Raw genomic sequence first — 54,190 nt, 5'->3', positions numbered from 1 at the left:
GTACATTGTTGGGACTTCCAGTGTAATTGGTTCTGCTTGTAAAGAAGAAGCTAAAAGTTTGTGTTTGTTACATATGTCGTTTTCCGAAAATGGAGTCAGTTTAAATGTTGGTGAATTCATGCTTTCTTTTGCAGAGCCTCGATGTAAAATTTACGTCAAACAATAATGATACTATTAGCAGCTTTATTAGCCGTGACAACAACAAATTCCTTCGCTAGTTCTTTTAGTTTGTATATTTTTTGGAGAAGATGTGAAGGAAGTTTGGAAGGGAATATTGCAGAGATTTGAAAAGGAAAGGTGTTAAAAAGGTTATGATAATAAAGACGAATACCTGGACTCTTTTGAAATGAGATTGCCAGACAAATGATAACAGTTTGATTCATTTGTCTGTTATCGTCTATGATTCGTTGAAACTCTGCATCTATAGGGATAAATTCAGTAAATAAATATACGTCATTAGGGACCGCCCATTTAGGGGGAGAGCTTTCTGTATAAAGCTGAAGTCATGTGCTCTTCTGATTGGTAGATAATGTTTTTAATAAATATTATTGGCTAGATGGATCAAAACAAGAGTTATTTTTTTTTTACAAATAAATGTTGAATGTACTTATTATGTATACAGAGTTAAAATGTAATGGGGGTCAGTAAAGGAATTAAGTGCGAAACTACAGTGTTTGTAAAAAGTAAAATCACAAAAATACTGAACTTAGAGGAAGATCAATTGGGAAAGTCCATAATCACATGGCAAAATCAAATAACAAAACGCATCAAAAACGAATGGACAAAAACTGTCATATTCCTGACTTGGTACAGGCATTTTCAAATGTAGAAAATGGTGGATTAAACCTGGTTCTATAGCGCTAACCCTCTCACTTTAATGACAGTCTCATCAATTTCCGATATTTTTACATTGATGCCAAAGAAGGCCAAGTAAATGCCCAAAAATACCGCATGACCCTATGACAAAGAATTCCGATCAAGCCAATTTCGGGGCCGTCTTAGGACACTTTTCAAAATTAAGTTATAGTTTAACATACATCAAATACTACGATCAATTATTCACTCCTCACCTAATACTGTCTCTCATAACATGCATATTTATATGTATAAGCGATACATAATTCAAATATATTGGTAAATATTGTATAAAAGAACATATATCTAAAATAAATCGCAAAACTTGAGTGGTGCACAGGAGGTGCCTTATTTCCAATTATCTACTCTTACTCCATTCCCCTCGCCCTCTACTCCAAATTCACTGCATCTACTGCAGACAAAAATCTTACCCGTGTTCCCCATGTTCGCTCCTGACTCGTGCTTCCCGTTCCCATATTCCTTTATACCTGTCCATCCGTCTAACATACTTATTTCTACTCTGAAATTGTCCCTCATTGCATGCAAATAAATCGGATATCATATCGAAGAAAGTGTGTTTAACATTTTGTATTTGTATTTTGAGAAAATAATGTGCACTTTTCATGGTTTGGAGTAAATTATTCCATAAATAATGTGTATTGTGAGATTATTTTCGGGTCTAAATTTGCTTCTCGTCTATATCCTCGTAAAGCACGAAATAAGCGGTGAGTAAATAAAAAATGCAAACCTTTATTAACATATTTTATGAGATATATAGATGTTCATGACGAAGTTACAGATTTATTGAAAACAAATGAAGAGTTTGTTACCTCGACTGTTTTATTTTCAAGTTGTAAAATGACTTCTACATGTTGGATTTTTCTTTAAGTCAGTTTTACAGTAATATTTTATCAAATTTCAACAGATATTATCACTTGAAAACATTTAAAGTAAATACGTCGATCGTTATCAGGTGCTAGTGTGATCTTAATCATATATCTGTAAATAGCTCATACTTTTAAAAGAAATTTATACCGAATTGACATCAATTGTGGACTGGTAAAAAACGGTGTTCTTTTAAAACTTTTCAAAAAACCATATATCCATGCTAAAGATGAGCGTCCATTAACTTGTGCTTGATGCATTATAACAAGTCTTCGGCTATATTTTCTAACGATACATTTACGCTCTTTTTAGAAAAGTATTCCAAATTTCTCGACCCTCGTCACTTTTTCATAACTTGCCTAATCGGTTTATTTAGATGATCATGTCAAGAGTACCTGTGAAATATTTATCATTGGACGTTTTGAATATTATAACTAATTAGTCAATCATTACTGTATTTTACTGCACCTGCAACTATTTAATGGTTTGTTGGAAGCCCGTATTGCCGAAGCAGTTTCTTTTGCCTTAGGTGTTTTTATATGTCTGTCTATTGAAAAAGATATTTCCTGTATTGTGCCTTTGATATGTACTCCTGTAGCCTAGAACCTCGATTTTTGGATGAACGAAATTATATGCAACCGTGGGGCCTTCATCAACGAAAATCACATACCGTATGGTCGGCTATAAGAGGACAAGACATGAAAATATAAAACAATTTATTTGACAAAATTTAAAAATATATATCTAAACAATTTCCAAAAAAATATATGACAGACATGAACCGAGGACAAACCACTGAACTACATACTTTAAAATAGCGTATTTAGAATACGTGCTCAGAATTACATTTAATCAAATATAAATTCAATTCTTTATTGCCATAACATTACAAGAGTAATAACAAGATTATTAATATACATAATAAAAGTAAATATTTAAACAGTCCCCTGTCCTCAGTTCTATATAGACTGTTTTAAAAAGAATCCTACCTTCAATCGATATATTGAACACCGACATAAATATCTGATAGTTATCTAATAAACTTATCATAACTAGTACATATACTAGTACTTATTCCTTGTCTAAAGATTATTAGTTTAACGTTTCGTGGCAAACATAAATATAATAGCTAGGTCCTATGAAAGAGGCAGTCATGATGACGATCAACAGGCTGTCTACGGACCCCTCAAAACGTGGTTGCAAGGATTTTCAATGCTCAGAGACATCTCTCTACAGGTCTACACGAGGCATGGAATATAACACACTCATAGGGACGCCCTACTTTGGGATTAAACTGTCATTCAAAAGAAGACTCTTATAACAAAGAAGAATACCTTCTTTAATGAAGTTTTGTTTAACTGAAATATGACTTGTTGAAAGTGGCTTTTGTTCGATTGGAATTTTATTTTGGACAAAACTATATTAAAACAGAACGTAAAAGTCATTTTAAAATTATAAAAACAAGTAATCATTTTTGGCTGCCTTTTAGAGTGGTGTTGGAAGGGAAGGGTTGGGTTGTAGGTAGATATCTTACTCTCCATCACCGTATTTTGTTTAATTTAATCGGACTGCATTAGCTTACAACTGTCATATGTTTTATTGCCTGTATTTCTTTCTGCAATTGTTTAACATACCACCCCTTATTTTACCGATTTTGTATTTGTATTGTGTCGTTCGTGCAGTTTATATTTACTTGTTTGTGTTAATATGTCTTTTGATTGTTTCGGTTGATTTTGCTGTTGTTTCAGGTAATGGTGAAGGTTGATATCTATTGAAACGTTTAAAACTGCTGCATTTGTTTGCACCTGTCCTTAGTCAGGAACCTGATTTTCTGTGGCTGTCGATTTTTGTTGTGGTTTATGATTTTTCTCGTTTCTCGGTTATCGTATTGATTATACCGTCGGTTTTACAGTAGTCAATTTAGGGGACCTACATAGTTTGCTGTTCGGTTTAGGTGAGACTCCGTGTTGATGACCGTTCTTTGACCTGTGCTGGTTTACTTTAACAAGTTGTGAATTTGATGGAGAGTTGTCTTATTGGCACTGATACCACATCTTCTTATATCTATTTAAGTGAGCAAATATTTCATGCATATTCAATACTGTAAGATAAACTGAAACATGCATTGTACAATACCAACACATTGAAATGAATCTTGACGTGCTTACAGGATTATAGTCCATAGGAAGACACTGCACCCTACAAGAGAAAACAACATTATTTAGGCCATAGTCAATCAGGGTTTGTTTTTACTCAAATAGCCTCATATGGATAATGATATACGAATACAATGCTTTCGACTTCCTCAAATCAGGAGAACGATTGCGCAAGAAAATCGAGGCTATCACTGTTTGAGCAGACATCGCTACATATTTATTTTTATTCTTTAAGCATATTTTGTACAATATGTCCCGCACCAGGAAACATGGTTTGATGCACAGACGGTGTGTAAAGTCAGAGGAGGCAGACTAGCGACTAATGAAGATGAATTGAATTGTAATCAAATGAAAAGTTATTTTCATAGTTCTAGAGGATCAACATACTGGACTGGGAAGTATAAAACCATATCACAATGGATATCTAAGATAGGTAAATATGTGAATGCATGTGTCAACTGTATCTATTACTGAGAGCCAACTAGATACTTGAACATAAAATGCGAAAAGCTGTAACAGCCGTTATTATTTAAATTTTTTTTGACTTTTCACTGAAAATCAACAATTTTATCATTTAAAGCAGAACAAGTTGAAAGAAAGCATTCAAAATTACAATTGAAATAGAATTGGGAAAAAGACTGAGAATAAGGAGCTACTGTTATTTAGCTATATCTATGCTCTTCTGCAACAATGGTTCATCGTCAACATTTTTGACTCGAACTCATTTATAATGATAACAAAAAATGTTAGTTTTATGATCATAATTTTAATTAAATAATATTTAAAAACCCAAATACATGCAAAATAAAAGAACAAAGGATTTTATTTGTAATATTGTATATCAATGTCTTATTTAGGTTTTATGTCGATGTGTATATAACTGACGTATCTTTTGTTTAACATTTTCATAGGTTGCTTAGAAATTTTGGGAAAGCCAAATGTTGCACATGCATATTCAGTGTCGAAATGTTTTGAAGAATGTAGAAAGCAGCATATAAAAATTAAGCTTTTAGCACACATAGTAAGTAATAAAAAAGAAATGTATATACAATTAAAAACCAATTGTTCAGAGAACAATTGAAGGTCTTTCCACCAAAACAATGTATTTTAATATGAAAGGTGTAAAAATAGGTTTAAAATGTCATTTCAATCGTCAAATGATAGCTTATTGTACGCTGATTCCAAAAATATATGGTTTCTAAACAATATTTTTTTAGATAACGGAGATAATTTCTTACTTCCGGTTTGAAAAACTCTATTTCCGATAATATTTGACTATTTACTTGACACTGATTCCAAAAATATCTTGTTTTTTATACTTTTATGTAATAAAGTACAATAAATAGCTACTTCCGGTTTACACAAGGTCACTTCCGGTTGTTTTTTTAAGTTTAAATGGTTTGATACCGTTTGTCAAAAAGTCTCATGACTTTATTATGTATACAGATGGGGTAAAAGCAAAGGTCAAAATCTAGAACGTCAAATTAAGCTATGACCTTGTGATCAATTTCAAGGTCATTAACCAAGAACCTCAAATCAAAAGACCATAGGTCTTAATTATGTTTAGTTAATGAGTTATATCACCATACGCGTATTTTTAAATACCAAAGGGGAGAAAACTCCCTTTCACATTCAACGTACCCTTGCAATCAAAATTTACGTGTTACGACATGTCACAACAAACGATTTAGAAAAAATAATTTGTCGATATCTTAAACGTTTTTTGGAAATGAGTGGAAATGAGCCATATTCAAAAATTAGAATATGACCTTGACCTTTGACCTTGACCTAATTTTCATTTTTTTGGACCAAGGACCTCAAATCAAAAGATCCTAGGTCTCTATCAATTATGGTTTACCAGTTAGAAATGCAATTCACTTATATCAAATGAATAAGGGGAAATAACTCTCGTATGGAGCATTCATATCACTTCGGTCAAAATAGGACAAATCATGCAAAGGATATAACGAGCAATTTTGTAAAATAAATTTGTCATAATATTTTACGTTTGCGAAGGAGTTGCGCTCACAAGGAAAACAGTGTTTGGGGAGATTACTCCTACAAAGAAAAGTTTTCGGTTACGCAGGGTAAATTTCAAAAGCGCATCAATTGTTCGATATCATATACAAAATATCTAAGCGACATATTGCGAAACAAATGTTTATCGCAAGAACAAAATTAGGCGAAAAAAAAAAAAAAAAAAATTCAGAGAACAATTGAAGGTCTTTCCATCCTTTTTGATATGAAAAGTTGTGAAACTAAGTTTAAAATGTCATTTCAATTGTCAAATGATAGCTCCTAGTAAGCTGATTCCAAAAATATATTGTTTCCATACATTTTTTTTTTAAATAAGGGAGATAATTTGTTACTTCCGGTTTGGAAAATGTTACTTCCGATTATATTCAAATATTTACTTGAAACCGATTCCAAAAATATCTGGTTCTATATACTTTTATATTAATAAAGTACAAAAAATAGCTACTTCCGGTTTACAAAAGGTCACTTCCGGTTGTTTTTTTTCAAGGTTAAATGGCTTGATACCTTTTTCTAAAAGTTGTATATCTTTATCATGTATACATATAGAATAAAAGCAAAGGTCAAAATATAGAACGTCAAATTAAGCTATGACCTTGAGATCAATTTCAAGGTCATAAACCAAGGACCTCAAATCAAAAGACCATAGGTCTTAATTATATTTAGTTAATGAGTTATATCACCAAACGTGTATTTTTTAATACAAGAGGGGAGAAAACTCCCTTTCACATTCAACGTACGCTTGCAATCAAAATTTACATCTTACGACATGTCGCAACTTACAATTTAGTAAAAATAATTTGTTGATATCTTATACAGTCTTTGGATATAAGTGAAAATAAGCCAAATTCAAATATTAAAATATGACCTTGACCTTTGACCTTGACCTAATTTTCATTTTTTGGGACCAAGGACCTCAAATCAAAAGATCTTAGGTCTCTATCACTTATGGTTTATAAGATAGAAATTCATATCACTTATATCAGATGCATAAGGGGAAATAACTCTCATATGGAGCGGTCATATCGCTTCGGTCAAAATAGGACAAATCATGCGAAGGATATAACGAGCAATTTTGTGAAATAAATTTGTCATAATCTTTTACGGTTGCGAAGGAGATGCGCTAACAAGGAAAACAGTGTTTGGGGAGATAACTCCTACAAAGAAAAGTATTTGTTTACGCAGGGTAAATTTCAAAAGCGCATAAACTGTTCGATATCATATACAAAATATCTAAGCGACATATTGCGAAACAAATGTTTATCGCAAGAACAAAATTAGGCGGAAGAAAAAAAAAAAAAAAATAATCAGAAGAAAAACAATAGGTCTTTCCACAGAAAAGTGGAAAGACCTAATAACAACTTCTACGTCATTATGTCGTTTGTGTTGAGCTGTCTCATTTGACGATCATGCCACTTCCTCTTTTTTCATATTTTAAAATTTCTGCTTTACAAGATGATTAGTTTTTGAGTTTTCATTACTGCCTGTAAAGAGATATATTTTGGGAAAACGAGTCTTTGTCTGAGCTTAACGGATACATGCACGACCATGTTTGGTCTGTTTGTTGCATTTTCAAACAGTTCTCACGTTGGGTTGTAATGATCTGGGTGACTTTTTAATCCATTAGTACAGATAGTAAATATTGAGATTTGCTCACATATATGTAGTGGATAAATAATTGGTCATGGAATTTTGTAATGGGATTCACCATCTGTAATTATATGAAGGGCTATGAACATTAATTATTTTAACGCATAAGGACATTTGCGACTTGCCACTTCAATTTACATGGCTTGGCACCATAATAAATAATGGACTGAATGGTATCACCAACCCAGTAGTCAGCACTTCGGAGAAGACATGAATATCAATTATAGGGTCATTTTTATATATTTCCTGTTACAAAACATTGTATTTTGTGGAAAAAAACTAAGGATTTTGTTATCCCAGGAATAGATTACCTTAGCCGTATCGGCATATTTTCTTTTAGGAATTTTGGGTCCTCAATGCTTTCCAACTTTGTACTTGTTTGGCTTTAAAGTATTTTGATCTGAGCGTCACCGATGAGTCTTATGCAGACGAAAAGCGCGTCGGCGATTTTACATGTATATGACAACTTTGTACACCACAGTCTACTTTTTATTGCGTGTTTTCATAGAATTAAATGTTTCTTTATTTGTTTTTAAGTTACAACGCCTACATCATGTACATATACACATAATATCAACTAAACTGCACTTCATTTGAAAATTGTATATAGATATAGGAAGACGTGGTATGAGTGTCAATGAGACAACTATCTATCCAAATCAAAATTTATAAAATTAAATCGTCCATTTTTTTTTCAAGAATAATAACTTTTGAAATAAGGGATGGTGAAATACCACACAAGTAAAACATTATTCCACCTAGGCCACACTTAATTGAGTAAGTGTTGTTTTTGATGTTAATACAGTTTCACTTAGTATTTCAATGAAAGGATATGTACAAAAAAAATGAAGTTTGACAAGGATGTACACATGTGTGTCCTTTATCAAATATCAGAACTTTTATATGTATACATATATTGAATCTATGTGTTACCTTAATGAATCTTAAAAGCTTTAAAGGAAGAATAATTAGTTAACAACAAATTAAGTATTACCACTACCAACAGGGAGCAACACTCCATGGTCCTCTGGGATCTTCCTACTTTGCTGGCAATTAACTCCTCTGAATGTGTGTCCTTTCCCATTGTGATGTGATATACTTTTGTCTGTGTAAATGCAATTCCAAAGTTTGGTACGGTGAATTCGGCACACAGACAAAGAATAATTGGTGTTGAAAAGTCCAACACGACGACGCAAGTCTGCCGCACACATAATGTCACGATGAACTTTAAATCCTCTTTCAGTACTACCCACACACAAATTTAGTGTTCTTAAATAGTTTAAAATGTCTCTGTTGCAATCTACTAGTTTACCTGGTTGGTTGTCGAGTGGGAATCTATTATAAATTCCTCATAATTCAGAGTTGTAAAAAGCAAAACTACAACGAATGGACATTTCACTTCCAAAGTTGTGAAAGGACCTGCCTTTGTGTAAAACTATTAAAAATATCTTTACATTGTGTTCAATATTTTATCAAACAGAGTAAATAACAGTTAAAATGGTATGAAACTTGTGCAAAATCCAACAAACTAAGCAGACGAAAACAGTAAGCGAGTCAATGTAAACATTACAGTTTAGGGGTGAATGAGTGAAATATATTTTTTTTTTAATTATTTTCACATTTACATTGAATATAAACCACTCAGTATGTATATAATTAGACAGAAAATAGTACAAAATATGCGACTTGAGTTATCATTGATATGTTCATAATTATATATTAACTGTTAACAAAACTTTGAATTTAAAAAAAAACTAAGGCTTTTCTACCTCAGGAATAGATTATCTTAGCTGTATTTGGCAAAACTTTTCGGAATTTTTGGTCCTCAATGCTCTTCAACTTTGTATTTTTTTTTGGCATTTTATAAAATAAATTTGATTCGAGCGTCACTGATGAGTCTTTTGTAGACGAAACGCGCGTCTGGCGTACATATTAAAATTTTATTCCTGGTATCTATGATGAGTTTATTTATTGCCTTAAATCAATTAAATTAATTGTTTTTCTGTCACATGGCAACTGTTGGTATGTAAGAGAAAGTTATATTTCTTAAAATGTGTTATCTCCCTTAGACCATTTTAAATAAAAAAAGAAATCAAATTTACTCAAATCAGTACTAGGCGACATATTATATTTTTTGTATTTTTTTCAAAGAAAACTATTCTCTTTAGTTTGCATATTACAGTTTTCCTCAAAACATCCGATCATGGGATAAAATAGTGAAATTCATTCACTGGCGTAAATGGGAAAGTTCATATTTTACCAGTATTCAATAAAGTACCAAGAAAAATATACTGCGTTTAATGGTTTCATAATTTAAATTTAGTACTAACTTCACAAGACCTTTCAACACAAAAAGTCGTGTTGATTTCTGTGGTACAGTGTATATCACTGTTTCATCTTTTTTCATGACTCTTCGCAAGACTGCTACTTAAATTATAATCTTGGTACCTTTGATAATTATTTACATTGTCATTATATTAATTTGAAGGTTAACATTGCTACACAATAACTCTATTTTGTACTTTTCAACCTTCATTTCTATTTTGTATCAAACTATATCTGAATATTTTTTTCTAGCGTACCAACAATCGAAGTTTTTCTTTTTACTAATGGCCTATATTTGAATATTTTATTTGGTGTTATATATATGATCAATTCACTGTCCGCTAATACGGTTTCGTTTTGGAGACCTTGTATAATCTTTACAATAACGATTTTACAATAAATGGTCTTTGTAAATAATTTCAATTCAGCATTCAGTCACTGTTACGGGGAGTTGTTGCGTTTTTGTCGACATCAGAAACTAATTAGTTGATTTATTTCAAATTTATAGTTTGTTTTCTGCAGATAGATCGGAGAAATTTTATATGATAAAATAAGTGTATCGCTTTTCATATCTCAATGCATCTTACCACGAATAATGTCGTTGCTATCCTGAGTAAGATCTTTGTTTGTGTGCAGACACAACATTGCACAAGTAAATGTGGAATTTACTCATAAAATTAAGAATGGAAATGGGGAATGTGTCAAAAAGACAACAACCCGACCAAAGAGCAGACAACAGCAGAAGGCCACCAACAGGTTTTCAATGCAGCGAGAAATTACCGCACCCGGAGGCGTCCTTCTGTTGGCCCCTCAACAAATATATATACTAGTTCAGTGATAATGAACGCCATACTAAACTCCTACTTGTACACAAGAAACTAAAACTAAAAATAATACAAGACTAAAAAAGGCCAGAGGCTCCTGACTTGGGACAGGCACAAAAATGCGGCGGGGTTAAACATGTTTATGAGATCTCAACCCTTCCCTATACCTCTAGCTAATGCAGAAAAGTAAACGCATAACAATACGCACACCATGTATGTCCTTAAAAGACGTACGCATCTATATGGGGTTTGTTTCTTAATTTGTTGTTGAGTTCAGTCCGTCGCCTTGACATGTACTCTATGAAATCATTATTTCAAGTTTTAACTATTAAGATAATTGTTTTTATCATAGAATAAATCAATGTAAGCATGGTTATTAAAACGAAACCACAATAGTTAAAGACTATTACCTTAATTTAAATAAATACAGCTATTGCTTCTATGACTAAAAATGATTTAGATAGTTAGATAATTCAAAATAATGTACAAAAATTCAAATAGATTTAATTAATTGAAATTAAAGAGGCACGACGCGACTATATAAATATAGGTTTATAACATCATTAATTTTAAGACATCAATGAAAAAAAATCCTTAAGTTTACCTAATAGTACAAAACTATCTAAAATGTTTCTATATAAGTTTGTTATATTCATAGCAAAACAAGTGTGTCTGCATATCAGAAGATACACAAAGTTATCAAAAGATAGTTGGGATTGAGAATTGCAGGCAATCTCTACATTCAGATAGCTATTATTGGGCATATACAGGTATGTTTTTATGAAATGAAGGTAACATTATTCCTTGGAATAGTTTCCTTTCCAGAAAGGCCTTCGAATGGGTTTCTTTATAGCTATATGTAAGGATAAAGTTAATATGCAATTCCATGTCCTTTGAATACTCCAGGGTGCTTCATTCACTAGTTTTAGCATTTGTGCTGATGCTGTTGTTGTTAATTTTGTTGTTTGCGTGTGGTATTTTTTGTAAATAAAAATAACAAATGTGTAGCAGAGGAAGTTCAGAAAAAATGAAGTTTGTGCTGTGGTTATTTTTCAAGTGATATTCTAATCTAATGATGTAACATTATATGCCACAAATCTAAACGTACAGCAGGTATTCGAATAACATCGAATTATTATACCTCTTGAAATATGCCATAAAAGAGGGACGAAAGATACCAAAGGGACAGTCAAACTCATAAATCTAAAACAAACTGACAACGCCATGGCTAAAAATAAAAAAGACAAACAGAAAAACAATAGTACACACGACAAAACATAGAAAACTAAAGAATAAACAACACGAACCCCACCAAAAACTAGGGGTGATCTCAGGTGCTCCGGAAGGGTAAGCAGATCCTGCTCCACATGTGGCACCCGTCGTGTTGCTTAAGTGATTACAAATCCGGTAAATAGTCTAATTCGGTAGGTCATATTCATGAAAGGGGATTGTAGTTACGACGTAAGGAACATATCCGATATCATTTGTGAAACGGTTATTCCATAACGGTCAACCAACTCGTGATGGCGTCCGTAAAATTTACGAAGGGATGATTTCAACTTCACCATTTGGAACTCTTGGTTTAATAGCTTCCTTGTGAGCAGCAAACCTCTATCAAGAAAATCATGATAGGAAATGCAAGCACGGGAATATCGTATCAATTGGGAGATATATACCCCGTATGCAGGTGCTGCTGGAATGTTGCTACTTAGTTGTTACATAAGTCTTTTTAATAATAAGTCAATGTCTACGAAATTTGACGTAAATTACAAAGAACATAATAAAAGTACAGCAAGAGTCTCCGCATATCACAATCTCAACAGGAGGTATTTCACAAACAAATAGGCAAACCTGCTCAAAATACAATAGGAGAAAAAAACCAGAGCAATTCAGTTAAATATTGAGACATTGTTGAGCTTTTCGGAATATATTCTATGAGTGGTTGTAGTACAAGTTTAAAATAAATATGTTGTAAATGCGCTGAAAAACGAAAGTTTCTACCGGATGGAATGCAGAAGAGTCGCCTCCTATTTATTTAACGCCGTTAAGACTCTGTTAGGAAGTTGTCATATTTGCAATCATACCACATTTTTTTATTATCTTATTGAAGTTGAAGATGGATTTAACTTAAGCGATATGAAATGTTTAATTAGTTATCAAAGGTACCAGGATTATAATTTAATACGCGAGATGCGCTTTTCGTCTACATAAGACACATCAGTGACACTCAAATCAAAAACAGTTATGAAGCCAAACAAGCACGAAGTTGGAGAGCATTGAGGACCCAAAATTTAAAAAAATAGTTGTGCCTAATACGGCTAAGGGAATCTATGCCTGGGATAAGAAAATCCTTAGTTTTTCGAAAAATTCAGTTTTGTAAACCTACCAGCAGTGGCATCGACCTAGTGATGTAAATAGTTAAAAAAAGGTACCAGGATTAAAATTCAATACACCAAACGCGCATTTCGTCTACATACGACTCATAAGTGACGCTCAGATCAAAATAGTTATAAAGCGAAACAAATACATAGTTGAAGTGCGTGGAATAACTAAGATTTTAAAAAGATGTGCCAAATACGGCTAAAGTAATATATACCTGGGATAAGAAATTCCTTAGTTTGAACTAAAAAATACGACATTGTTATTTTCAAATTCCTAGTTGAACGTAGTTCATCTTTTTTTAAACCGATATGTACAGTTTCCTGCTCTATTATGTATTTATACATGTATTTATTAAACAAATAATGATATTTAGGTTATAATTAATACTCTCTATAATAATTCTTAATTTTATTAGTTACTAAGAACACAACATTGAATGGTTCTGGAAACTGTGCCTTTGTTGATTGTCGATACCAACCAGAGGTTTACACAGATAATTGTGCAACTGAATATACATCATTCTGTGGTAAGTATTTTTATATGTCTGTTTATGGCAGTCCTTCATTAAGTACACTTTTTTGTTTGAATTGATTAGTCAGTTGTGTTGTATGCCTATTTTACATAGTTTTGACTCCAGGATTCCATTTATTTTTACATTGACCTATCATTTCTCTTTGAGTTGCTCACCAAGTTTTTTTGTAATAAGGAGGAATTATAAAAAAAAACCTTTCATACAAGTTGAATATTTAATTAGTTATAAAACCACTTTCTTTGGAATATGCCTATACCATGTCAGGAATATGACAGTTGTGTTTCACTTGATTCGTCGGTTGATAACGTTTAATTTGGTCAGTTTTTATGGACTTTTGAATGAATCTTAATTCGGTATTTTCTTTAAAAAAGGTCTTCATCAAATGTAAGCTGAAACAGTAACAGTAGGAATACTGGGAATAGATAATAGAAGAAATAAAATAGAAAAAAGTAAAGAAAAACATTTCATAAGATGCAAGATTTATTTTGTTTTTCTTAAGATAAAATAATTTTACATGTATGTTTTTTCAATGTAGAAGTTTGCAGAAGTGTTGATATCGTGTTTACCGTAATTATTTAATTTTCTTTACAAGGAAAAAACAACATATATGGAATCAAAAACATGGCTATTAAAATGGATTTATTATTACTCATCAGGGAAGTTTCCAAAAATATATAAAGATTTATTCTATCAAAGAGACCTATTATTGAAATGTTATTGTACACCCAACCTGTGTTTTTAAGTACGGTACTTAATTTAAAAAGTTATCTCTCACATTTAATATATATTATTTTGTTTTTTTCATTGATTCATACACGAATGTTACCTTTGAGCTTTAATACTTGAATTGTTTTTTTCTAATTGAAATACTGTTAACATGTAAAAACGTAGATAAATATGTTAGTATATTCAGCTGCTTCTTTATTAAAAAAAGCCCACAAAAGCATGTTATCTTTATGCTAGCAATACATTTTTAAGACAATTCCTTCCGTTCAAATTGGAACATTAGTCAAGAAAAATGCAAATATACGACCCCTGGAGATTTATTGGATATCTGCATCATGTTACCAATTGAACATCAAAATGTTTGGTTACCCATGCATAGAGAAGAATTCTGGACTACAATAACATGTGGTAAGTTTTGAATATTAACATACATATTCTATAACTATCGACATTATGTTTGATGAATTTAAAAATTAAATAATTTTTTAGCTATATTCTATGCAAGCACAAACATGGAAAAAGTATGGCAATGTCAATATGTCTTAAGTTATCGATTCGTACATATTTTCAAATATCAATATATTAATATTAGGAATCTTCTTCGCTCTTACTTTATCATAATTATGAAGGAAAAGTAAAAACACAATTGGTAAGGGGAACATCGAACCTTTTGCCTGCGTCGTACATTGCATAAAATGAGATATGAGATCAATTTGCATATATGATCAAATATTGGATAAATATGAAAGTGATCATATTGAATTTGCATTAAATAATTTTCTCTTCATATTAATCAAACATAAATCAATCAATAACTAATTTGATAAAAAAAAATCTTCCACCAAGAAATCAAATTGTGGTTATGAGAGAAATTTTAAATCAAGACACTTTTTTGGAGTAGAAATAAGCCCCACTTAGTATAAAAAAATCTTTGAAATGGTTAGAATATGCGGTCTGTTACAAAGGTACAATGTACTCAATTCACTGATATTTCATTGGTGTAACGTACAACTCTCTGTATTTATGAATATAAAGCATGAACTATTACGGATGTGAGACTGTACTATTTCATAGAAAATGTTTACAAAAGATATTTTTAAAGACATATTTCTCTACGTGCATTAAAGATGGAATTGGTATTGAAGATGTTGTTACGGAATGTGAAGCATTCCGCTGTTATAATAGTTATGCAGTTCCTTCCTTTCGAGCGAATACTTCGTGCAGTATGAAGACGGATGGTTTCTTTTGTGCTTTTAGTAAGCATATATATATATATATATATGTATCTATATATTCTAATTTTAAGATTTTTAAGAGAATCATTAAAAACCATTTGGATTTTTTTTCATTTCATCTGGCAGAGTGCCGATATTAAGGGTCTCCTTTAAAATAATGATAAATTGCATTCGCCCATTCTTACTTCATTTACTGAGGATTTTCTTTTGATTTTGAAAACTTGATCTTAATTATTCTGTAGTTGTCTGAATTTTTTTTTAAGAAATATGCATCCAATTTCACCTTACGTATGAAGTTTTCAAATGCTTTAGTGAACGTCAATTTGTTACCTTGTTGAATATTGCGAAATAAAAGTCTCATCGATGTTTTTGTTAATAAGTTCTGCAATTTGCAATTTACTAATTATGTTGAATGTATTAGCACAAACTCAAAAAGGATTCCACAATACTTTTGGGTAGAACCTAAATTCATTGGTTCTCTCGTCTGAAATATTCAAGTATAAATGTTTTTATATAACAACCTTTTATCTAAAGTATAATCAACGTTTATTGGTGAACACATGATATGGTTACCAACTTTGTTTGTGCTAAACTTAATGAGAATTTATAAATGTATAGAGAAATTTTAACTTGCTACCTGTCCCTTCTTCAAACAATTTCTCTTCCATTTAACCCCTTTGACAATTTGACTGCTTTAACTAAGATATTGACATTATATTGACACCTGTAGAGAAGCAATCAGTATACTGGGACGTTTACTATCATGGCAGTTTTCAGTAAATATTGAAATTAGTAAGAAAGAAATAAAAGAAAGGGATTTGTTGTTAGTTGCTAGGAGCAAATACCACCGGCCACTAACTTCACATGTACATGTTGTATGTATATTTTTAACAGCATCATCTTATAATAGGACAACATATAGAAATAAAACAATGGAAAATTCAGCTCCACGATACAAAGGAACATTTAGTTATAAATCAACACATTCTCATGATTCTAATAAAAGAACAATAGGCATGGGAGATTTTACAGGTTAGTGGTATACACGTAACAGCAGACTATATTTTTTACAATCATTATATGTTTGAAAATAATTCATGCCAACAATATATTAAATGGAGATTTTCACATGTTATTTGAATTATACCTCGAGCATTAACGGCCATATGAACAAGATAACTAATTTATGACTTATATGAATTACATTGATTTAAATAGGAATTTGAAAAAAAAACTTAAAGATAAGGCTAAAGTTTTCCTATTAATGTATGCATTGTACGGTTTATTTATCGAATTATCCCTAATAAAATGTGCTGAATCCTTATAGTTCTCAATCCCTAAATATTTTTATTTTTGCAACTATTTACTGTCGAATCCACAGTTCACATGTCGTACCAACGAAATGATATTTATATTTCTGTAGCAAACGTATTGCAAACAGGATAGTACATCCTAAGTTTTACGGCAATGTTGTTTACCGATCCCGGACTTTGAGATAGGACCCTGGTAAACTGATCAATCGTTTTAATAAACTTACTCTAAATAATTACCAATTAGTCACTCTAAATAAATATCAAAAAATAAGAAAATGTGACATGATTGCCAATCATACAACTTTTCTCCAAAAATCTTATGAGTTGGATGTAAGCAATTGTTTTTAATATTTCTATTGGTAAAAATATTGATATTGTTATCAGTAAATGAAATCAAACTAAATATGTTTATTATAAAAATACGCAAATTGATGATACTACAATCTGTCAATACGTATATTTTGGCTTTCCACATAGTGATGTTTTTCTCTGACTGTTAATGACGTCTTTATGGATGTTTGATATGTACTCACTGATATCTAAGTCTGAGATACATTATATTATTATTACTTGTTAGTGTCTGCAAACTAGCTGTCAGTATCTACGATTACTCTCATATCTGTACTCTGTCTTCTTCGTTGTGAATGATGTATAATTACGCTGCCACGTGCAGTTTTTGTTATATGTATTTTTTCTGCTTTTTATCGATATGAAGAGTTGCCTTTTCATCTGATGTTTATAGTTTCTTCTAATTGTATACTGTTACACCACTGGCCCTGGTAAGAGGAAGGTTGGCCAACATATTTAACCCCGCTTCATTATATATGTACCTGTCTAAAGTAAGGAGCCTGTAATTGAGTGGATGTCGTTAGTTTCTCATATTTATTGTTTGTTATTGCTTTGCGTACTAGAAGATTGTTCTTGTGCTTTGCCTTCACACCACCGTCACAGGTTAGGGAAGGATAAGCATCTTCAATCATGTTTGATCCTTCCACAACATGTGCCTGTCCAAGGTCAGAAGCATGTACTCTATTGGAAGTCGTTGGTTCGTGTCTGTCATATTTGTTTTTCGAAAGTTGTTTTCATTAAAGATAAGCCGTTAGTTTTATCAGTTGAATTGATTAATATTTTTCATGAAGGGGCCTTTCATAGAAGACTCTACGGTATGTTTTTTTTCTTTAAGGCTGTACGGTTGCCTATAATGGCTTACATGTATTACATTTTAACTTTGGTGGATAGCTGTTTATTTACAATCAAACCAATTCTCCTTACTTTTATATACAGTATGACGTTATGTTTCGAAATAACTAAAATGTGTTCAGAGCATTCATGGAATTTCACAGACTTTTTTTTAACTTTAATTTGGTACATTAATCCAAGCTCTAAAGTATCTAATTCTTTTTGTTTTGAGTAAGATGAGGAATAAAGGTTCTCTTTTTTTTCCTTTCAATTTCAAATTTTACACAGCGAAATTGCCATAGTGTTTGCAACTAGGTTATGATTCATATTGATTTACGTGGGAGGTAAATTTTAACAGTCATTCATATCTTCAGCTCTGAGTCTGCGCTAAGTATAGATGTATCGAAAAGTGTAACATGCTGTTGTTTACAAAGCGAAAGAAAACGCTGAGGATGAAATTCGAATATCACGCCCCAGGTCATGTGTAAATTTCCAACAAATCTATGGCTTCCATGAATTATTTCGATTGTAATAGGACAAATACGGTCATTAGAAAACTGAAGCAATGGTGAGTTACCGTGTGTGTGGCTGTTTTATTTCACCCACTGTCAGATAAATGTAAACAAAAATGCAATACATCTGTAGCTTGCATGCATCATTTCTTAAATAACCACTTGAAAAAATGTGATTGGTTCTTTTAATTCTTAAACCCAACATATGCCATTTTTAATTTACATTTTCTTCTCGTAAAGTACCGTCAAATTCACTGTTAACATTTTGTAACCGAGGAGCCGCTATGTTGACTTGCTGATATCAGTAAATGTGCGAATAATGCAATAGAATTAAAAAAAAGCAACACCTACCTCAAAACTTTTTTTAATGCAGCATTATACGAGTTTAAAAGTAGAAAAACCTCCAGCTTGACGTTTTTATTCGTATGACGTCATGTTTTGAAATGAATGAATTTCGCGGAATTTTAATCTATTTAGATTTGTTCCCAATCTCTAATGCAAACATTCATTTTGTTATGCCTCAGAATAAGAATAAAGGTTATGTAGGGTTTATTTAAATCGTAATTTTTTACACAGCGAAATCGACAAACCGTTTGCACATAGGTTACGATTAATGTGGATTTGCGTGGAAGGTATATCTTAACTGCCATTATTACGTACATCTCCGAGTCTCGCTAAATATAGATGTGTCGAGAATTTTATCACTTTGTTGTTTACAAAGCGGAAGAAGTATGTCATATTATAATTATTCTTAGTATATATTAATGTAAAAAAAATCATTTAAAAGAGATGTAGAGCAAATCTTCACATTTTTGCATTATCTTGAACGTTTGGCGATTTTGAAATTGCACGATAACAGCTAATGACGTTGCCAGTTTTCCTAAGATATCAATTTGCCCCTCCCAGCTCTTTTCTTAGATTTTTTAACAGACCAAACATACACTACATATAGGTGATGCATTGAGTGACCTTGCTCAACTCCAGAAATTGAGTATGATCTTTAATATGCCGCTTGGGATCAGTGTTGGGATTTACACAAGGTCACACACGAAAAACACCTTTGAATCATACGACAACTCTCTATGATACATTTTTGTCATGTTGCCAATCAGAAATTGCTGATGCCTTACAACAAAAATGCATAGTTCAATACTAAACCTTATCGCAAATAGATGTAAATAGTTAATTCTAAAAGAAGCTTAAGAATTTGAATGTTATTATACATGATTGATTACAAACAAAAAACATTTCATAAGCTTGATGTTGATGTCAAATTGAAAACCGAAATCACCAACAATAGACAAAATTTATGAAACGGTGTAATACAACAAAAACTGAAACGGTGTAATACAACACACTATTATTTTTTTTTATTCACGGTATAGCCGACTGATGTATTATAAGCTTACACGTGGTGGCTGTGTCTCATATCAATATCACAACTCTGCTTTTTCAAGTGAGAAACTTGTCATATGCTTCCATTTCGTTTCAACAGGTAACAGTTCATTTTCAACAATCATCAATTCTTCATCTAGGCTTCAAAGTACAATCAGTATTATTGTAAAGCAGAAAGACAATGACAACTTTACAGAATATTCTGAAAACCATGTCTCTTTCAATAACGGTAAGATAAAAAAAAGTTAACATTTCTGATATTATTCGTTATCAGCATTAAACATGTTATTTAATTTTATATAAAAGTATGATATTGATACTGTTTTTATATAATCTGGCATCCGGTTAAAAACAGTATGTGTTTATTTAGTCTTTCTTGGGAAAAAAACTACACGTTTGATTTCTTTAATATTAAAAGTTAACAGATGGTGCTCATTGTTAGGACAAAGAAAACGTTATACCTGCAATTTTGATACACCCATATGAAAGGAAGGAAAATATGCTTTAATTTGTACTTTTTTCGGAAAACTTAATTTGCGTCAACCTATACAATATTTTCCAAAATTGACCTGTCTCTATTTTAGAGTCTTAGATTTGAAGAATTTAAAAATAAAATTAGTATTACTGAAACTTTTAAGGTAAATGAGCAACACGACGGGTGACACATGTGGTGCTTACCCGTCCAGAGCACCAGAGTTCACACACAGTGGTGGGGTTCGTGTTACTTTATATTTAGTTTTTCTATGTAGTGTCTTGTGTACTATTATTTGTCTTGTTTATTTTTAGCCATGGTGTTGTCAGTTTATTTTCGACCTATAAGCTTGAATATCCCTCTAGTATCTTTCATCCCTCTTTCAAAGATCTCAGTTTCACAGTACTTGACGAATAAGACAATTGAATGCAACACGTTCTAAATTTCATTCGATTTTGTTATATTGTCCATGGTTTTATCTGTGTGTCTTCCCACTTATGATATTCGAGTGTGATCTTAGAATCTTCTGCCTCCTTTTTGACTCTTGCAAATTGCATTGACTAATGGGATCAACGCTTATATTTCTCACAAAGAAGTCACAAGGAAAATAGAGTTATGCTATATAAAGGTTTAAAGAAATTTTAAGGGATCTGTTCAAACATCAGTATGTTCAAATTGCATGATCTCTAAAACGAGCAGAACAAAATTGAGTCCTGGAACTCATTTTCCCTCGGAATCTCGAACTCACCGACAATTAAAATGTACATTTCATAAGTATGGAGGTGTGAGATAATGAGGACGATGATGATGGAGTATATTTAAAGTTCAGCGGCAAATACTAAATGCATGTTCCTATGCATCATACATTTCCTACTATAAATATATTCAAAATCATGAATTTTGTATAATTCAACAAAAATCAATTTCGAATACTTTAACACAAATTACGCAATCAGAAATTTCCAACAATAAAATTGAGAATGGAAATGGGGAATGTGTCAAAGAGACAACAACCCGACCAAATAAAAAACAACAGCAGAAGGTCACCAACAGGTCTTCAATGTAGCGAGAAATTCCCGCACCCGGAGGCGTCCTTCAGCTGGCCCCTAAACAAATATATACTAGTTCAGTGATAATGAACGCCATACTAATTTCCAAATTGTACACAAGAAACTAAAATTAAAATAATACAAGACTAACAAAGGTCAGAGGCTCCTGACTTGGGACAGGCGCAAAAATGCGGCGGGGTTAAACATGTTTGTGAGATCTCAACCCTCCCCCTATACCTCTAACCAATGTAGAAAAGTAAACGCATAACAATACGAACATTAAAATTCAGTTAAAGAGAAGTCCGAGTCTGATGTCAGAAGATGTAACCAAAGAAAATAAACAAAATGACAATAATACATAAATAACAACAGACTACTAGCAGTTAACTGACATGCCAGCTCCAGACTTCAATTAAACTGACTGAAAGATTATGATTTCATCATATGTACATCAGGCACAATCCTTCCCGTTAGGGGTTTAGTATCATACCATCATAACTTATATGAGAAGAACATAACCCGTGTCATGCCAACAACTGTTTTTAGAATAAATGTGTTTAGTTCCGACGCAAAGACCTTATCAGTGACTCAATATTAACGCCAAAATATGCAATCTTTAATGACTTGACAACAGTATCGTAATTATATCCCTTCTTAATGAGTCTATTCAAAGGTTTTTTAAGTTTCTGAGGTGAATACTGACACCTTTGTGCTTTATAAAGAATATTTCCATAAAAAATTGGATGTGAAATACCTGAACGTATAAGAAGTCTGCATGTTGAGCTATATTTACGAATGATGTCTTTATACCGATGATAAAATTTAGTAAATGTTTTGACTAGTTTGTGATATCGAAAACCCTGGTGTAATAATTTTTCAGTAATACATAAATTTCTCTCGTTAAAATCTAAAACATTGTTACATACACGAGCGAATCGTACAAGTTGAGATAGATAAACACCGTAAGATGGTGACAAGGGAACGTCACCATCTAAAAACGGATAATTAACGATAGGAAATGAAAAATCATCCCTTTTATCATAAATTTTAGTATTCAGCTTTCCGTTAGTGATATAGATATCAAGATCGAGGAAAGGGCAGTGGTCATTGTTAGTATTAGCTTTATTTAAAGTAAGTTCAGCAGGATAAATTTCATTAATATACATACTGAAATATATAGATATATTTTTAAAACATTTGAACAAATTAACACAATGACATCACACAGTTTTAAGAACTGTTAGCGATATCTGTCGTAGAATACACAATTTCGAATACTTTAACACAAATTACGCAATCAGAAATTTCCAACAATATATAAATATATTTTTAAAACATTTGAACAAATTAACACAATGACATCACACAGTTTTAAGAACTGTTAGCGATATCTGTCGTAGAATACACATTATTGTCCTGAATCAAACTGAAAAGTCGAAATTAAAATGAAAACACCCTAACAACATAAGAAAAAAAATCAAAAGGCAAACAACAGTTTACTATAAACAAAATAGGGAAACAAACGTCTGAGCAACATGAACCCCATCAATAATTGGGAGGAGTGATCTCAGGTGATATTGAATAGTAGACAGATCCTGTTTCACCTTGGCAACCGTGATGTAAAGTTGGAAAACGCTACCCTAAGACGTTTTTGCAATGTCATTTTGTTTTATTTTTTTAGGTTTAATTGTCGGAGGAGTGCTAGGTGCCTTAGCAATTATTGGTGTCATTGTTTTAGTTATTATTTTAAAATTGAGGTACGTTGTTCACTTATCGTTGAAGTCATTGTAACAAGTTTCAATACTGAAATGGATCAATAAGTTCCACGATTGCAAACTTGCGTTATTTTTGACAAGAATATTTCTTTCTGAAATACTAGGTCAAATATTGCAAATTAAGACAACAGTAGTATACCGCTGTTCGAAAGTCATAAATAGATTGAAAGAAAACAAATCCGGGTTACAAACTAAAACTGAGGGAAACACATCAACTATGAAAGAAAAACAACGAACCAACAGAAACACTTAAGTGCAACAAAAGCAAACGACAATGCAACACACACAGAAACGAACTATAAGATAACAATTACCATTTTTCTGAGTTGGTACAGGACATTTTATGAAAAAAATAGTGGGTTGAATGCAATCCAAACCTTGCACTTTTATGGCAAAGTTATATATAACACTAAAATGACAACTTTAAATGACAGGAATACAGTACAAATAAATGCAAGAACATTCAGAAAAGAGAAATACACAAATAAACAATATAATAGTACATTTCGACATGCTAATCACAGAGAAAAAAAAAAAACGATCACGTAAAAAAAACCAGGACAGCACACAAAAACAGAATCACGACTCAATTGTGTGTATAGTTTAAATGATTGTATCCGATGACTCCGATGACTCCGTAACCAAATGGTCAACATTGCTCTATGTTTGTTTATTTTTAGATTATTATCTTGATACCTGTAATAGACAGACAATCATTTAAATAAAAAATTAGCAGAATTACAACATTTTAAAACATTACTCAACATGATTGATTGGAATTATTGGTCTCAATAACGATTTTTATCTTTTTATCTTTTTTTACCGATTATCTTGAAAACTATGAAATAGTTAAGTACTTTAAATCACACAAAAAACAAAAAACCCAGCAATTCAGAATCAACAAAAACGACATGTTTATCATGAATTATATGCTAGTCTACAATGTTAGGAAGCGGCCATTGTTGTAAAGGCTTACAGACTCTCTTTAGAGCCTCTTGTTGGAATGTATTTTCGACAATGATCATTTTCGTTTTCCAAATCTTGTTTTATGTTTTCTTTCATGATATGGGATGTTGTTTTAGATTTAATTGTAAGGATTTTTTTATAGTTTGAATCGTACATTGAAAGAAAATAACACCTTAAAAAGTTCGTTCTACTCCAAAAATGTTTTAAGTAATACAAGGACATGGAAGTCTCTTTTGTGTTTTGAAAACCTATGTTATAAATCACACTCGATATAAATGGCATATGTTTTAACTGTTAATACCTGAAAATACTTTTAATACGATTCCATACCTCCCTTTTTTCGAAATTCCAAAAATTTAAACCATTACTTATCACGCAAAACGACGGGTACAACCAGTGCAATAGGAATGGGTTGAAGTCCAACGTATACCTTCTTACCTTTGGCGGTGTTTTGTTGATTATTCTTTAGTTTTCTTTGAACTTAGGTGTTTTTCTTTTCGTCTTGTTTGTTATGTTGATATTTGTCCTTAGACTTAATAATAGTTTTTGACATAAATGTTCACATAAAGTATCATTAATTTTATTGTCAGGAACACAAAAGCTGCAGCAAAAAGTATATATATTACACCTGATGAAATAAGTAGTGGGACATCTCATATGTATACAGATATACAGAGAAAGAATCCCTCAAATAACGAAACAGTGAATAGAATATACGAGAATGAAGTGTTCCATGCTGGTAGACCTATCCCTGTAGGAACAACAGATACTAAGATTGGAAATGAAAAAGAAAAGAAGAATCCCAATTATTTTAATACAGCTATTATGACAAACAATATGACATCAACATAGCAAGTGGAATTAATTCTGCATAACTTCAGAAGAAAACACTGATAGCGGTTACAACATATTGAATATTACACAATCATTTCTTATACTAGAAGATAATAGGGAAAATAATGTATACGACAGCATAAAGTAAACCGATGTGAATCTGACCCAACTTACGATACAGCAAAAATTATAATTCAAAGCTGAAAAAACAATGACTCGTACATTTAAATCATGTAAAACGTAGGTTTAAAAGTAACACAAAAAAGTATGAAACTCCAAGAAAAGTTCAAAACGAAAAGATCATTATTAAATGGCAAATTCAACAAATCTGACGAAAGGAATACAACTGTCATACTAGTATTCCTGACTTGGTACAGACATTTTATGATTTAGAAAATGGTACATGTAAATCTGTTTTTTAGCCAGTTGAATCTCTTACTTGTATGACAATCGCATAGAATTCCATTCTAATGAAAACAATGTGTGAACATAACACACATATATAGGTCAAACTATTTGTTTTGTTCATGAATATGCATATTCGTGGCTTTACAATCTGCCAATACCTGTATCTTGGCATTGCACAAGGTCATATATGTTTCTACCTGTTGATGACATTTTTAAACTAAATACATTGGATGTTGGATGTGTACTGATTAATATTTAAGTCTTACGGGCATGATTTTTTTATTAGTTGTTAATGACTTTTGAATAACTGGCAGTAACTGCAAGTACTCTCAGATATTTACATTTAGTCTTTCTGTTGTGGAAATGTATAAGTACCCTGTCACGTCTACTCTGTGTTTGTAGATGTAGTTTTGTTTTATATCGATCTCATGAGTTAAGCCTGCATCTGCCTGTCCAAAGTCAGGCTCCTGTAATTCAGTGATATCGTTTGTATATTTGTTTCTAGTTCATTATTTTGTACATAAATCAGGACGTTAGTTTTCTCGTTTGAATTGTTTACATTTGTCATGTCAGAGTCATTTATAGCGGACTATGAAGTATGGGTTAACTCCTTTTTGAAGGTCGTACAGCCTATTGTTGTTAATTTCTCATGTCATTTTGGTCTCTTTGTAGATAGTTGTCTCATTGGCTACCACACCATATCTTCTTATTTTTATATATATAACCTTTGATACTAGTAGGTAAAAATTTCATAAATTTGGGGTACAGCAGTCAACATTGTATTATAGTGGGTGCATTTGTGACCACATCTAAAGAAAACAAGTTCATGATTGTGTAAGTATCTATTGCACGAAAATATGTCTTTGGTGAACAACTCTTGATCAAGACCGTGCTGTGTATAAGATCAACTGGTTTGATATATCTCAATCTTGATAATGTTGTCCTACTTTTAGACAAGTGACAGAGATTATCAGAGGTACCAGGCTTAAATGTAATACGCAAGACGCGCGTTTCGTCATATAAGACTCATCAATGACGCTCAGATAAAAAAAAAGTAAGGAAGCCAATATTCTATTGTGGGGTACAATATACGTTATTGCCTTATATGTTCGCCTGTAACGGGCTTTTTTCATTATATTGTTTAATTTTTGTCATTCCTTTTATCATGATGTGGTTATACAATGGTTAAAACGATTTTTGATCCATTAGATAAACTAGAATTTATAAATGTGTTGTGTATTGAAATTGAAATAGTTGACAAATACCTGAAATTCAAATATTTTGCGACTGAACGGAACAAATTAATCGACGTCACATAAATTGTGTACCCCATTGCGTAAATTAAAAGATTTTATAAATGACAAAATCCTATATAAAGATGCGAATGCCATCATAAATTCATCAACAAATTCTCTTTTTTAAAACACCCTTCACATTTCTTTTTTCGTTCTCTCTCTGACATGTATATTGTTATTTTATAATGCTGTTTATTAATTTTATCATTTATTGTTTTATATATGTTTTCATATGTGATATAATTTTGCATTAATTTTAATATTGTGGACTAATTTGTATGTCTGTATCAATAGCGGTTATCAGAAAAAAGAATATACAAAGTTGAAGAGCATAGATGATCCAAAATTCCAAAAAGTTGTGCCAAATACTGATTAATATTTAAGTCTTACGGGCATGATTTTTTTATTAGTTGTTAATGACTTTTGAATAACTGGCAGTAACTGCAAGTACTCTCAGATATTTACATTTAGTCTTTCTGTTGTGGAAATGTATAAGTACCCTGTCACGTCTACTCTGTGTTTGTAGATGTAGTTTTGTTTTATATCGATCTCATGAGTTAAGCCTGCATCTGCCTGTCCAAAGTCAGGCTCCTGTAATTCAGTGATATCGTTTGTATATTTGTTTCTAGTTCATTATTTTGTACATAAATCAGGACGTTAGTTTTCTCGTTTGAATTGTTTACATTTGTCATGTCAGAGTCATTTATACCGGACTATGAAGTATGGGTTAACTCCCTTTTGAAGGTCGTACAGCCTATTGTTGTTAATTTCTCATGTCATTTTGGTCTCTTTGTAGATAGTTGTCTCATTGGCTACCACACCATATCTTCTTATTTTTATATATATAACCTATGATACTAGTAGGTAAAAATTTCATAAATTTGGGGTACAGCAGTCAACATTGTATTATAGTGGGTGCATTTGTGACCACATCTAAAGAAAACAAGTTCATGATTGTGTAAGTATCTATTGCACGAAAATATGTCTTTGGTGAACAACTCTTGATCAAGACCGTGCTGTGTATAAGATCAACTGGTTTGATATATCTCAATCTTGATAATGTTGTCCTACTTTTAGACAAGTGACAGAGATTATCAGAGGTACCAGGCTTAAATGTAATACGCAAGACGCGCGTTTCGTCATATAAGACTCATCAATGACGCTCAGATAAAAAAAAAGTAAGGAAGCCAATATTCTATTGTGGGGTACAATGTACGTTATTGCCTTATATGTTCGCCTGTAACGGGCTTTTTTCATTATATTGTTTAATTTTTGTCATTCCTTTTATCATGATGTGGTTATACAATGGTTAAAACGATTTTTGATCCATTAGATAAACTAGAATTTATAAATGTGTTGTGTATTGAAATTGAAATAGTTGACAAATACCTGAAATTCAAATATTTTGCGACTGAACGGAACAAATTAATCGACGTCACATAAATTGTGTACCCCATTGCGTAAATTAAAAGATTTTATAAATGACAAAATCCTATATAAAGATGCGAATGCCATCATAAATTCATCAACAAATTCTCTTTTTTAAAACACCCTTCACATTTCTTTTTTCGTTCTCTCTCTGACATGTATATTGTTATTTTATAATGCTGTTTATTAATTTTATCATTTATTGTTTTATATATGTTTTCATATGTGATATAATTTTGCATTAATTTTAATATTGTGGACTAATTTGTATGTCTGTATCAATAGCGGTTATCAGAAAAAAGAATATACAAAGTTGAAGAGCATAGATGATCCAAAATTCCAAAAAGTTGTGCCAAATACGGCTAAGGTAATCTCTTCTTGGGACAAGAAAATCCTTAGTTTGTCGAAAAATTCAAAGTTGTGTATCAGGAAATTTATAAAAATGATCACATTATTGATATTCATGTCAACACCGAAGTGCTGACTACTGGGCTGGTGATACCCTCGGGGACGAAACGTCCACCAGGAGTGACATCAACCCAGTGGTGTAAATAGTTATCAAAAGTACCAGGATTATAATTTAGTACGCCAGACGTGCGTTTTGTCTACATAAGACTCATCAGTGACGCTCATATCAAAATAGTTATAAAGCCAAACAATACAAAGTTGAAGAGCATAGAGGATCCAAAATTTCAAAAAGTTGTGCCAAATACGGCTAAGGTAATCTATTCCTGGGACAAGAAAATCCTTAGTTTTTTCACGAAAAATTCAAAGTTTTGTATCAGGATATTTATAAAAATGATCACATTATTGATATTCATGTCAACACCGAAGTGCTGACTACTGGGCTGGTGATACCCTCGGGGACGAAACGTCCACCAGGAGTGGCATCAACCCAGTGGTGTAAATAGTTATCAAAAGTACCAGGATTATAATTTAGTACGCCAGACGTGCGTTTCGTCTACACAAGACTCATCAGTGACGCTCATATCAAAATAGTTATAAAGCCAAACAATACAAAGTTGAAGAGCATAGAGGATCCAAAATTCCAAAAAAAAGTTGTGCCAAATACGGCTAAGGTAATCTATTCCTGGGACAAGAAAATCCTTAGTTTTTCGAAAAATTCAAAGTTTTGTATCAGGAAATTTATAAAAATGATCACATTATTGATATTCATGTCAACACCGAAGTGCTGACTACTGGGCTGGCGATACCCTCGGGAACGAAACGTCCACCAGCAGTGGCATCGACCCAGTGGTGTAAATAGTTATCAAAAGTACCATGGTTTTTAATTCAGTACGCCAGACGCGCGTTTCGTCTACACAAGACTCATCAGTGACGCTCATATCAAAATAGTTATAAAGCCAAACAATACAAAGTTGAAGAGCATAGAGGATCCAAAATTCCAAAAAGTTGTGCCAAATACGGCTAAGGTAATCTATTCCTGGGACAAGAAAATCCTTAGTTTTTCGAAAAATTCAAAGTTTTGTATCAGGAATTTATAAAAATTATCACATTATTGATATTCATGTCAACACCGAAGTGCTGACTACTGGGCTGGTGATACACTCGGGGACGAAACGTCCACCAGCAGTGGCATCGAAAAATTAAGAAACAACCCATACCCTTTAGATATGCTACAAAACATGTACATATCAAATCTGTAAGGGGCTCAGATTGTAATTTCCACAAATTTAATAAATATTGTTAGCTGCGAATCTAAAATGTCGGCCCTGGTTACATTTTGTAAAGTGATTTATTACATGATTGAACAAGTATAACCAAATAATTGTATAACTGAAACGAACTCAATGAGTAGTTAAGGTATCGAATGAGAAAAGTAAGAAATTCAAGAAAATGACGAGGAAGGGAACTTACTACTAATGAATATATACACAATATATGTAACTTTACATACAGAAAAAATTCAATTCCCGGCACTATTCTATCTTTTAGAAATAATCTTTCTTGAATTTTAGCGGCACTAACACCATGAGCACTGTTAGTAGTAGCAGAATATAAATTAACTCTATGTATGTCTTAAATTATGAATACAAATAACAATCAAGTGTACGAAAAATTAAGAAACAAAACATAAAAACCCCAAGCATTATACTAGTAGATAAATTACTCAATAACAATAGCCATCATGAATAAGCATTGAAAACCTCTTTAAATTATATTTTATTCCCGCAGTATCGTAAAAAGACTATGAAAAAAACCTGTAACTACCAACAATACGCATTTTTGTTCACAGGCACTTTCTGCTAAATTTTATCCGAAATCTTTTTATTACTATCGAGGCCAATGTCGCGTTCAATGTCCTTGCTATCGCTATTAAATATGCAATTGTCATGAAGATTAAATAGAACAAAAAATATCATACGGATGTATAAACAGCTATTATCTTCCACAAGAAAAGCTACAACTAAAGGTGATCAGCCTAAAAAGTAAAGCACCAAGAATTGAAAACAACCATGATGAATTTTACTTCTTTGTTTCAAAATAACAAGCAGGAAAATATTCTATTTAGATTGGTCATACATTAAAATTTTGCAGTTTTTATCTTTTAAAATCTTTGGAAAAAAAGGATTTTATAAGATTTTCAAATCTGGCTTTTAAATTTATGGCTGCATTTATTACACCTGTAATAAGTCGGTTATCGTTTGTTGATGTGGTTCATAAATATTTATCGTTTCTCATATTTTATATAGATTAGATCGTTGGTTTGAATGGTTTTACACTAGTCATTTTGTTGGGTGTTCGGTGTGAGCTAAAGCTCCGTGTTTTGGCCTAAAATGGTTTACTTTTACAATTTATGACCCAATTGATACGATATTCTTGGGCTTGTATTTCCTATCATTATTTCCTTGGAAGAGGGTTGCTTCTCACAAGGAAGCTACTAAACGGAGAGTTCCAAATGGTAAAGTTGAGATCATCCCTTCGGTATTTAACGAGTTGGTAGACCGTTGTGGAATAACCGTTTAACAGATAATATCGCATATGTTCCTTATGTCATAACTACAATCCACTTCCCTTTTAACCACGAATGTGACTTACCGAATTAGACTACTTACCAGGTTTGTATTAAAATGAGCAACACGACGGGTGCAACATGTTGAGCAGGATCTGCTTACCCTTCCGGAGCACTTGAGATCACCCCAGCTTTTGGTAGAGTTTGTGTTGCTAGTCTTTAGTTTCTTTGTTGTGTCTTGAATACTATTATTTGTCTGTTTGTTATTTGTTTTAGCCATGACGTTGTCAGTTTATTTTCAATCTATGAGTTTCAATGTCCCTCTGGTACCTTTAGCCCCTTTTTTTTAGATATCAATTGTTTTAGACATAAATACAATAATATTATTCTGATTCGTTCAAGTATATAAAAAAAGGTATCTAGCTGAATTATTTGCACGATACAAAAATGTTTTTATTTTATCAAAACTAACCTTCGATCAAAACCATGCAACGTTTCAATTTGATATCATCCAAATGTTTATTTATGATAACAAATTATATGATTTAAGGTTTGATGACACATTTTTCGAAATAGAGTTATTGATTCTTTAAATGATAACATAACAATACTTAAAAAGGATGATTTCAAAATAGTTTTACCCACAGGTAATATTTAAATTTGGATGCCTCTGGCCTTTGTTAGTCTTGTATTATATTAATTTTAGTTTCTTGTGTACAATTTGGAAATTAGTATGGCGTTCATTATCACTGGACTAGTATATATTTGTTTAGGGGCCAGCTGAAGGACGCCTCCGGGTGCGGAAATTTCTCGCTACATTGAAGACCTGTTGGTGACCCTCTGTTGTTGTTTTTTATTTGGTCGGGTTGTTGTCTCTTTGACACATTCCCCATTTCAATTCTCAATTTTATGCGTATATACACCTGGAAAAAAGTATTGCAACACCAAATTAAAATTCAAATTAAAAAAATACTTTTTATTTTTTTATTAAATGATTTTTTGAAATAGAACTAGTTAAACATTATTTAAATATCACCTGAGTTTAATCAATAAATATCGACTCTTTCAGTTTTTATCTGCACATGCAGCTACTGTACTTGTAAACACTAAAACAGATGTTTTAATCCTCATTGTTTTCAACACTTAAAATAACCAAGTTTATAAATTTATGTTATTTACACCTTGTAATTGGTCACCCACAACTCATAACTGCAGCAAGATGGCAGATATCCAGCATGAGGGAAAACAGGTATGCCGCTGTGATAATTGCACGTATTGTTGGTCATCTCCATTCCACTATAAGTCGTTTTGAGAATAAAATCCAGGCAAGAAACGATGTTTAAGACCTTCCGAGGTCAAGAAGATCCCCTATAACATCTGCTAGGGAAAATTAAGCATAATGAAGGTTGGTCAGAAGGAAACCCATTGCAAAAAATACAATCCTAAAAAGTGAATAATGACCATACAGGAGCCTTTAAGCAAGAACTGTTCAAGATCGGCTCATCGCTACTGGTTATCGTGCGATAATACCATTTCGGGGACCTTTGCCTACGAACAGACACACAGATGCCCGTATCCAATATTGTGCAGAGCTCGCCAAAGTTGGAAATTAACGTTGTGGAGGAAGATCAATTGTTTCAATGGAATTCGGTTTATCTTCCTTGGCCCTATCGTAGCCCGAATTTGAACCATATCGAGCATATATGGGACACTGATGGGCGTAAAGTGCACGAAAGGACACCCCAGTTCAAACAGGTCATGAAATAAACAATACCTTGTGTCAAGAAGGGTTGCTGCTAGCTTAGCAACAAATGAGTCGACTTATGGCAGGAATCAGAAGACATTAAGATGCGGTTATCCGTTTGAATGGAAGCTGCACACAAAGTACTAATTATTTGGCGTATATCGACCAACCATGATGTGAACAATCATCTAAAGATTAATTTTGAAATGTCTGACATTGTAAAGTTCGACTACAGTAAAACTTGTAAAATGCATTTTTTTGTACAAAAAATACTTCATTTTGTTATAAAAATTTTGGTTCGATAAAACCTTTTTTTTTCATACATTTTTTGTTCGTTTTAAAGCCAAGGTTATCATTAACTACGTTTCGATATTATTTTACAAATATTTTATCATATTCCATCCAAAATAAGAGACTGACTTTTCAATTTTTAAAAAATCAAGGTGTTGCAATACTTTTTTCCATGTGTATATATAAAAAAGCACTAAAGTATTTAGGTTTCGAATAATTGGAAATCTAAGTGCTAGAAACTTAGCGCTATTATAACACTGGCAAATGTTCTCTGTAATAATGTTATAATTAATTAATTGCTCACAATAATATTCTGAAAAATAATTATATACTAATTCAAACATATTGGCAATTAATAATTGCAGTTATTATTAAAAATATTTTTCAGTTATCGTCTTTGATTTAGTGGAACAGTCCTTATATTTGTGATGGTGGCAAAGTATTCCATGCAAACAAGTGTTAAGGCGTCTTGAATATGAAGTTATGTGTGGCATTGTGCTTTGTTTTAAAGACATTGCTGTGATTTTTAAATAGAAGCAATCAGTTTAAAAAAAGTATAACACCATTGTAATGAGAAATACAAATTAGGTGATAGTTTTAAAAATATCAACTTCTACTTCTTATTGTAATCATTCCCTCTTATGCAAAAATTATATATAATTGTATGTCCATGTGTATCTAAAGTCTTGCACGATATTTAAGAAGTTATGTATGATTAACTTATATGCTTATTTCCTCTCTGAAATGATCCCTCATTACAGGAAGATAAATCTAATATCGTTTTTAAAGTCTGTTTATACTATCTGTTGGATTTTATGTCAACTTACAAAAGTCGAGAGAAATATATTCGATAAATATGTGCATTGTGAGATTAATTTCTATTATAAATTCATTTCTCATCTTTCTTCTGCTAATTCACCAAATTAATGGTGAGTACATAAAACTGAAAATATCTATAATATATATCTTATGAGGTACATGTTGGAGTATTATATACATTGAAAAATAGGTGAGGGACTGTTAAATCAACATGTTTTAACTACATATTCTAGAGTTTAAAAGTTGTAAGATTACTTCTTCGTGTTTTATTTTATCTTTAGGTCAGTAGTACATGTCGTCTAAACAAATGTCATCACTCGAAGACATTTAACAGGGCTAAACACGTATACGCAAATCGTTATCAGAGGTCTTGGGAGTGTGTGTTGTGTACTTGACCGGAAACACATATGTGCACATATTCCATATTCTTTGAATTATAATAAGTAACTTACATTGATTGACCTAAATGGTGGCATGGGATATTACACATGATCAACTTTCTACTCTATCCGGCAATAAAACACATTCCTAAGAGGGTCATCCAGTTGGCTGTGCGGCGGGGTGTATTATGTAATAAACATATAATTTCAGTCGGAAGAAAACGTTAAATCCCATGTCATATACCAGGATAGTGCTACAATCTCTGCAAGTGTGTTGTAAAAGGAAAGTCCCGGATAAAGGTTGTGGAAATGTGGACTGCCTTTGGAAAAGGATGATACGATTGATAGGAACACCCATTCTGCATTCAAAGAGGTCACCTCGGATCTCTCAAATAGTTTTTACATGGGTTTGTAACATGTAGACCGTGCTGCTCCCTCTAATTTAGCGTCACTGGAAACAGAATTAAACATCCCATTTATGATCGAATGTGGCTGTGCACTTTTTCATCTTGTACAGTAATATGAATGCCCAGTTTTGCAAGAGTTTTAATACCGGATTGAAGACTATTTTTTATATATAGAAAAAAAACCTTTGATTTTAGCGTCACTACTGATTCTTTAGTGGAGATAACACATATCTTGCGAACACATTGTTATCTATGATGATTTTCTTAACAACCACAGGGTTGCTGCCTCTGCTTGACGAAGTTTCTTCCCCAAGGGTATCACCAGCCCAGGAATCATCACGGTTGGTAACAATTATGAATCAACTGTTTAAAAAACTTTAAATGATTCGAATTTTCGAAGCTGTAATTGGCAAACCCTATCAGAAATTTCGGTACTTAATGCTCTCAAACTTCGTACTTTATTTGGTATTTTAAACTTTTTTGATTCGAGCGTTTGGGTTTTCCAGACATTGGAAATCCATGCTTTGAACCACACCACTAGCGAATCGTACAAGTTGAGATATATAAACACCATAAGATGGTGACAAGGGAACGTCACCATCTAAAATTGGATCTGTTATCGTATATGTTTGTATTAAGCTTCCCGTTAATGATATAGATATCAAGATCGATGTCTGTTTGTTTTGTTCACACATCATTGTCAATATGATATAATTTGTTGTGACTGCAATACAAGTGAGAGGTTTAACTAGCTTTAAAACCAGGTATAATCTACAATTTTCTATACAAGAAAATACGCGTTACAAGACAGGAATAATATGACAGTAGTTATCCATGTGTTTGATATGTTTGAGCTTTTAATTTTGCCATTTGATTAGAGACTTTCCTTTCTGAATTTTCCTCTGAGCTCAGTATTTTTGTGATGTTACTTTTGTACTTAATTTCAATATCATCTATTGAATTTTTTTTGTTAAGTTGCCTCTAAAAATAAATCAATAAGTTTACTTTCGTTGACCCAACTAAACAGAATGAAGTGTAGTGGGCTCTGAATGGATATGTCTGCTTTTTATTTTACCTTACCTTTCAGAAACGAGTACCGTGCGTGTTGAATGGATAAGTTGGTTTTGGTTTGATCTAATACAGCTTTTTGCTTTGGAGTTCGGTATTTTTGTTATTTTACTTCTTACCTAACCTTAAATAAGCAAATATTGTGTGCTATGATTTGATAAATCCATATCTAAGAGAACCAATTGAATGTTGTTTTCATTACGCACGAAGGCAAATATTTTAATATATTTATGAATATGTAAAAACTAGCAACTGCACTATGAATGTGATTTGGCTTAACTTTAGCATAATATCTTATGCATAATCAGGATGATGAGAGTTATGAACACTGAATTTTAGGAGACAAAAAGAGCTAGATATTTATGTGTTAGCTCACAACATGCACAAGGTAATTTACAATATAAAGAGTTTATACTCTACCAAGAAATGTTTACAATATTTTGACTAGTTATTAACCAGTGTTCCCCACAAATGCCATATGTTTAGTGGAGGAGCATAAAAAAAATCAGTTTTCGATTATAACCAAATGCAATCAAAAGCGTATTACAACCAAGTCGGTTCAATAAGTTTTAACAGTATTAGTGAATATTGCTACAATGCATATGGTGAACATAAGAAGCACTCTATTTTATTTATATATCAATACTTATTTTTCAGCGTATTTTGTTCACTATTTCCCGAACCAGGAAACATGGTTTGATGCACAGGTGTTTTGTTATCGTCATGGAGGCAGACTGGCGACAAATGAAGATGGATTGAATTGCAATAGATTAAAAGGTCATATTGGTAGTGACGGATCAACATACTGGACTGGGAAGTATAAAATAATTTCCACCTGGATATCCAGGATAGGTAAATATTCAAATGCATGTGCCAATAGCTTATTTAAATGGAAGCTTATCATCAAATTGACTTGTGAATCCCCTTTGTTTTAAATGATTCTTAAACATACTATCAAGATTGACCTTTTAATACCCCTTACACATAAAATAATTCTTATGATTTGCATAGTAGGAAATACGTAAATATGATTGGTTGAGGGGACTTTCGGTTATTAATCTTGACGTTGTTTATTTTTCAATAGACGACGTTGACCGAACTTTTTTCGAAACTTATGGAAAAAAGATGGCGGCGATAATAAAACAATTTCGGATCGTCGTTACTTTCACTTCGCGTTAATCGTTAAACTAAATAATTAGTCTGAAGAACAGTTTTTGTATTTTATATTTCATCAGATTGCAAATTTCATGGAATACATATTTTTGCGTGAACCAAAAAAAAAAAAGTTCATGTGCCATGTCTATTGAACAACATCTATATATTTTACGTGCAATAGAGGTTACGAGTGTGAAAAATAATTTCCTTATGAAGGACAAAACAGGGAACTTAAACACGTAAGTCAGATGAAATCTATACCTACATGTAGAATGTGATGTAGTGAAGTGTTTAAATCTTAAAATCTTAACTGATTTGAACGGACTATCAAGAGTACGTAATTTATCCGAACCATCAATACAGTTGTTGACACTAAAAACGTTATTTCCATTATTTTCTAAGGCTAAAGTACCAAAATTAATAAAAAACTCTTTTATAAAGTAAAGGAATTAGTTAACAGCACAGACATATTCGAAGTAGAACACTTACTACAAGCAATGAAACAGAATTTGAACAGCTGTTTATGTAATTTAGGAAGCAAATATATAGCTTGGACTTTTAACTTTTAAGAGCATGCTTTAAACTAAGATGTGGTATGGCATAATTATTAACTATTTGTCTTTCTGTGGACCAAACGGCCTTGAATGTAGTTAAATGTATGATTTCATTCTTAAGGATGTACTTAGGTGAGGTTAAGGAATTTTTGTCAGATGTTTTTTTTTTCTTTTCCTATGATACAGGGTACAATATTCTACCCCGCAACACCCATTTGTCTTTGTATATAAGACTATTATAACCCATAGAAGGTCATTTACCAAAATTCAAGCAAACTCTAGAAATTTTAAAACCCAAATAATTCTAATGCAATTTAAAATATGGTAAAAGTTTGAGTCAGCATTTACACGTTATTTAAAAATATATATATGAAAAAAAGGTACTTCATAATCTTTAATTTTTTTTAGCCGAATTTGTTTCTTAACTAATGCTCTTCTGACTTATAGGATCAATTTTAAATTCTATACTTTTTAAAATTTCACCTACATCCTCAAGAGCTTCCGTGTAGTATTTACGTCATACCACCGAACACATTGGTAACAAGTGCTTGATACAAATTTAGCGTGTATAGTTACAAATGGCTTATTCTTTTTTAATATTTTCATAGGTTGCTTCGAAATTTTAGGGAGGCCATATGTTGCTACCGCACATTCAGTGCTAATATGTTTTGAAGTCTGTAGGAAGCAGCATGTAAGAATTAAGTTTTTAGCACACATAGTAAGTAATTCACAAATAATATGTGGTATCTTATAGATGACATTTACAGTAAAATTCCTAAATTGTCCCCTCGACAACTCACGTATATGATTTGTCTGCCTTTGGATGTTTAACTCAATGCACGTGTTGGGTTGTCATGTTTTGATTTGATTGTGAATTGATATTAAAAAACCTGTGATATGAGTGTCCATGAGACAAGTCTCCTTCGAAGTAACAATTTGTAAAAGTAAGAGCTCATAAATACAGATATTACGAAAATGATATTGATATATATATAAAAAAATCCTTGCTGTATTTTAGGAATTTTGGTTCTCAATGCTCTTCAACTTTGTACTTTATTTGGCTTTTAAAAAAATTATTCAAGCGTCACTGGTAATGAAACGCGCGTCGGGCGTACATACATAATTTAAATCCTGGTATATATGGTGATATAAAAAAGAAGATGTGGTATGATTGCCAATGAGACAACTGTCCACAAGAGACCAAAATGACACAGACATTAACAACTAGAGGTCACCGTCCGGCATTCAACAACGCGCGAAGCCCATACCGCATAGTCAGCCATAAAAGGCCCCGATAAGACAATGTAAAACAATTCAAACGAGAAAACTAACGGCCTTATTTATATAAAAAAAAATGAACGAAAAACATATATGTAACACATAAACAAACGACAACCACTGAATTACAGGCTCCTGACTTGGGACAGGCACATACATAAATAATGTGGCGGGGTTAAACATGTTAGCTGGATCCCAAACCTCCCCCTAACCTGTGACAGTGGTATAAAAGTACATCATAAGTACGAACGATAAAAATCAGTTGAAAAAGGCTTAACTCATCAGATGGACAAAAATACAAGTAGACGTGGCCGGGTACTTATACATCCCAACACAAAAAGATGTTTATTTATGAGTCAGTACAACTACGTTAGGGAGACGCTGTGAATTCTTTTTAATTACATAAACGACTTAAAATTGAATTGACTTTATAGATAATGCCAGTACATGTAGCAATATCATAAAAACTTAAGTCTGACATGAATTTTGCCTAAAAATAAAGAAAGAATTCACAAACTTCTTTTTTTTTATATATTAGAGACTACATTCAGAAACCTTTTACACTTTATGGTAGATTTTTATTTTGTCCGGATGTTGTACGAGTATCAACGAATTCACAACTTCAGTCTGGATCATAGATAGTTCTCTAACTGAGAAAAAATGGGGAAAACTTAACACTGATAAAATAAGTAAATCGTCCACCATTTTCAGGTGTCTCATGTCATGAATTTAGTCAGCTGTAATTGCTTTCTTTAATGGTAATTTTTTGTCAAGAAACTAGAAATTTTGGTATTAACCTTCTTCTGTCATTATGTTCTATGATGACCTCCGAAATATCTTTTTGATTCATTTTATTTGATTTGTTGCATTCGTATTGATACATGTATGTGTTTCACATGTCACCTTTATTTCAAATTATTATATTTAATGCGTTAGAGATATTTTTCTAATTGTACAATAACAACAATTTTTGAGATGTTAAATATTTTTAAAACGAACAATGGTAATTACCATAGAAATACTGAAAATTAGAAATCAGTCATCAATGATGGATCCCAAAAGATAAACATCTAAAAAAGAAAATATGAGATAAATTGAATTCTAGAAAGGAAAGACATATTCATGATAATGATGGCATTGAAGAAGGTGTAGATTGGATAATTTGTATATAAAAACAGTATAGGACAGACAAATAAGTCCTCTAAAAACAGAAAAATAACTACAACCATATTTAGTTTGCTTTAAAACTCAGTTGACTCTGAGGTCACTTATACACTGGTGTGGATAAAGTGACTTGGTTCAGAGTTTTGGTAATCCACTCGTTTTTTTCCGAACAAGTAATATATGGCATGATTTATTGTCCAAAGGTCAAGTTGTTAAAAAAAATATGTCGAGCATTGTTAAGTTGTAAATAAATTACTTTTTTAAGCAGCACAACATATAATTGAAAATATATCTGTATCCTATATTCATAGGGAAAAAAGTGTGCGTGCATAACAGAAAATGTAGCACATCTTGAAAAGGCAGTTAACACTCATGAATGCATTGACTCTCTGGATTCAAATAACCGTTACTGGGTATATAAAGGTATGTTGTATGAATTATTGGTTTTTGTCTATGCAACAAAATCTTTTTAATATTTGCTACTTATTGTTTTATTTTCAAACTTAATTAACTTATCAAATCTTTTAACCAAGAACAAAACTGTTATAAAATTTAGTTTTAACCTAACACGATAGCATCGTTACAAATAACACATATACACCTGTGTGTCAAAAATGAATGTGAAGTATATGTAAATGAACGACTCAAACAGCCAAAAAAAAAAAACCGACATCTAAATAATTGCTTTCAATCTTATGAATATAATAAAAAAAGCGTTGATGAAAAGTTACTAAATAAGTACACGGAGACACACTTCAGGTTGCATATGGGTTTTGGGAAAAACAATTACGGATGAAAGTTATCTCCATGAGCTTCTTTGGCGTCCGGTGTATGACGAAAAAGAACAAATTCGAGACAAGGTGAGGTTTTTGTCTCAAATTCTAATTCAATCTAGATGTATGGTAACCTTCTATGATGACTTTCAACTGATATCTACTATAAGCAGTTTTGATTTCCTTTTTGAGTGTTCCAAAGTAGCCATCCACGGTTTTGACGATTTTCTTTTTTGTTTATAAAAGAATATAAAATTCTCTTTTTTCTTCGTACAAACCTTTTCAACGGGAGTTTTTGTGCATTTTTTTGAGAGATAGCTGCTATGGTTGAAAGTTACCGTGCATTCTTGTGTCATATGTGTCTGGTGAGTTATGCTCTTTTCTTTTTTTTCAATTTGTTTCCAAAAGTCTTTTCATTGTACCAGTCGTGCTCATTTCAATAGTATGCTTCTGCTTATGATGATTATTTAGGATACTTCTGCTATTAATGATGATAATTCAGGATACTGCTTCTACTCATGATGATAATTTAAGATGCTGCTGCTACTTATGATTATACATTAGAATACTGCTGCTACTAATGATGACAATTCAGGATACTTGCTACTAATGATGATGATTCAGGATACTGCTGCTACTAATGATGATAATTCAGGATACTTGCTACTAATGATGGTGATTCAGGATACTTCTGCTTCTAATGATTAGTCAGGATACTTCTGCTACTTATGATCAAGGATACTGCTACTACTGATGATGATAATTTAGAATACTGCTGCTACTAATAATGATAATTCAGGATACTGCTGCTACTAATAATGATAATTCACGGTACTGCTCCTATTAATGATGATAATTCAGGATACTTGCTACTAATGATGATTACTTAGGATACTGCTGCTGCTGCTGATGACTACTCAGGGTATTGCTGCTGATTTTTAGAACAACAAATGCTCCAACCGAGTTGTGAGGAAGAAGGACGGAAACCAACACTATTAAATTTCGCGATCACCATCACGAATTGTTGAGTCGATAAGATGTGTCAATGTATCAACTCACTAGCTTCATGTTTTTCTGGACGTAGATATAGATCTAACATTGTTGGGTTGATGTTTAGACGAGTTATATATATATATATATATTCTATTGAAGTCATGTGTTGCATGCATACATAGTAGTAGACGCGTATCCAGTCGATGCACCCCGTCTTGCTACTTTCTAGAATAGAGTTAATGAGATTTCCGCAGTTTTTGTTTGTTACCTTGGTTTTTTTTCATTATCTGTAGAACCAACACAGGAAATACATGTGGGTACCAACTTCATTTAAAATGCTCGTTTTGTGTATATAATTGAGTGTATAAACAAGTCATTCATATATTTTACTTACTTACAGTGTAATAATAAATGGTTACATATTGACTATATTATTAGTTACTAAGAACACAACATTAAATGGTCCCGGAAACTGTGCATTTGTTGATTGTCGATATAAACCAGAGATTGGCACAGATTATTGTGAAGCTAAACGGACACCATTTTGTGGCAAGTTTTCTTAGATGACTGTTAATGACAATACTTAAGATAAGTACACTTTTCAAAGTCTTCATTTAATTTTAGCCATTTTTAAAACAGTTGGAAAAACTTGAAATCGAATATTTAAAAAAGCAGTAAACAAAAACATCTTCTAAAGATGCAAGATTTAGTTTGTATGTTTGACATAAATGGATTTTTCACACAAATTTCTCAAAAAAAGTGTGAATGTGAAGTAGTGTTTACGAACTTGATCTTTGCAATTATTAAATTTTCATGACGATAAATAATCACTACATATATGGAATCAAGTTAACGACAATAAAAATCGAATTTGTTACTTATAGTAAGTATTGACTTATCATTGAAGCGGTATTGTACACCCAACCTTTTTAGGTATTGTCGATAAAACAGTATTTAAATCAAAAAGTTGTCTTTCTCAAATAATATTACCTTTTTTGCATAATTGAATTATTGAAGAATGTAACTTTTGCTATTCTATCCTTTTAGCACACTGTATTTCTCTCTAGGGGAAACATGGTTTACCTGATTAAACGTAGATACAGCTAGCTATTAAAATATGTAACAACTATCTTGGCTTTGCAATATTGCACGAAAACATATCATATATAAAAAGTGAAATCACAAAAATTCTGAACTTAGAGGAAAATCAATTCGGAAAGTCCATAATCACATGGCAAAATCAAATAACAAAACGCATCAAAAACGAATGGACAAGAACTGTCATATTCCTGATTTGGTACAGGCATTTTCAAATGTAGAAAATGGTGGATTAAACCTGGTTCTATAGCGCTAACCCTCTCACTTTAATGACAGTATCATCAATTTCCGATATATTCACATTGATGCGTTAAATAAACAGACACAATAAATAAAATATTCTAAATATGGGTACATCAGTCATCATCGTATAACAATTTTAAAAGAAACAATTTAACAGTACACAAAAACATCTACTATCTGCGAACACATTCATTGATTTGAGTGTCTGACGTCAGAAAATTTTATACGTCACATACATTTGTCGTTCAATGTGCATACAAACAATTTTAAAATTTACATAGGAATGTTAGCATACAGGGTTGAAAAATCAGTAGTAAGTAAGAATAAATTTCAGAAATAGACCGAGATTTAAACTAGTCCAAAAGTTATATATAGAATTTATGAGAATCCAAAAATAGTTAATTCCACTACGCGATTGAATGATTTTGACGTTTGTGGTTCAACGTATATTGTAATTCATAATAGAAATAGAAATTATGCTAGTTATACATATTTTAGACGTTTCCTTTCTTTCAAATTGGTACCAAAGTCAAGAGAAATGCAGATATCATACGACCCCAGACTATTTATGGGATATCTGCAAAACATTGCCAGATGAACACCGCAACGCTTGGTTACCCATGCATAGAGTAGTATTCTGGACTGAAGTAACATGTGGTAAGTTTGTGTGTTCTGATAGTATCGGCAACGTGTATAATGAATTACAAAATAAAATGTTTGCATGTTTTGATACATTTTATGCAAGAAAAAAAAACCATGGAAAATCTAGTTTTCTCACAGCAAAGTATAAAACAAATATAAGGTTGTGAGATTCGGCCAATAGTTGCTGTTGATTATCCTAATCATTTCATTATATGAAATTAAACCAAAAGTGCTCTTTGTTATCTTCCCATTATAATTCATGAGTCTTCGATTGTTTTACTTCGCCGCAATGTTGCTTTTTTGTTACTTTGACAGCTGGATCATATTAGTTAGAAAAGTCCCCAAATACACTAGTATACTGCGTAGGAAGGACATGTATTTTGTCAAATGAAGGTTACTCAACTGATCATATCCATGGTTAATGTTTAAGCGCGAAAATACCCATGAGCGAGATGGAAATGGCGCAAGTTCTCTATTGACCCTAATTAAAAAGTATATTTTTATTTTAACTATAACAGGGTGACAATCTAAGCTCTAGTCTGTTTAACTTATATTATAGTGATTTATCATCACATTTTGTGATCCAGTATCATTCAGTTACACCAGTATTCGTTGCTTGCTTTATGTTGATGATTTTTTTATTATCAAGGGTAAAGGTGGTCTTTAAAACTACCTGAACATATTGTATGAATTTTCTGATAATGGCAATTACATACTTATATTGATAAATAAGATTCTTATTATTAATAAATCCGGTCGTTTAAAAAAAACTTAATTTAGATCATGATACTTTAGTCAAATGTGTTAAATCTCAGCTTACATTATGCTTGAAATCCTTTATTATCAGTTTTTGCATATGAAAATGTGCCCGATGCAGAAAAACACAAACTTAGAGATGCATATATCTGTATACTGTGTTTAGGAATATGCATCTCCAGTTTTGTGCTTTACTGCATAAGACACATTTTCATATGCAAATACTGATAATAAAGGATTTCAAGCAATCTATAAGCTTAGTAAGATAGCAACACTATATTAACAAAGCATTACTTTAAGTAAGTATATTTAATCATACAGTGAAGGCAGTAATATTGTATAGCTAGGACATTACGGGGAGGCTATAAAAGTAAAATATTTCTGAAAGATCCTGCAAAATATTTCATAAAGTAAACTGATAAAATTATAATGGAAATGATGCACACTAAATTTTTAAAATTTTAGCTTTTTTGTACTACTTGCTATTAAACATGAAACACTATAAGTACAAAAAAGTATAGTCTGCAAAATTTGAAAGGAATAAACTATACATAAATATTTGTTTATCATATTCGTTGTTTGTTTATTGTTTTGTTCAGTTTTTGTAATGTTCTGAGCATAACTGTCATTGTCAATTATATCACATATTCATATTTTTATATTAATATAAAAAAGAAGAAGTGGTATGATTGCCAATGAGACAACTATCCACAAAAAAACAAAATGACACAGACATTAACAACTATAGGTCACCGTAAGGCTGCTTTTGATAAATCATGGAATATGTTTGAGAAGGGAAAGAACCATGGGTGGGATGGATATATTTACCATGTTCTGAATTACTAGTACTTTAAAATCATTGGTCATCTATTTAAAAGAGATCTTTAAATAACACGTAATGGCATATTGAATAAAATAGAATATTGTTTACATACACAATTTAATATACATTTATGGACAGAAGAACTAAATATTGATAATAAACATAATACTAAAGTTGGAAGTTTATAGAACATAAAGAAAGTTTCAGTCTGGTTTTCAGCTTGACACGTATCTGAGGCTTGGCATTGAAAACATTAGGAGAGTATTAAAAGTAATTTGCGATTTAGTGCACATGGATTAAATATTGAAAAGGGATATTAGAATATCGATAAATTTAGGACACCATAATTTAAAATGATAAATGATATCTATGTCTATGTCATTGTCCTGAAATTGACAACAGATGGCAACATGGTTAACATGGTTAAGGAAGTATAAAAATTCGTGTCCGAACGTTAAACATTGGGCCGTTCGTAAGGGCATCTTAAGTTATTGTTTGATCACAGGTTGAGTTTTTCATACTTCGGCAGCAACTTCGTGGTAGCAAAATGTTATTACATGCCAACAAATTAACGACAGACATAGCGAAGGTTCGTGTTGAATTTGTATGTCCCGTTTACCATTGAAATGCCATTGCTTGGTCTTGTCAAATCGTATCATCTCCGGTATGTACTACTAATCATCGGTGCCTTCTGACCTCACAAAGACAATTTGAATAAAAAATTAAAAAAACTTCCCTATTGTGAAAAGGCAAAACTACAAATCGAAACCTTCACAATGTAGTCGTTTATCCATTGTATTACTAAGTGTAGTAAGATGACTTCAAGATAAGACCGCGGTCACGGCGATGAAGGACAACTTTCAGTGCCTCAAGCTTTTCACATATAACAAAAAAAAGTCTAGCATCGGAGCATCTTCCTCGTTTCTTCCTGAGCACACTACAGAACTGATACACGTGTCTCTCTAATAGCTTCAATCACAATTAACCACAATTTCTTGGCATACATTGAAGATGAGACAACCAGGGGAACGCAGTCGCCTTGCTTCTCTTGATTAATTTCAGTATAACATATTTAGTCTCACTGAAGAGAAGTTTATACCTGGTGATGACGTTCCTGACTCGCACTACATATAGTAGTGGACAAAGTTTTTGATATCAACAAGCGCCTGATAAAACCGTTTTCTATCAGAAAAATGGAGCACTATGAGCATGTGGAGGAAAATGCCTATAGTATCTTGGCACATAAATTTCAAATTTTCATGAGGATCATGAACCAGATGCAAGAGACATGCAAAAAATCGATGAATTGTCAAAGTTTTTTTTTTATGTATACGAGAGGACAAGGAACACTAGATCCCAGGAGGGAATGTACATTAAGAGACACCTGTATCAAAATGTTACCCCAATGCTAGTTTGGTGCCAGTGCATGAATGTGATGTTGAACAAAATATTTCATAAACTGCAGTTACGTAAAGCAAAATGTGTATGGAGTAATGAATTTTTTTTTTTGAAATTTTGATTGGAATTAAATACTAATTAAAAAAAACAAAGTATTATGCAATGAAAAAAAATTTCCAATGTTTGATCGAATATGCAATGCCACCATGAGGTCTCAAGACCCAGTTTGAACGCTACGTACTCTCAATACGAAAGTTTACTTTCATGCGTTGTCTTCGCATTTTGTAAGCATCGTAATGGCTTTGGGTGCTTATTGACTGTTGAACAAGTTTGGTGCCATCTTTGCGTGAATTTATAAAATTCCATACTTTAATATAGCCATGTAGGGTCAATTTTCGGTACAGTAATAGGGATTGCTTTAAAATAACATTTATAGAATGATTAAAATTGATAATGGATATAATTGAAGCAATTTGTATTTAAAAACTCAGGAAATTACATTTTAGTTGGACATTTATTATTTAAGCGACATTGGGGACACCCCGTTACATTACTATGTATGGTATTATTTGCACAAAAACAGCATTGTAAATTTGTTTCAAATGATTTCTTTGAATTGTTCATTAATGAAGTTGCAAAAACACGTACTTTTATTTTTTTTAAATAATATACATTATTTTTGCAATAAATGGAATTTAGATGAATTTGCATGAAGTAATAGCCTCTTGTTAATCAAGCAACTAACAAGCAATCAATCAATCAATCAATTCGAATTTAATTATTCCAGCAGAAGTTGTTGCAATGAGAGGAAATATTTTCGGAATATAGTACGCCTCCAATAATTAAGAACAGTAAATTTTCGAATGGGATTGAATATACTAAGGTAAGGTTAATGAGCCTACTCAATACTTCTCTATTTCACCGGTGTGTTTTATCTCACCTCCTTCTGCGATTACATGTAATAAGATGAAGTTCTATAAAATAGCATGAAATAGTATGTATCTTATACTGAACTATCTCGTAGAAAATATAACAGTTTTTGTTTTACTTTTTACGAATTATATCTTTATGAAAAAAATATTTTTCCTTTTTTTCATTGAAGATGGAATTGCAACTAACGAATCTGTTACAGAATGTGAATCATTCCGCTGTTATCATACTGGTGAAGTTCCTTCATTTCAAACGAATATTCCTTGCAGTAAAAAGGCGGATGGTTTCTTTTGTGTTTTTTGTAAGCATATATCATTCAAATGCATTCAGAATAGTTAATAGAGGCCTGTTGCATTTACTAATAAATTCATTTCGTTTTCGCAGAGTAGCAATATAATCGGACTCCAATGATAAAATATCAAAAGAAGTTCGACCATCAAGTCTGTTACCTTGTAGAATATTGATAATTAAAAGCCACATTGGTATTATAATTTCAAGTTTTGCAATTTACCATTTATGTTAAATGTGTTTGCACAAATCTCAAGAAGGCTATCACAATACTTTTTAGTTAAAAATACATTCTTTGGTATTATCTTCTGAACTACTCATCAGTTCAATGATTGGCCATTCAATAATTTTTTCATTCTTAAGAATAGTCAATATTGATTGGTGAAGATATGTTGTAGTTAATTCTGTTTTAGTGCTATATTTTATAAAAAGTATATAAATATATAAATAAATATAAACTGTTTTGTCGATATTTTTAACAGCATCACCTTATAATATGACAACAGATAACACTAAAACAGTTGCCGATTCTGCTAAACTGTGCCCAGGAATATATAGTTATAAATCAACAAATTATCATGGCTCTAACGAAAGAACAATAAACGCTAAAAAAACTACAGGTTGGTACATATAACAACAGACAACAATTTTTATGCCCCACCTACGATAGTAGAGGGGCATTATGTTTTCTGGTCTGTGGCTCCGTTCGTTCGTTCGTTCGTTCGTTCGTCCGTCCGTCCGTCCGTTCGTTCGTTCGTTCGTCCGTTCGTTCGTCCCGCTTCAGGTTAAAGTTTTTGGTCGAGGTAGTTTTTGATGAAGTTGAAGTCCAATCAACTTGAAACTTAGTATATATGTTCCTTATTATATGATCTTTCTAATTTTAATGTCAATTAGAGTTCTGACCCCAATTTCACGGTCCACTTAACATAGAAAATGATAGTGCGAGTGGGGCATCCGTGTACTGGGGACACATTCTTGTTATAAATTATTTTATATTTGTGTACAAATTGTTTATTTGAAAAAGCTAACAGATGATCATGCTATTAACATCTTTTTAGTTTAAATATCCATTTAGTGTCTTCCACCTCTATTCTTAAAAACGGAATCTTTTACAGAGTTGACTTATATTACGCTTCAATGATGATTTGAATAAACTCATCATAGATACCAAGACTATATTTTTGTATATTCGCCAGACGCGCGTTTCGTCTACAAAAGACTCATCAGTGACGCTCGAATCCAAAGAAAATAAAAAGGCCAAATAAAGTACGAAGTTAAAGAGCAGTAAGTACCAAAATTCCTAAAAGTCATGCCAAATACAGCTAAGGTAATCTATGCCTGAGGTAGAAATGCCTTAGTTTTTCAACGATTCAAAATTTTGAAAACAGTTAATTTATAAATATAACCATATGATTGACATAGGAAAGTAGTGGATCGTCAATATCCCGCTACAGATTCAAACAAGCTTCCACGAGAAAGGCTAATTTGAAAAATACGAGAACTCTCTGTAAAATCGTTTCAGCTTTAAAGTCTATCTGAAATTTTAGATAGCTGCAACCAAAGAGCATGCCCTTTGGCAAAGTGATGTTAATAGCTAAATAAATTTGAGTTATACATGATGGATAACAATCACGATAATGTTTCATAAAGCTTGATTGTGTTGTCAGGTTCAAAACCGAAGACACTATTAGTATTTAGAATGTTATACAAACCCTGATTATTTTAGTTTTGTTTTCAGTGTAGACTATAGTTAAGTATATGTAGAGCCTATTCGACGTGGCGGTTATTCACAAGAAAATATAAACGCTAAATTTATTTTTATTATGAAGTGTTCATTTTCTACATTTCATGTTTTTAGGCAAAAGGTCATTTTCAACGATTATAAACTCGCCGCCTATGCTTCAAAGTACAACCAATATAGTAACAAAGCAGGATGACAAAAGGCACATCAGAGATATTCCCAAACACCACGCAACTTCTAATATCGGTAAATATTACAACATCAAAGTAACAATATATTCCATAATAGTAAGCGTCATACAATGTTTTATAAAAGTACGATGTTGACCGTGTTTCTATATAATCTTGCATCCGATGTATTCTAGAAACCATTTGAAACTTTAGTTACAGATGTACCTTGCTTCAAAAGTTTATGTCTTGCTCTAGTTATATAGTAAAATTGAGTTATACGACTTGGTCCGTAAAAGAAACTGATAAGAAAAGCTGAGAAATTTACAAAAAAATCATACATCTCATGTTTTTTTCGAAAATTAGAAAAAGTGTATAGTAATTTTACCAGGAAAATTATAACGTTAAAAAGGTATGTTTTTAATAAAACTTTACACTAAAATGCTGCCAATTGGATGTACTAAAAGTTCCGGTTTCAGAATAGTCAATGAATAGTGTTATAGTAAGTTATGAAGGTAAAGCAAACTCTGTGCCACTATTTCCATTACCAACTGTGAGTTCTATAAAACGACAAAAATGTAACAACAAAAAGCAGTCTTTGACATAAAAAAACCTTAGGATTTGCCTTCAATATTCGAACTCATTTTTTTTAATAAGCAAAATGTATAATTGTGTTGAATGTGAGTTTACGGTGATGAGCGCTTTTTACCATACGTTCGGCTTTTCAGACTGTTACTAAACTTTATATAGCATCGTTGCAACGATTAAAATCTGGGTTGTTGACAGCGTCATTGTCATCTGGCATTATTGATTGCTTAAAATTGTGTATTACTGAATTTTAATGACAAGAAATAAATGTTGAAAAATCTATAACGTTACACTGATCCTTGATAGAGCATATCCTCTCTTTTTATATTGTTTTGTTCCTAGTATGTGTATTATAATCCTTAAGCAAAAGAGTAAAAACAACATGTAAAATCAACATTTACTAAGAAACATCTTCAAACTTAGATGTGGAGCAGGATCTGCTTACCCTTCCGGAGCACCTGAGATCATCCCAAGTTTTTGGTGGGGTTCGTGTTGCTTAGTCTTTAGTTTTCTATGTTGTGTCTTCTGTACTGTTTGTCTTTTTATTTCAAGCCATGGCGGAGAAACGGAGACGTCCTTGATGACACATGAATTATCTCGTACTTAGAGTCGCTGTATTTTTTTCATTATAAGATATTTGAAACTACGTTTTTCGTTAAAATAAAATTGACAGAACATTCATGCAATATTTTGTTTTATAGTTATACGATCATTTACGATCATTTACTATACATTCTGTGTGGTTAAGGGCAAATTTTATGTTTTCAAAAGGAGCGGTTAAAATACTCTGCAGTTAGACAATGAACTCATTTTTGTTTTATTTTTAGGTTTAATTGTCGGAGGAGTGCTAGGTACCTTAGCAATTATTGGTGTCGTCATCCTAGTTCTTATCTTAAAATTAAGGTACGTGTTCGCTTAGTTGTGAGGTCAATAAAACTAGATTGAATGTTAACATTTTTTTCAAGGTTCAATTTTTAGGAGTTATATTTGTCATTTATACTGGCTTTATTTAGGCTACCGAGGAGACAGTTAAAGAAAATTTTAAACATGTATTTTGTTTTATAAATGGCACAATTTAATCAATATGCAGTATTCGTAATATATTAGCTTTTTCTAACATAACAAACAAGTTATTTCGAAGCAAATATTTAATTTGGTGTGAGATAATGATAGCGCTAAAGTAGACGTTACTTTTAGAATATGTTTTCGACATTTTTAATTTTCTTTGTCAACATCTTGTTTCGTAAATCCTATTTGAAAGGAATGTTTGTTTTAGATTAGGTTGTAAGGGTGTTGATTTAATATTATATAAACCTATATTAGATAATCAGCCAAATTGTTTAAGAAAAAAACATTATATAAATATCGTGTGCCCAAAGCGTTTCACATAGTCAACCCGCAAGCCTAAACACTTAAAACGGATGATGTATACATACATGAAAACGTTGGGAGCTTTGTGATCACAGGGAACCTAAAGTAATAGTCAAAGTCTAAGGTCATATTTGCTTGAGGGAGTTGGGACCTCAATTTCTTAATTAAATCTTGATTTTTCAACAGGGATTTTAGAAAAGTACGTCACAAATAATTTCAGTGTCGAAGCAATGCCTATCGAGTTGATAATACCCTCGGTTACTTACAAGTCTATCAGCAGTAGCTTCGATCTAATGCTAGAAAATGTTAATAATACTCCTAAAAAAGTGTGTGCATCCGAAGCGCTTTTCTAGATTTATCTTCATTAGGAACGCTCAAACCTAAACATTTGAAACCAAGAATCGGCATCCTTTGTCTTTAGCAGTGACGACGCATGCCACTGTGGTTGGTGATAAGCGAACAACTTACAGTTCAGAAGACTTAATTCGTCCCTGGTTTGTGGTGGTGTTTTTGTTGTTCACTTAAAGTTTTATGTATATTACATTGATACCTGTTGCTTATAAAATTAAGAAGATATGGTATGATAGCAAATGAGACAATATGGCATAGAAGTAAACAAGTATAGGTCACCGCTTGTTGTGTTTTTATACCGGATTTTGTTTGTTATGTTTAAGTTTGTCCTCATACTTGTTTTAATCATTTAGAATCTGATGTACAGTAGTTGTCGTTTGTTTATGTAATATATACGTGTTTCTCGTTTCTCGTTTTGTTTATATAGATTAGACCGTTGGTTTTCCCGTTTGAATGGTTTTACACTAGTAATTTTGGGGCCCTTTATAGCTTGTTGTTCGGTGTGAGCCAAGGCTCCGTGTTAAAGGCCGTACTTTAACCTATAATGGTTTACTTTTTAAATTGTTATTTGTATGGAGAGTTGTCTCATTGGCACTCACACCACATCTTCCTATATCTATTAATGATTGTTTCAACATAAACGTTTACATATAGTGTCATTTTATATATTGCTAGGAGAACACAAGCTTTATCCAAAAGGCAAAATAATGAACAGAGTGAAATAAGTAATGACAATCACGAGAGAAACACGCCATCAAATAATATAAGAATGAATCAACTTTACGAAGACGAAGAGGCACATGCTGGTAGACCTGTTCCTGTGAGAACAAAGGGAACTGAAATTGCTACTGAACCGGAAGGAAAGAAGCCGAATGATGTGTATGCAGTTGTTATGAAAAACAATAACCCGCCACCTGTGCATGTTGGGTTTAAATCTGTAGTAGCTTCAGCAGAAGCCGTTGAAAGCGAATATGACAGGTTGAATATTACACCGAAATGTCTTGCAAATAACATGGAAAATAATTTGTACGATAGCAGTATAGCTGAACGATGCGAATCTGACCCAACGTATAATACTGCAACAAATATCAGGCATAGCCGACAACATACTGAAGATGTGTATAATTAATTATAAAATGAGATCAACTCATAGCATTTACATAACATTGTTATATACATTGAATCGTATTTACAATATACGGTTATGTATGCTTTTGTAACTAAATAGTGTGTTCAAATATTATTTGCATTCGGTTTTTTTAATAAAAGGTGACTGAGGGTGCATTTATCGCCAGATCAAAGTAGAAAATTACATGCATTCTGTAATCATTTAAAACATGAAAGGTATCATGTTTTGATGCACATTTTTGCAACTAGACCGCACTGTATATCATAACATCCCAAGATGTTTTTTGGAAGATTTTTTTCTTTATTTATCTTAAATTTCACGTGTTGTATTTCATGATATTATTTATGTCTATTGTTATGTCACCGGTTTAAATAAGAGCCATCGTGATATTATAGTGTACGATATGTTGTCACTTGATATGACCCTTCCTTAAATGTGGACAGAAGAAACAGCTTGGTCCGATTTTGCTCAGATATCTGAGTGGTTGCATTCGTGTTACTCAAACTGTTGTATAATGTATTGTTTTTGATCGCTGTTGTTTGTTATTCACTTGTAGTTATTTTTTTATATTTCCCCTGATGTTGTTTTTATTTATTTCGTTGGTTTATAGTTTTAGTTAAACATATTAAGATCACTTTTGAGACCACTACTGTTTCAGTAGTATGTCCCTTGAATATTTATCGATGGATAGAATGTTAAAATATATTACCTTAAGGATGTACTAAGTTGAGGTTTTGGAATTGGTGTCAGATATTCGGACTCCTTGGTGCTTTTCCATACGGTACAAGGTGAAATATTTTGCCATATAACAACCATTTATCTTTTCATATAAGAC

At 32.1% G+C, this 54,190-nt stretch overlaps 2 protein-coding genes and 1 long non-coding RNA gene across 4 annotated transcripts; all 3 read left to right on the top strand.

The window, feature by feature from the left end:
- The first annotated feature begins 1,425 nt into the window (after nt 1–1,425).
- LOC143055378 (uncharacterized) lies at nt 1,426–26,305 on the top strand. Of its 2 annotated transcripts, XM_076228513.1 has the most exons (11): nt 1,426–1,580; nt 4,132–4,329; nt 4,808–4,917; nt 11,388–11,499; nt 13,527–13,637; nt 14,622–14,777; nt 15,497–15,625; nt 16,499–16,636; nt 20,104–20,232; nt 23,206–23,281; nt 24,856–26,304. In XM_076228513.1, exons 1-11 carry the CDS (start codon nt 1,508–1,510, stop codon nt 25,115–25,117), a joined length of 1,494 nt encoding a protein of 497 aa, XP_076084628.1. In that variant the 5' UTR covers nt 1,426–1,507; the 3' UTR covers nt 25,118–26,304. The 2 variants fall into 2 exon arrangements, with proteins under 2 accessions (XP_076084628.1, XP_076084629.1); XM_076228514.1 differs by lacking the exon at nt 15,497–15,625 and having other exon boundaries at nt 24,856–26,305.
- A 7,726-nt stretch (nt 26,306–34,031) lies between these two features.
- Nucleotides 34,032–42,448, top strand: LOC143054144 (uncharacterized). The gene is made up of 5 exons (XR_012971573.1): nt 34,032–34,168; nt 36,571–36,765; nt 38,231–38,340; nt 40,376–40,487; nt 42,269–42,448. It is a non-coding gene; the product is annotated as an uncharacterized LOC143054144 (long non-coding RNA).
- Nucleotides 42,449–43,645: 1,197 nt separating this feature from the next.
- On the top strand, nt 43,646–53,886 carry LOC143055376 (uncharacterized). The gene is made up of 6 exons (XM_076228511.1): nt 43,646–43,828; nt 47,893–48,021; nt 48,491–48,628; nt 49,867–49,995; nt 51,332–51,407; nt 52,902–53,886. Exons 1-6 carry the CDS (start codon nt 43,648–43,650, stop codon nt 53,353–53,355), a joined length of 1,107 nt encoding a protein of 368 aa, XP_076084626.1. The 5' UTR covers nt 43,646–43,647; the 3' UTR covers nt 53,356–53,886.
- Nucleotides 53,887–54,190: the final 304 nt, after the last annotated feature.

Source organism: Mytilus galloprovincialis, chromosome 12, assembly GCF_965363235.1.
Source record: "Mytilus galloprovincialis chromosome 12, xbMytGall1.hap1.1, whole genome shotgun sequence".
Lineage (NCBI taxonomy): Eukaryota > Metazoa > Mollusca > Bivalvia > Mytilida > Mytilidae > Mytilus > Mytilus galloprovincialis.
This window is presented reverse-complemented; position numbering and strand designations above follow the sequence as displayed.

Bases quoted from the DNA above. Each gene is read 5' to 3' on its own strand.
- LOC143055376 (XM_076228511.1), top strand. From the start codon at position 43,648: ATGCTAGTTATACATATTTTAGACGTTTCCTTTCTTTCAAATTGGTAC. The intron at 48,629-49,866 runs GTTGGTACATAT...TCATGTTTTTAG, and splicing joins AAACGCTAAAAAAACTACAG to GCAAAAGGTCATTTTCAACG. The intron at 49,996-51,331 runs GTAAATATTACA...TTTTATTTTTAG, and splicing joins CCACGCAACTTCTAATATCG to GTTTAATTGTCGGAGGAGTG.
- LOC143055378 (XM_076228513.1), top strand. From the start codon at position 1,508: ATGTGTATTGTGAGATTATTTTCGGGTCTAAATTTGCTTCTCGTCTAT. The intron at 1,581-4,131 runs GTGAGTAAATAA...TTATTCTTTAAG, and splicing joins CGTAAAGCACGAAATAAGCG to CATATTTTGTACAATATGTC. The intron at 11,500-13,526 runs GTATGTTTTTAT...TAATTTTATTAG, and splicing joins CTATTATTGGGCATATACAG to TTACTAAGAACACAACATTG.